We start from the raw sequence: 72,089 nt of genomic DNA, 5'->3' as shown, positions 1-72,089 counted from the left end.
GAGTCAAGGTTGAGCACCAACGACCTACTGAACTGCTACAACCTCTCCAGGTGCCAGACTGGATGTGGGATAGAGTCGGCATGCACTTCGTCACTGGTCTACCTAGGTCCAGCAGGGGCCATTACTCCATATGGGTCATTGTCGACCATCTGACCAAGGTCTCTCACTTCATTCAAGTCAGCACCACTTATGGTGGTGACAAGCCGGCTAGCCTCTACATTGAGCGTATTGTAAGCCTCCATGGAGTTCCCAAGGAAATTCTATCCAACAAAGGCACGCAGTTTACCTCAAGATTCGGGAAGAAGTTCCAAGAAGCTCTTGGAACCAAGCTCTCTTTCAGCACCTCCTTCCACCCGCAGACGGGCGGGCAGACAGAGCAAGTGAATCAGATACTTGAGGATATGCTCCGCGCATGTGTCTTAGCACATGGGACCAAATAGGGAGACTGTCTGCCATTCGCTGAGTTCTCATATAACAACAGCTATCGGTCTAGTCTCCAGATGGCCCCATTTGAAGTGTTATACGGACGGAAGTGCTGCACCGCGCTCAACTGGTCTGAAATTGCTGAAGGGCTAATTTTCGGGCCAAAAATTCTTTGTGAAGCGGAAGACAAGGTGCAACTTGTCAGGGAAAACCTGAAGGCAGCCAAGTCACGCCAGAAGAGCTATGCGAATTCTCACCACAAGGAATTGGAGTTCAACCTCGGAGACCAGGTGTACCTCCGCGTCACACCTCTCAAGGAAAACAAGTGTTTCCACATCAAGGGGAAACATGCTCCAAGGTTCACTGGCCCTTTTAAGATCACGACAAGGCGTGGAGAAGTTGCTTACCAGTTGGAGCCACCTCCGGAACTTTCAGGTGTGCACAACGGCTGCCACATGTCACAACTCCGGAAGTTCCTTCAAGCGCCAAACCATCCAGATCTTTATAAGGACATCAACCATTAAGCCATTGACCTCCAACCGGACCTCACTTATCGCGAGAGACCGATCCACATCCTGGACGAAGCAGAGCGTTGCACCAAAAGCCGCTCCGTCAAGTACTTCAAGGTTCAGTGGAGCAACCACGCCGAAGCAGAAGCAACATGGGAGCGTGAAGACTATATCTGATCCAAATTTCGGTACCTTTTTAGCACCTAGCTTAGGAATCTCGGGGACGAGATTCTTGTATGGGGGATAGGTCTGTCACACCCTGTTTTTACCTTACTTCAACTCTAGTCTTTCAAAAATCTGAGTTTATTAAAACTTTTTAAGCAAGTGCTATGAGTGCCATGATTTCCATTCTTTGTATGCATGCTTGAGTGAGTGGATCCAAAAACAATATATTTTTACAAACTGAGATTCCAAAAAGATTCTTTTCTCATTTTTGACTATTTCAAAACCTTGCTTTGGGTTTGCACTACAAGACCCTGATTTCAAGGGAGTGCCTTCACCCAAGGATTGTATTCTGGTTTTAGCACTATTATAACCCTCCAAAATCATAAAATAACTATTTTATAAAATATTTTTCTATTTTATTTGCATGTCCTTTTTTGAGGCCACACATGATATTTTTGTATTGAAAATTATTCTTCTACCTTAGAAAAATCTAAGAAAATTTGAAAATACTCAGAGGACACATATTTTCCATACATAAGATCTTCCATCCCTATTTATGTTCAAATTATTTGGGAAAATCCTTGAAAACCTATTATGTCTGTTTTGACCTTTTGAAATATTTCCAAAGGAAATATTACCAATAAATTCCTAGAAAATTCTAGCATGCTTCCCAAGCTATATTTTTTGGTCATACCAAGTTTCACCTCATTCCAAGGTGGTTTGGTTCACCAAATAATCCTAAAACCCTCTCTGTCCAGAATCAAGTTGGAGCAACTCTACATAGCAAAGTTTGTCCAAATGGCTTGAAACTTTGCAGCAGTGCTTAGCACCCCAAATGAGTTGACCCTGCCAAAAATTGGATTTGTGGGAATTAATTTACCCACATTCCCTTTTGAAAGGACAAAACTGTCCATTTGGGGGTGATTTCAAGTTTGCACTGCCAAACTTGTCCAATGGAGCTCAAATTTGGTGGAGCATCCTATTTTTGCATCAAACCTAATCCTGTTAACTATCAACACCAGTGGTGAAGGTTAACTACCCCAAACACATGTCGAACACCTTCTGCCAGTATGGTCAAGCAACACTCAACCTCTACACCCAATCCCTTTCCATTAAACTTTCAAAGTAAGCTGCGAGCACCACTCCTCAACTATAGACGAGTGGCCCCTCCTTAGTTCCAAGAAGGTAAGCCAAAAATCTTCATTTTAGTCTCTGGTTCAAGGGTGGCAGCTCCTCTTTAATCACTTCCTTTGACTAGCAGTGAGACCCTCGACTCTCAAACGGCTAAGGGGTATCTAAGCCAATCCCCGGACACGCTAGATAGGGCCAAAGTGCCCCAGAACGTGCCAGCATGCCGTGGCATGCCAAATATGCGCTCTGGGCGCGCTATAGGGCCCTCCCGAGGCAAGGGAGGCCAACCCCGGCTGGTTCCCACCTCCCCTCGGTGTCTCTCCGCGTCTTTGACCAACCTCCTGAATCAGGGCAGCCTTAGGGCCCCTTCTCCCCCTCTCTGTAGGCCAGGGCGATGCGCGCCCGCGTGCGCCAGATTCGGCTAGCAGAGCGCAGCCCTGCAGCACGCGCGTGCTGAGCCTCCTCTCTCTCTTGTTGAGTCACTGGGGTCCTACACCACGCCTGCAAAACTGTGGTATCGCGGGCCCTCTCTTCCTCTTGTGCAAGCCATGGTGAAACCATCGGCGCTCCCCGCTCGGTGCACCGTTGTTGGCCTATAAATAGGCCTCCCCTTCACTCCAGCACCTCACACCACTCCTCGAGAGCCTCAATTGAGCCCCTAGCCACCCCATTCGAGCACAGAGAGCTCCAGTGCTTGAGATCGACCGACGCCCCGCCACTTCGGAGCTCCGTCGATCTCGGGCTATAGGCCAGCTCTCGCGCTCCTCTTACATCCTTGGTGACCATGGTGAGCTCAAGGAGCTTCCCCACCTCTTCCCCGAGCGAATCCCTGTCTGTAGCACTCGTCTCCTCCACCTCCTGAATCGGCTCCGCCGTGGCCTCGTCGTCGCCGGTGACCCAGGGCCTCCCCGTCGTTCCTTCGACCACCAGTAGGTAGGTTGTGATGTGTTGGTTCCATTCCTATCGTCGTTGGGGCATGAGGGCGTTGGTGTCGCCGCCGGCAAGCCTCCCTCCTCTGTCCAGAGGAGGAAGACGACCCCGACACGCATGCCCCACCTGTCGGTGGCCCGTCTCTCCCCCTCTCTCCTCTCTCTCTCGCTGACCACAGGGGCCCGCGTGTCAGGTTTGAACCTGACGGCGCGTGCGTGGGCGGCTGGCTGGCTAACTGGCTGGTTGGCCAGTTGGACCGGCCGAGCCACTGGCCGAGCAAGACCAGGGCTAAGCTCCCCCTTTTTGTTTTTATTTTTAATCTGTTTTTAAAGATTTTTGCAGAGTTTATTATTTAATCAAATCTAATTATTTTTCCACCACAATTCTTCTAAAAATATGTAGAATTTAATAGAGTTGTTATATTAATTTTTATAAAAACTTTTCTGCATAGTTATAATTAAAAGGCTTATTTCGAATACTTTAGCTCTTGTTAATTGGTTTTTTAAAATAATCTTTTCATCAAAACCAGAGACAAATATTTGTACAACTAAAATATAGATTTATCAGAATAGGATAACAATTTTTAAAGTAAGTTTGTGCTCTGTTTTTGAGTGAGCTACTTATTTTATTACTATTATTATGACGATAGATTACGTGTTTGATGATGGAGTTGGACTCAAAGACCCCGAAGACCCCGGATACCTAGCTGATCAAGGCAAGCAGCCCTTTGACGATGTTTGAGCAAAATAATTATTGCGTGCCAAGTAGAGAAATTATTCCCATTGCATATGATCATGAGTATTCAGTAAATCATCGATATGGTGTTACCGATGGCTCCTCCGGAGCTCTTGCATTTGAGCATGATCCTACCACCTACGAGGGTGACGCTAATATTATGTTGACAAGTAGACAGTAGTGCTACGCATAGTAGAAGCATAAGCACGATGATGGTAAAGTTGATATCAAAGGTTTACGAAAACCCCGTCGGGTGCCACTAATGCCCGAGGGTGATGATGAGTTTGGTGGCCACTTGTGAAGAAGTGGTGCACCGGGTAATGTTTTGTGTGAGTGGTTTCGGAAATGGGAATATATTTATGATGTGTCGACCGTCCCAACCTTAGATGTGTGACCACGTTACCCCTTTATGGGATGGGGCTTTGTTGATTACTCTGGTCGGTGCTAGCAAAGAGCCACATTACTAGTGGCGGGAGTGATATGTGGTCACTCTCGTGACGGGGTCGTACCAGGTAGGATGACTATGTCGTTTTTACGTGTTCCGGGCACACCGTTGGTCCCTGCATGGATGAGACAGTCTAGAGTCGGTGTTCGTAAGACGTACATCATGTGGGCTGGGTGCCAATCGAATGAACTCATTGTGTAGTATCGTCAGGGGAAAGGCAATGATCGGGTACTTGCCTCGGGTATGTTATATACCGTGAGTCGTGGTTGACACGGAAGTTTCCCGGGTCTCATGGTACAACATACAACCTCTGCTGAGTGTAAAACTATTCGAATAGCCATGTCCACGGTCAAGGACAATTGGGTAATCCTGCTTAAACTACGTCTAGTTATTTCTGCATAAACCTAGTGTGAGTGTGTGTGTTCATGGTATGATATGAAAGAGTTGATAGGACCAAGTTTGGTGACTTGGCATATCAGGTGAACCCGAAGAGTTCAACCCTCAAAAGATATATTGATATCTATAACATGTTCCTCTGAATACCATCTAGCTTACGATGCATGTCCATACCCGTCTATGATCATGTTTATTTACATTCAAGCTTGCTTCCCGCCAATGCTGCATATCACTTGTATCATACCAACTGCATATCCATATCATGGGTTGTTTGCGAGTACATTCAAAGTACTCATTGGCTTGCCACTGGTTATGTTATTGACGAGACATGGAAGAACCAGAGTTTGGAGAAGAATTCGTCATGGGAGACGAACACGTAAACTAGGAAGCTTCCCAGTCAGAATGCCTGTTGGTGAAGGCTGATGGCATGGGCTCCCGTTTATTATCAGCCTTTTCCGCTAGTAGTTGTATCGGTGTGATTGGCCTTATAGGCCCTATCTATGTGAAACTTGACCATGATGGTCATTTGTTGTATCAAATGGTATGTTGGATGGAAGAATCTTAATATTCAGTATCTGTGTGTTCGGTGAGCATTAATCTTTGGGATCACTGAGCACGTTCATTCGGCGATCTCGACTCGTAAGTCGGGGTCCCCACATACCGGTTCAGTTTCCAATATTACTAACTCGAAACAGGAGCTACGAAAAAAGTGGGACTGGGTAAGGACGAGGTGATAATGCACGTTGGAAGTGTCTTCAAGGCTGATGGCATCGGCACGCTCGCTCTACCTTCAGGATTAGTTCTAAACCTAAATAAATGTTATTCGGTGCGTGCGTTGAGCATGAACATTATATTCATCTTGTTTATTGTGAGACAATTATTTATTTAAGTCAGAGAAAAGTGGTTGTTCTGTTTACATGAATAATATATTTTATGATCATGCATCCAATGTGAATGGTTTATTGAATCTCGATCGTAGTGATACACATGTTCAATTTTTTCGAAATGGAGGCAAAAGCTTAGTCTCATCTCATTAATAAAGAAGAAGATAATTGCCCAGTTAATTATGGAAAACCTGATGAAAACCGATACAACCCTCGAAGGGGTAAGACCAGCCAACCAGACTATCCACACAAGACCCACTGTCGGTGTGAAAACCGGCAGATCTCGGGTAGGGGGTCCCTCATTGTGGATCTTTGATCGATGGGTAACATGAGACAAGGAAACAATGTTTACTCAGGTTCAACCCTCTCGTTGGAGGTAAAACCCCACGTCCTGCTCTTGTTTATATTGATGGTGAAGTATCGAATACAGAGTTGATCTATCTCGAGATCGTATGTTGTGCTCTAAACCCTAGGAGTAATGATCTTAACGTGTGATCTACCTATTTACTAGCATGGCCTCGGCTTATATAGTACACTAGACGCCTAGGATAACAAGAGAGCTATTCGGCTACGTCGATGGAGAGGAGTGATACGTCTCCAACATATCTATAATTATTGATGGTTCCATGTTGTTATATTATCATTCTTCGATGTTTTATGATCATTTTATAGCAACTTTATATCATTTTTTGGGACTAACCTATTGACATAGTGCCTAGTGCCAGTTATTCTTTTTTGTTGTTTTTTCCTTCGTAGAAAATCCATATCATATGAGGTTCAAATGCTATGAAACTTTACGGAGATTTTTTCGACCACAAGGAAACTTGGGAGCCAAGAATGAGCAGCACACGAGGCCTGGGGGGCACTAGACATCAGGGCGCACCAGAGGCCCCTAGCGTGGCCTGGTGTCTAGTCGGGCCCTCGGGCACCTCCTCCATCGCCTTTGAGATCTATTAATACCCCAATATCCAGAAAACCCTATAGGAGCTCGACAAAAAATCATTTCACCTCCCGAAAGTTGCAGAGCCATGAAATCCAATCTAGAGCCCGTTCCGGAGAGGAACACGATCACGAAGGGGTTCACCATCCTCATTGGTGCTCTTCCGATGATGTGTGAGTAGTTCATATGAGACCTACGGGTCCATAGGTAGTAGCTAGATGGCTTTCTCTCTCGTTTTGTTTCTCAAAACAATGGTCCCTTAGAGATCCATATGATGTAACTCTTTCTTTTGCGGTGTGTTTGTTGGAACCCGATGAATTGTGAGTTTATGGTCAGATCTATGAAAAAATATTCATGCTTTATTATTATAGCCTCGTATTTATTCTCCGATATTTGGTTTTTGTCTGGCCAACTTGATCTTTTATCTTGCAATGGGAAGAGGTGCTTTGTGATGAGTTAGATCTTGCGGTGCTCAATCTTAGTGACAGAAAGAGACATGACACGCATGTATCGTTGCAATCAAGGATAAAATGATGGGATATATTCCTACATTAATCTATCTTGTCTAAATCATGTCATCGTTCTTAAGGCAGTACTTCGTTTCTCCATGAACTCAATACACTAGATGAATGTTGGACATCGGTCGATGTGTGGAATAACAGAAGTAGATGTAGGTAGAAGTCGGCCTACTTGTCTTGGATGTGATGCATATATACTGTTGGAAATATGCCCTAGAGGCAATAATAAATTAGTTATTATTATATTTCCTTGTTCATGATAATCGTTTATTATCCATGCTAGAATTGTATTGATTGGAAACTCAAATACATGTGTGGATACATAGACAACATATTCTCCCTAGCGAGCCTCTAAGGACTAGCTTGTTGATCAAAGATGGTCAAGGTTTCCTGACCATAGAAATGAGTTGTCATTTGATAACGGGATCACATCATTAGGAGAATGATGTGATGGACAAGACCCAAACTATGAACGTAGCATATGATCATGTCAGTTTATTGCTACTATTTTCTACATGGAAAGTATGTGTTTCTATGACCATCAGATCATGCAACTCCCGGGCACCGGAGGAATGCCTTATGTGTATCAAACGTTACAACGTAACTAGGTGACTATAAAGGTGCTCTACAAGTATCTCCGAAGGTGTCTGTTGGGTTGGCGTGAATCAAGACTAGGATTTGTCACTCCGTATAACGGAGAGGTATCTCTGGGCCTGCTCGGTAATAGAACATCACAATGAGCTTGCAAGCAATGCGACTAAGGAGTTAGTCACGGGATCTTGTATTACAGAATGAGTAAAGAGACTTGCGGGTAACGAGATTGAACTAGGTATTGAGATACCGACGATCGAATCTCGGGGAAGTAACATACCGATGAACAAAGGGAACAATATACATGATTGATTGATTCCTTGACTTCGTGGTTCGGCAGATAAAGATCTTTGTAGAATATGTACGAGCCAATATGGGCATCCAGGTCCCGCTATTGATTATTGACCGAAGAGTGTCTCAGGTCATGTCTGCATAGTTCTCGAACCCGCAGGGTCTGCACACTTAAAGTTCGATGATGATTTAGTATTGTTGAGTTATGGATGATGGTTACCGAAGGTTGTTCGAAGCCCCAGATGAGAATCCGGACATCACGAGGGAACTCCAAAATGGTTCGAAGGTAAATATTTATATATTGGAAGTTCCGTGTTGGTCAACGGAAAAATTTCGGGCATCACTCGTAGCGTACCGGGAGTGCCGGAAGGGTTCCAGGGGTCCACTGGAAGGGGCCACCAGCCCTGGAGTAGCCACATGGGCTGTGAGGGATGCGCTCCAGCCCCTCGTGGGCTGGGAACACCTCCCCACCTGAGGCCCATGGGACTCGGCTGGTCGAGGGCCAATTCTAGAAGGTGGCGCCACCCTAACTTGGGTGGCAAGCCACCCATAGGGCAGCCGCCCCACCTCCACTTGGCCGCCGCCCCTCCTAGGGGGGTAACCCTAGGGCACAACCCATCCTCCCTCCTCCCTATATATAATGGAGAGGGGAGAGGGCTGCAGCAATAAAAATCACAATGACGCAACACTGTCTCTCCCACAGATTAGTTTTCTCCACTAGATCGGTTTCGGTATTGCTTGGCGAAGCCCTGCTGGAACAACTCCACCGCCGCCGCCGCCATGCCGTCGTGCTGTCGGAGAAATCATCTACCTCTCCACCCTCGCTTCCTGGATCAAGGAGGTGGAGAACGTCATCGAGTTGTACGTGTGCTGAACGCGGAGGTGTCGTTCGTTCGACACTAGATCGGGACGGATTATTATTTGGATTGCAAAGACGTTCGACTACATCAACCGCGTTATATACGCTTCTGCTTAGCAATCTACAAGGGTATGTAGATGCATTCCCTCCTCTCGTAGATGTTAGTCTCCATAGATTGATCTTGGTGAGCGTAGGAAATTTTTTGTTTCCTATGCGACGTTCCCCATCAGTGGTATTAGAGCTAGGTCTATGCGTAGATGCCATCACGAGTAGAACACAAAGGAGTTTGTGGGCGTTGATATTCAGATTGCTTCCCTCCTTAGTCTTTTCTTGATTCGGCGGTATTGAGGGATGAAGCGGCCCTGACCAACTTTACTTGTCCACGTACGAGAGACCGGTTCCATCGACTTACATGCAACTTGTTGCATAAAGATGGCTGGCGGGTGTTTGTCTCTCCCACTTTAGTGGAATCAGATTTGACAGAGGCGATCCTTGTAGAAGGTTAAATAGCAACTTGTGTATCACCATTGTGGTTTTGCGTAGGTAAGAAGCGTTCTTGCTAGAAACCCATAGCAGCTACGTAAAACATGCAACAACAAATTAGAGGATGTCTAACTTGTTTTTGCAGGGTATGTTGTGATATGATATGGCCAAAGACATGATGATATATATTTGATGTATAAGATGATCTTGTTGTAATAGTTAATATCGACTTGCGTGTCGATGCTACGGCAGCTGGCAGGAGCCATAGGGTTGTCTTTAATTATTGTATGACGTGCGTGTCAATCATTAAGCGCTATGTAATGCTTTACTTTATCGCTAAACGGTAGCAATAGTAGTACAAGTATGGTTGCCGCGACAACCTTGATTGAAACACAATGATGGAGATCATGGTGTTGTGCCGGTGACGATGGAGATCATGCCGGTGCTTTGAAGATGAAGATCAAAAATCACAAGTTCATGGACATATCATGCCACTTATGATTTGCATGTGATGTTAATCCCTTTTATGCTCCTTGTTTTGCTTAGGACCATGGTAGTATTATAAGGTGATCCATCACTAAAATTTCAAGATAAATTTGTGTTCTCCGTGAGTGTGCACCATTGCGACAGTTTGTCGTTTCGAGACACCACGTGATGATCGGGTGTGATAGACTCTACGTTCACATACAATGGGTGCAAGACAGTTTTGCACATGCGGAACACTTGAGTTAAACTTGACGAGCCTAGCATGTAGAGACATGGCATCGGAACACAAGAGACCGAAAGGTCGAACATGAGTCATATAGTAGATATGATCAACATGGAGATGTTGACCATTGAAGCCACCTCATCTCACGTGATGATCGGATTTGGGTTGGTGCATTTGGATCATGTTACACTCGAACAACGTGAGGGATGTGGAGTTGAGTGGGAGTTCTTAATTGATAGGATTAATTGAATTTATTATCATGAACATAGTCAAAATGTCTTTGCAAATTATGTTGTAGATGATTAGCTTGCGTTATAGCTTCCCTGTATTTTGATACGTTCCTAGAGAAAACTAAGTTGAAAGATGATAGTAGCAATTATACGGACTAGGCCCGTAAACTGAGGATTGTCCTCATTGCTGCACATAAGTCTTACGTCCTTAACGCATCGCTCGGTGTGCTACCCCAATCATCGTCTACGGATGTTGTGAACATGTGACATACACATTTTTATGACTATGTAATAGTTTAGTGCGTCATGCTTTACGGCTTATAATTGAGGCGCCCAAGACATTTTGAACGTCACGGAACATATGAGATGTTTCAAGAGCTGAAATTAGGATTTCAGGCTCGTGCCCGTGTTAAGAGGTATCAGACCACCGACAAGATTCTTTGCCTACAAAGTATAGAAGAATAGCTCAATCGTTGAGCATGTGCTTGGATTGTCTCAGATTAGATTTTACTATTTTAACTTTAAGGGTTATGTTCGGCCGCAGCTCAAACGGATCGTTAAAACACGTTTTTCGCAAACTGAAAACCGCGTTTGAGTTTCGTGGTTTAAGGGGTCTGCTAGAGTTGTTCTTAGTGATTTACTAGAAGGGTTGGACACGCTTTGTTGCGCCGTTGGTGATTGGTTTGTGAAAAAATCACTCTCTTTCAGAAACAAAGGTGTATTACTTTTTTCACAAGTCAAACCTTTTAAGTTTGACCAAATTTATAAAGAAATATATCAAAATTCATAATATCAAATATGTATGATTGGATTCATCATGAAATGAAATGAATTTCCATGCTTTTTTGTTATATTATGGATGTTAATATATTTGCTCCCAACTTGGTTAAAGTTAAAGGCAATTTGAATTTCAAAAAACTAATACCCCTTATGTTTTAGAACTGATGTACTATTTAGTTTGACGGGTGGGGGAGATGATGGAGTGTGTTTATTTTTCTCTACTATTAAAGGGGGATCTGTCGTCTTTTTATTTGTAATGTTGTGATTTGGTGAGACTTTGGTGGTATGATTTCGTGTTATCCGCTAATTGAATTATATTTATGTGAGAAAAATTTCTGCGTTGATGATTGCATCGTGCATGTATTATATTGATGCTACAACATCATAAGGTGACACTTTTTTTTCTTGGTGTTGAAAGGGTGTGTGGGATTAAAATGTTTTTATAAACCGGTTGTTACTAACTGATTTGAAAAATTATTGGCCCAGCTGAATGTGGACTCTTTAAAATAAAAAATTATAGTGTTATAGATAAAGAGGTTCTTGTTTTTTTAACAAATTAAAGTTTTGCTGAAAAAGGAAAAAGGAACCAGGGCAGTGTGCATGGGATGGGAGGTGTGTTCTACAAATCTGAGTTGTCCATGAATCCCATCAGATAAGCCCATAATCAGGGGGCATGCCCTCTTCTTCAACAGCCTCCAAGCGCTAAACGCCCAAAACCCGTTCCCTACCTACGGGTCACCGATCACAATCGACACGTACGCCCGGTGTCGGCCACAGCATGAGAATGCACGCACCCGCCTCGCTCACTCACTCATTCACTCACTGAGCAGCCCCACATCCAGCACATACTCCCGATCATCTATAATCTATCTGTTGGTCGCGCAAGCCAGACGATCCGATCAGACAGATGAAGACGACAGAAAACATCCTCACCAGTCAGGCAGTCACCCCCCTGCCCCTTGCCGGCGGGGCCTGCTCTGTACTGTAGGAGTATATCATGTTCCGAGGGCTTTATCGTCCATCGCAAATTGGGGTATCCGAGCCTGCGCTCCATCCAAAACGCGGATGATCGATCGATCGATCGATCGACCGATCGCTTTGCGTGGTTTGCCGTTTACGTTTGTCGCGCTCAGTGGCAAACCCACCACGTTGCGTGCTCTCCTTCTCCCTCGTTTCCCTCCCTGCAGGCTGCAGGCCTGGTTGGTCAGCTCGCCCAATCGCCCCTTCACAAACGAAAGCGACGCCTTCCATCTCCTGATATCAAACTCTGCTGGTGGTGGTGGTGGTGGTGGGCTTGGTACTACTAGCAGTAGTGGAAGAGCAGAGTAGCAGTTATGGGTGTTACCTGAAGGGCCTGGAAAAAGAGTAGAGTTATCTGAAAGACTGCGCGAACTGGATGGCTCCAAGTGTCTGCGCCGCGTCCTCGCCTGCCGTTCCCGTCGAGGCAGCCGGTGGTGGCGGCGAAGGGCTGATCGGGATGTGGCTTGGATTCGTTTACGTGGTCAGTCAGCCAGGCTTTCCTCTTCCTGGCGATGCACGCAGGGATGCCGTCGCTACGTAGTGGCGTCCTTTCGACCGCTGAAAAATTCAGGCCAGGAGACTGTTTCTTTTGATTTGCTGTGACGTGGGTTGAGCCGACGACGTGGCGGCATGTTTGGCCTCAGGCGTTTGGAGCTTGGGGTTTGAGCCGTCCTTCTCTTTCTTCGGCACCGTGCGTGCATGGCCCTAGCCCGCGGATAGATAATGGAGCGCCATCCCAGGAAAGTGACGGTGTAGGAGTGTAGGACCACTAGTAAATCGCGCCTTCAGGATGTTTCCGGCCGAATCGTGTAATCTTTAATGTGTACTTGTGACAGGGAAAACTATTCAGTTGGTAGTATTAACTCGTTGAGGACTTACATGCCCGTCACGGCAAAAAAAAGGCAGAGGAGCACAATACCGTGCCATTGATCCTCACTTGATCAACGTGTGAGATGAACTGCTACAGAAAAGTACTATACACCACTGTATCGACGGGACATCTGGACATCTAGTGATGGGATTGCTACAGTGATGCACCAAAGCATATATACAGTAGCTAAACGGAACATCTACTCGACGCCTGCGAAGTGAAGGCACGGAAAATAACTATCTGCGCTAGATTTGGGAAATTTAGATATTCGGGCTCAGTTTTCCTTTTCCTTTTCCAGGAAATATTTGGGCTCAGTTCAGAACTCTCTTGTTGGGAAAATCCTATTCGCCGCTCGCTGCGGCGAATTGCCCAAGCTTCGCACAGGACGCAAGGGACGCATAAGGGCCAGCCCACTTGCAGCATTGCCCAGCCGGTTTTGTAAAAATTCTTGACTTTTTCCAATCGGTTTTTTTGGTTTTGAGAACTTTTTAAAAAATTCCCTTCACCGGTTTTTTTTGTTTTTTACTTTAATATTTTTTATTTCTGTTTATGTTTATGTTTAAAAAATGTTTCGGATTTTCAAAAAAGTTCTAAAATTTGAAAAACAAATCAGGATTTTGAAGAAAAAAAATCGGCACTTAAAAAAACTGTTCCGGAATTTGAAAAAATGTTCCGAAATTTTAAGAACTGTTCTGAAATTTACAATTATATTCCGGAATTGAAAAAATGTTCCATAATTTAAATAATGTTCTGAAATTTTAAAAATCTTCCGGAGATTTTGGAAAATGTTCCGTAATTTGAAAAAATATTCCGGAAGATTTATCAGAATGTTTCGGATTTTTTAAAAAAAATCCTGAAATTTGAAATATATTCCAGAATTTGAGAATAAGTTCCGAAATTTGGAAAATATTCCGGAATTTGAAAACTCTTCCAGAAGTTGAAAAAATGTTCCGGAATTTAGAAAAGTATCCCGGAATTTAAAATAATGTTACGAAATTTGAAAAATATTGTGGAATTTTTATCAAAATGTTTTGGATTTTTCAAGAAAAATGTTCCGGAATTTTAAAAATATTCCGGAATTTGTGAACATGTCCCAGAATTTGAAACAATGTTCCCGAATTTGAAAAAGAATTAAAAAAACAAAAAAGTAAGTTGGGCCGGCTCAGTTGGGGGTGAGCCGAAGATGGGCTGGCCCTATACGGACGCTACAACATGGACGCGATTGTTACACCATGTGCTCGCTCAGTCTAGGTTCACTGTGTGCGTCACGTGCCTATTTGACCCAAGATGCGTCAAATAGGAGCTCCCCTTTCGTTGCGGCGTCCTTCGAAACCTTATGGGCCTAGCTAGTACGCCTAGGCCTGCTTTTCTTCCATCGCAATCGCATGATACATCTTCTGCCCCTCGCGAGACGGCGGCGGGGAGACACGGAACCGAGCCGACCAAAGCGCCCGGGGAAACCCTAGGACGAGGAGAAGGGCGCGCACAGCCATGGCCAAGGGCCGCAACAAGAACAAGGCCAAGAATGGCGCCGGCGCCGCCGCCATGGACACCTCCGAGGTCGCGCCCGCTGCATCCACCGCGGCAGAAGCCCCACAATGTATTATGTCTTTTGAGCTTCTGTTTATCCTTTGGAGCGCTGAAAAATTCAGGCCAGGAGACCATTTCTTTTGATTTGTTGTGACGTGGGTTGAGCCGACGACGTGGCGGCAGCGTGGCCGGCATGTTTGGCCTCAAGCGTTTGGAGCTTGGGGTTTGAGCCGTCCTTCTCTTTCTTCGGCGCCCTGCGTGCATGGCCCTAGCCCGCGGATAATGGAGCGCCATCCCTACTATTAAAAGCACGGGAGGGCACAACCAACTAGACATATTAGCCGTTGATTACCTAATCTAATGGACTAAAAATCACTAATGAAACGCTAACGAAAGCCTAACGAAGCGCTAATCCCCCTGTGTCCCATCGTCAAAACATAAGCCGCTCTTTCCTCAAAAAGAAACATAACCCGCTCCTCCTCTTCCTCAGATCGCCTGCCACCACGTCCTCCACGATCTCCCCGACCTACCGATCTCCATCCCAAATATCTCTCTCTCAAACCACTCAGGCCTCCCTCTCCCACGAACACCGCTCTCGGATCAGTGCGCTCCCACCGCGTCCTGTCGCTGCGGACCACGATCTCCATCCCAAAAATCTTGGATCAGATCGAATCCTTTCGTTGCGCCCGTCCCACTCGAAGTGGCCGATGATCGCGTCCCTCCCCAAACAGCGGCAATGATGGAGAGATCCGCCAGCGTCGGCAGGTTCCTGACTCGCAACTCCCACCGCGCCAGCTTGGGGACCCCTCGGGGATGACGCCAGTGCGGTGGGGACGTCCACGGCGGCGCGGGCTGGGGCCCGAGCAACGGGAACCGTGGTGCGTTCCGATCGGGGGCTTAGTCGTTCCAGTACGATCCCCATCCCTCTCTCTCTCTCTCTCTCAGACTCACCCACACACTCACTCTATCACTCTGTTTGCGCGCGTGCATGCAGTTCACACCACTGACTAACTTGATCTATGGAACTGTAGAAGGTTTCGGAGTAATTCTTTTCAAGGTCCAATTCTAGCTACTCTTTTCAATCTTGGCCAATTGGCAAGCTTGTAAGTACCCATTGCCGGCGATAAGAGCTAAATGTCATTCTTAAATGTGAAGGTTGCAGCAAAGAAAAATAATTAATCTAATTTTGTGGTGCACACAAATTGGTGATATATTAAATGGGAGCTCTTTTTCACTTGCATTCATCTATAATCTCACATCTTTGAACACCTTGTATGTCATTCACTTAATAGCTACAAGCCTACAACATGTAATTTTTTTTTGCGGGGTTTTGAGGAACTGTAGGATATCTGATAAACTTTTATCAATAGACTTTTCAAAATTCATGAGTTTAAATTTATTCTAAGCATTTTATTCAAACGATAAACTACATCCAAGTGCCTTTCTTACAAAACACTGCATTACTATAGACTATACAGTGGCTGATGACATGTTCTCTTTCTGGTTTTATTATTATTATTATTATAGGGATTAGAGTTTCAATAATACCACAGGACAACTACCACAAACCTTGTTGAATCTGAACTGACTCGCCTTCTTGTATGGACTCTCTTGACTTGCAAAGTGTATTTGTACAAAAGGAAGACTTTCATCATTTTGCTAATCTTTATAAATTTTGTTGTGACTATATTTCTTGGGAATAATATCCTTTCAGGAAGCCTTCCGAGCTCAATAGCATCATTGCTTAAAAAATTGTATGTAGTATGGTTCAATTTATTTACACAATAAAAGCAAGGCGGTGCTTATGTAATTTCTAGCTTACAGATAGTTTAGCCATTCACAAAAACTTATGCCTAAATGCTTGTGTTGTTGTTGCTATATACAACTTGCCTTACTTCATGTCCAACCATATGGCGGTGCTGTCAGTTTTAATCTCGATCATCGGCTTGACTGTGTACATATTGATTTTATCAAATCTAATATCATGGTTCCGTTGGTGTGCATGAACCTTGATGCATAATGGTTGAACAAACTAACTGGAACTTTCTCAGAGGTGTGGTCTTGTTGTACTAATGTTCTTTACACTTTTCTGGACTATAATGTTATTCAATACTGATAGTAACAGATTCTTTTTGTTCCTTGTTTGGTTCAAAAGGTTGCGTCCTACGAATTTACAACCTTAACATGCATTCCTGGAGTCATTATGTACAAAGGAGTTAAAGTGCAGGTATTCTTTTACTTTCAAAGAAAGTTGGCGATTCTTGCTAGAGAATGTTTTTCTTTGTTTGCAATAGTCACTACTTATTCAGCTTCTAGATCTTCCTGGAATTATTGAAGCTGCTAAAGATGGAAAGGGTAGAGGGAGAAACGTAATATGTCCAGCTTTTGCTTCATTTTTGCAGTGTAATTAATATTCATGACACATGGTCTCAACAAACATGTTACAATGTCTCATACATGTATAGTTACTGTTGGGCATAGTTTATGCCTAAGTAATTTTGGTGATTGATGACAGTACCGTAAAGGACTAACCGTGTGTATTAAGATTTCAGATAACACACGTCAACGGCACAAGACGACTCGCCCCCTCTTTTGTGGAACAGAAGCACGGTGTTCTCTACGATTCTCTTTATTTGAGTCATAGGAAAGTCGTACTATTAAGAGGGGAACAGTAGTGGAAAGGTTTGGGTGGAATCAATCGTGCACGCGCACACTTCACATATTTTCCCCCTTGCCGGCAACTTTGGAGTGGCTCCCGCCTTAGTGTTTCCTTCTTCTTTGCAAATGGTCCCCCAGCGGTAGTACCCCTGGCCCTAGCGGTAGTACCGCTACAGCCAGCGGTAGTACCGCTAGCTTGCGGTAGTACCGCCCCTGGTCAGCGGTAGTACCGCTCCAGGAGCTTAGTACCACCTGCCTAGTGGTTGTACGTGGACGGACCTTTTTGCGAAGACTTTCTTGGCGGTGGTAGTGCTTATGCACTACCAGGGGCCCAGCGGTAGTACCGCTGGAGTGCCAGCGGTAGTACCGCTAGGCACGGGCTGTGAGTGGGAAAGCGGTTGGATTCCCCCCCCCCCCCACTATATAAATGGTTCTTCTAGCTGTGAAACCCTATCTCTTACCCTCCCAAGCTCCATTGTTGCTCCCTAAGCTCAAAAGTGCCCGATCTCTCTCCCTAGCCAATCAAACTTGTTGATTCTTTAGGGATTGGTTGAGAAGGCCTAGATCCACACTTCCACCAAGAGAAAAGTTGATTCCCCCACCAATCCCTTGTGGATCTTGTTACTCCTGGGTGTTTGAGCATCCTAGACGGTTGAGGTCACCTCGAAGCCACATTCCATTGTGGTGAAGCTTCGTGGTCTTGTTGGGAGCCTCCAAGCTTTGTGTGGAGTTTGCCCCAACCTTGTTTGTAAACGTTCGGTCGCCGCCTTCAAGGGCACCTATAGTGGAATCACAGTACCTTGCATCGTGCGAGGGCGTGAGGAGAATACGGTGGCCTTAGTGGCTTATTGGGGAGCATTGTGCCTCCACACCGCTCCAACGGAGACGTACTTCATGTCAAAGGGAAGGAACTTCGGTAACACATCCTCGTCTTCATTGCTTCCACTTGTGGTTATCTCTAACCTTTACTTTGTGTATGCTTATGTTGTTGTCTTTTCCTTACTTGTCTTAGTAGCTATCGTTGCTAGCTTCATTACGGTTCACCCCATTGTTGTCATATTTGTGAACTCGTATGTTGTTTACCCTAACTTGCTAAGATTAATTAAAAAGTGGTCGTTGCCTATTCACCCCCCTTCTAGTCAACCGTATCGATCCTTTCAATTGGTATCAGAGCCACGTCTCTTTATTAAGGGTTTCACCACCCGAAGAGTATGGAAGGCGAAGAGGGAATTAACCATGGGCAACCCGAGGCCATGGACTTGACTTCGGTCACAAGGGACGACTTGAATACGGCTATGGCCGCCCTCAAGACGTCCTTGACGAACGAAGTCAAGACCATGCTTAAAGAGTTAATTGAGGGATTTAAAAGTCCACCCGAACCGGCGTTAGTGGTTAAACCCACCAACACCGATTCGGAGGCTAATTCCTCTAAGGAAGCGGCTAAAGGTATGCGACCTTCCTCATCTCACGAAAAGGATGGGACTGGAACATATGCCTCAGTTCCACCCCCCATTGTCTATGGAGGATCCGTTCCCGCACCGCGTCTTAATCCTGTTGGTCCTCCTCCTAAGCTTGTGAAAGGTGACTTTGCTAACTGGGTATTTTCTATTAAGTCTCATTTGAATCATAGCTCAACAAACTTGTGGAGAATCATCGAGCAAGGATATTATCCCCATGATCCAAGCAACCTCACTCCAAGAGAAGATGCAGACAATCAATACAATCACTCCGCCTTGTTTATTCTCCAGTCTGCAGTGCCACCTGAAGATCTTCCTCACTTGCGTCCCTTCACTTTGGCCAAAGATTGTTGGGAGCATATTATGGTGTTGTACAAGGGAAGCTCAAGCATTCAACGATCCAACTATGAAGTGATCCTTGATAAGGCCGATGAGTTTGTGATGAAGGAAGACGAGGACCCTCGTGATCTCTATCGGAGGGTGACTGTTATTGCTGTGGCACTAAAGGATCATGGGAGCAAGGATGTGGATGATACATGGGTCAAGCGCAAGTTTCTCAAAGCCATCATGCCTTTCAACAAAGCCATGTCATCTGTCATTCGTCAGCGGCCAGACTTCCACTCCTTGTCTTCCAGTGAGGTGTTGGATGAATTCATTGCAATGTCAATCATGAACGAAACAGCCGACAATGCACTTGCTCGTGTTCGCTCAAAGACAACTTCACCCAACCTTGCACTAAAATCAAAAGCAATGTTTTAAGAAGAAGAAGAAGAGGATGAGGAAGAGGAGAGCTGCCCTGAAGACACAAAGTATGCCTATCATGAGCACATGGCTTTTGCGTCAAGGCAATTCTGGGGCAACAAGAGGAACTCAAGACCCACCTTCACCAAGAACAACTCGAGTGGTTTCAAACCCAAGCAAAGAGTGAGGACATGTTATAACTGTGGTAACGTGAGCCACTTCGTGGCCGAATGTCCCTATGAGAAAAGGGAAGACAACGGAGGCAAGCTCATTCGCAAAGACAAAACCAAATCATTTCCAATCAAGAACAACTTTGTGAAGAAACCCCGCCCAAAAGGGATGGTGGCCCTTGAAGAGTACCCTTCCGATGATGATGACGATGATGATGCAGTGGCAACGGCAACTGTTGCTATTGCCACTATCTCTCCCCAGAAGGTGTCTCTCTTCAACGCCCCCAACGAGAACCACATCACCAAGTGCCTCATGGCAAAAGGTATCAATCAGGTAACTCCCATCATTAAGACCAACATCGCTACTGCTCCTTCATTGTTAAATTGTGTTGATGATAGTGATGTTGGGGAACTTAATGAGCATGATCTTGACAAGTTTCTGTGCACTATTAAGGGAGAATCCAAGAAGCACTTTGTTGCTCTCTTGGAACAACTGGGTGAGGCCACTAACCTCATTGAGTCTCATGAGGAGACCATCTCTGAGCTTCACGGACATAGTTGTGACTATGCCGATGAAATTGCTGAATTATCTATTGCTCTAGAAAAGGAGCGCACTCTTCGTTTGGCTCTTGAGGAGTCATATAACGATGACTGCGCTAAAATGCAAAAGAAACTTGATCATGATGTCATTCTTACTCGTATGCTTAAGTCTGAAAAGTATGCTCTTGGGGTTGGCCATGACAGACTCAAAGTGGAGTTTGACACACTTGACAAGGCCCACAAGGTCTTGAAAGGTGTTCATTTCTCTCTGAAAGAGTCTCATGATCAACTCCAAGCAAAGCTTACCAAGGAGATCTCTACTTGTCCTCCCTTTGTGTTAATTGATAATGCTTGTGCAACTAATCCATGTTGTGAGCATGTACATCTTGTGGAGGAAAATGCCAAGTTAAAGGAGAAACTTGAGAAGGGCCTTGTGGCATGCATACAAGGTGAGAAGAGCCTGAACGATCTCTTGAGCACTCAAAAAGGTGTTGTAGGGAAGGAGGGACTTGGACTTACCTCCAAGTCAAAAGGTAAAAGGAGAAACAGGAACAAACGATCTCCTACCCTCATGGACATCTTTGTCAAAGAGGGTGAGGGGACTCAGAAGGTGAACATGAACAAGATGGACTACGGAAACCACAAGAAGGGCAACACCATTCCTACTAACACAGCCGACAAACTCAATTCTTCTTATGTCTTATGTCGTGCTAGTGATGGGCATGTTTATGCCATATTTTTTGGTTCCTACGATGAGTACATTGAATGGGCTATCTAGGTTACTAAGACCCTTGTCTCTAACATGAAAGGACCCATTAAAAAATGGGTACCTAAAGCCAAGCCTTGATCTATTGTAGGAGTTTGCTTCCGGTGGGGTGTCATGGTTGCTCGATAGTGGAGCAACAAATCATATGACCGGAAGCAAGGACTTAGTGGTGGATGTGCATCCTTCTCCATCTATGCCCACCCATGTCCAATTCGCCGATGCATCCTCGTCAAAGGTATTGGGATTTGGTAAGGTGGTCGTCTCTCAAGAGTTATCTATTGAGAAGGTCATGCTTGTTGAGTCACTTGCCTACAATTTACTTTCCGTTCGTCAACTTGCAATTATGGGTTTTTCCACATTCTTTAATCTTGATATTGTGGTCCTCCTGAGGAGCAAGACTCTTAAAGTAGCCTATGTTGGATATTTCGAAAATGATCTTTATGTGGTGAACTTCTCAAAGCGACCCACTAAGACCGCAACGTGTTTAATGGCTAAAGTTGATGTGGGCTGGCTTTGGCATCACCGTTTAGCTCATATCAATATGAGATCGTTGCAAAGTCTTCTGATAGGGGGCCATATTCGTGGACTAACAAATGTGAGTTTTGCTAAAGATCGTGTTTGCAGTGCCTGCATTGAAGGAAAGATTCATGAAACTGCTCATCGTCCAACGACTCTTATCTACACTAAGAGGCCATTGGAGCTTCTCCATATGGATCTGTTTGGCCCTCCATCATTTGATAGTCTTGGAGGCAGAAAGTATTGCTTGGTGATCGTTGACGACTACTCAAGATACACCTAGGTATATTTCTTCAAAAAGAAGAGTCAAACTCAACAAACTGTCATCAACTTTGCTAATGAAGCTCAACGTCAACATGAAGCAAAGATCTTGATGATTAGAAGTGACAACGGCACCGAGTTCAAGAACTACACCTTGGATGAGGTTCTAGGTGATGAGGGAATAAAACACCAATATTCAGGACCATATACCCCTCAACAAAACGGCGTGGCAGAAAGGAAGAACCAGACCTTGATAGACGCTGCAAGGACAATGATGGCAGAATTCAAATCTCCATATAACTTCTGGGCAGAGGCCATCAACACAGCATGTCATGCGTCCAATCGGCTCTATATCCGCAAAGGCTTGAACAAGACTCCGTATGAGATTCTAACTGGAAACAAACCCAATCTCAAGTACTTCCGGGTATTCGGTTGTAAGTGTTTCATTCTCAAGAAAGGTGCACGTTTAGCTAAATTTGATTCTAGAGCACATGAGGGCATCTTTGTTGGTTATGCTACAAACTCTCATGCTTACCGTGTCCTCAACCAGTCCACCAGACTCATTGAGGAGACGTGTAACATGGAGTTTGATGAAAATAATGGCTCCCAAGTGGAGCAAAGTGGTCTTTGTGATGTAGGTGATGAAATTCCTCCCCAAGCCATAAGAAGAATGGGGATTGGTCAAATACTCCCCATTGAGGAACCCCTTGTGGCCGAAGGAGAAGGACAATGCTCTACTCAAGTGGAGCCATCATCTCCACAAGCCCCACACGCTTCCGATGAACAAAGAGAAGACTCTCAACAAAATGAACAAGCTCAAGGTCAAGATAAATTGCCCAACAATGATGATGTGTCTCATGATATTCAAGCACTCTCCCAAGACTCTGAACCTGCTCATGATCAAGATCAAGTGCAACCACGAGATCCAGACCAAGTAGAAGCACAAGATCAAGATCAAGAGCAACCACAAATACAAGAACAAACTAGTGAACCTGCTCAAGTCGAAAGTCAAGATGATCAGGATACTGTCTCACAATTCCCTTCTGCAGCACCAACAGCCGGTGCCAAGGGAGGCTCAAGACGCAAGGGCAAGCAAAGTAAACAAGTTGATGCTCCCCCATTATCCAATGAAGAACTCTTGGAGCATCGAGCAGCCAAGATTGCGAACAAGCTGAGAGTCAAGTCACATCTTATGAAGAATGTACTTGGCAGTTTAAAAAGGGGAGTATCCACCCATCAACAGATTTGGAATTATTGTGAGCATCACGCGTTTGTTTCGTATTGTGAACCTCAACAGGTACAGGAAGCGCTCGATGATGAGGATTGGCTTATGGCCATGCATGAAGAACTTAACAACTTTGAGCGCAACCAAGTCTGAGATTTAGTGCCAAGGCCAACGGAGGAACATAATGTCATCGGGACCAAATGGATATTCAAGAACAAGCAAGATGCCAATGGGATTGTGATTCGAAACAAGGCAAGATTGGTGGCTCAAGGCTACTCCCAAGTCGAGGGTATCGACTACGGTGAAACCTTTGCCCCTGTTGCTCGTCTAGAATCTATTCGTATGTTGCTTGCATTTGCTTCTCATCATGACTTCAAATTACAACAAATGGATGTGAAAAGTGCCTTTCTTAATGGTCCTTTAAATGAGTTGGTCTATGTCAAACAACCCCCGGGATTCGAACATCCCAATCTCCCCAATCATGTGTACAAACTTAATAAGGCACTCTATGGCCTTAAACAAGCCCCACGTGCGTGGTATGATGTCACGCCCAAGATGCGACCCTATCCTCAATTTGGCACGAGGGCCTCGTCAGGGATAGAAGCGCATCGCGTCGTGTCGCAAGAATGGATATCGTTACAAGTACATGTACTGAAAAGAAGAGATGTATAAAGAGTTGGCTTACACTCGCCACAAGCTACATCAGAGTCACATCAGTACATTACATAATCATCAAGAGTAAGAGCAGGGTCCGACTACGGACAAAAACAAACAACAAAAGAAGAACGACATCCATCCTTGCTATCCCAGGCTGCCGGCCTGGAACCCATCCTAGATCGATGAAGAAGAAGAAGAAGCAACTCCAAATGAACAATCAACGCGCTCGCGTCAAGTAACCTTTACCTGTACCTGCAACTGGTGTTGTAGTAATCTGTGAGCCACAGGGGACTCAGCAATCTCATTTCCAAAGGTATCAAGACTAGCAAAGCTTAATGGGTGAGGTAAGTTTAAGTGGTGAGGTTGCAGCAGCGACTAAGCATATATTTGGTGGCTAACTTACGAGTACAAGAAGTAAGAGGGGGAAGATCTACGCATAACGGACGTGATCTACTGATGATCAAATGAATGATCCTGAACACCTACCTACGTCAGACATAACCCCACCGTGCCCTCGATCGGAGAAGGAACTCACGAAACAGACAGTCACGGTTACGCACACAGTTGGCATATTTTAATTAAGTTAACTTCAAGTTATCTAGAACCAACTTTAAACAAATCTTCCACGTTGCCACATAACCGCGGGCACGGCTTTCCGAAAAGATTTAACCCTGCAGGTGTGCTCCAACTAGTCCATCACAAATTACCACAAGCCGCATAGAAATCCTCGATCACGACACTCGCGATCTCGTCGAATTCCTTAGTGGAAAACCTCAACTCTGAGATTACCCAGAGAATCATCGGAATCCCGATGCACAAGATATCTCGTCAAAGGTCAAACTAATCCAGCAAGGCCGCCCGACGTGTCGACGATCCCGATAGGAGTCGCGTACCTCGTTCTCAGGACACGACGGATGGGTCACACTAGGAGAACCAAACCTCGGGTTGCCCCACGGTGGCCCCGTAGTCTGCCAATTTGGACCAACACTCATGAGGAGCACTGACCCGGGGGTTGATTAAATTATCCTCGGGGTCCGGAGAGTCCCTATGCCATTTTATTAGGTGTTTAGGCAAATGTAGTACCAAAGTTGGGCCTTGCCAGACCAGCTTTAATCTAAAACGAATTATCAAGGGGGTCCCCATAACAACCCCGATTGTGTTAGGAGCGCTCATTTATGGAACATAACACCGGTAGCCGAAAACTAAGGGGGCAAAGGTGGAACAAAACACCAGGCTAGAAAGGCCGAGCCTTCCATCTTTTACCAAGTATATAGGTGCATTAAATTAAATAGCATTTAATATGGTGATATAACAAGTAACCCATGTTTTCACATGGAAGCAACTGCACCTGCAACTAGCAACGCTAACACAGGGTTAAGCAAGCAATAACATAGCCAATCAACGGTTTGCTAGGTTGAACAGGTTGAAGGTTTTCCTGGCATTGTCGAGAGGCTGATATTTAACAAGTGGTAGGCAACGAGACATAATCGATAACATCGAAATAACTAGCATGGCAATGATAGTAATGGTATCTGGGGAAATGATCATCTTGCCTGAGATCCCGCTTGGAAGAAGAACAACTCGGTGAAGCAGACGAACCGACGTAGTCGAACGGGTCCTCACAATCCGGCACGCTGCGGAACTCTATCGAGACGGGGAAAACCGGAACAAGCATCAACACACGGAATTCACCACATGGTGCACAACACAAATGATGCATGAGCAGCTGAATGTATGCAAGTCACGACATGACAATTCACGACGAACAAACACTACACATTAAGTGAAGTTCAATATGCAATGGGTTGCATATTGACGAAACTCCACGTTTAATTATTTAGTTCTATCCCTATTAAGTACACGGCAATATTAAATGTGATTAAGCATGGCAAGAGGTGAAGCGTAATTAAACTATCTATCTAGGCATTTTAAATGAGGTCGGAAATGACATATAGCATCTCCGAGACGACCTCATATGTTAATTTACAATTCTGTCCAGTTCTGAACTAATGCATTTAATCAGTTGTTAAACAGCAAAACAAATAGGTTCACGTGATTCTACTCGTCATGGCAAGCAATCTACACATAGAGAACATCTCGAACGGAGCTACGGAACAAAAGATACAAGCACCGCAAGATATGATGGCATGAATGCAATAGGTGTGCAACGGCGGCTACGAGCACTTCAAAACACATAACCAGCAAAATAAAATGAAACTACACGAGATTCTAAGAAAGTTTCATGTAGGACACGATCAAATCGGAGCTACGGTTCAAATACTACGAGCAAAACAAGATATGACTACAATCTGCCAAAATCAGCCACATAGCATTTTCTACACCCCACAACTACGGCTACACAACTCCGATATGCCCAAGCAAGGCATGGCACGGAAGAGGGCAAGATGCACTACTACAAACAACTAACAACAACTAGCGTAGCAGCAAGGAGCACTAGGAAAAGAAGACACAAAATGGCATCTCACACACTATTTCAGACTTAGTGAAAATTACACCTCATGAAAGTACAGTTTTTGATCTGAAGCAATATTGACAGCAACAAAACCTATATCTACAGGACTCCAAACGGCATGAAAATTCACAGCATGCTAGAGAAACACAAGGGCTACAACTAACTCCATTGGACCAACCTCAAAAGAGCTACAGATCACAAGATACAAGCAAGACAAGACAGCAACAAAATATAACAGATTTCAGACTTAGAAATATTTCAGCTCCTCAAAATAAGCACTATTTCTAGCAACTTGAGAGCAAGCAAACCACACCTAAACATGAATTTCTATTGCAACCAAAAATACCAGGGGATAAACAAAACATCCAAGATCAACTCTCTAGTTGACAATTCCGTCAAACGAAGCACGGAATAAATCCTACGAATTTAACAAAAGGGCATCACGGCAAAATATCACGCGAACTAATTTACTCGAAAGCTAAGACTAATTGTACAGAACAATCCATGGGATTTTTCTACCCCGGAAACATATAAAATATGTGGGGTTTGCAACACAAAATAATGTCGCACATTAATGCGAGATAAACACCTATATACGGGAAAATAAACTACCGGCAAACCCATACATGCAAAAATACCTACAACCGCTCTAAAATGCATGGGAAAATGGTCCCTAAAACATGGGCATTTTACCTAAGGCACTCGAGCAATCCGGACCGCAAGAAAAAATAAATATGTGGCGTTCCCCTATTGGGACAACACGCTAAATATAATAACCATTATTATCTGCTACAACTCAAACATTTTTTTATTTCTTTACATTTGAAAATTTAATTCGTTTGTCTTTAAATTAGATACGATAACTGCTTTGATTTTTATTAAGTGACAACCTAGCTTAGTTAAATATGATGACCTAGCATCATTAGGGTGCGGTTAGTGTAGCTTAACTACCGGGGTGTCACAGGGAGCGAGGGACGCGGGGCGGCTGCAACGCGCGGGCCCGAGGGGCGGCGCTACGGCCGGCGGGACTCCGGCGAGGCAGCACGGGGAGCCTGACATGGGAGGAGCTCGGGAGGAGGAGAGTCACGGGCATGGGAAGATTTGGTCCGTCGGATCTTCGATCTGACGGTCCAGATCGTCCAGATCGAATCTGGAGGAGGAGGAGGAGATAGTGGTGGGAGGAGAAAATGGCTCGGTTAGGGTTTCGGGAATTGCACGCTTTTCGAGGCAGGGTTAGGGGAGACCTAAAATGGAAGGGCAGGTGTGTTTAAATAGGAAAGGGGGGCTAGGTTAACCGGAATTTCGTTCCGGATCCAACCGTGCGGTCCGATCCGGACGATTCCGAACGCGGGAATGGGTACGTGGCCGTGTAGTGTAGATATCCGGAGACGAGAGGGGGAACGGGCGATGCGGCAACGCATTTTAAAACACCGACAGACGTTCGATGGTAGACCGAATACGGTGCCGCTACGGTCGACCGTTCGGGTACCAGACGAACTCCGATCGCGACGAAACTTGACAGGTCGCCTACCTATATTAAAATAATACCGCACGACAAATTCCAACCCAATCAGAGAAAGTTTTCAACACACTTTTAAAAACAAGATTCGAACGATGCCGCGGGCGCGTGCGAGTGCGGTCGGGCTCAGAACGGACAACGACGTGAACCGGCAACTAACAACGGATGCAAGTTTTGAAAACGGGCGGCAACGGAGACGCCGATGCAATGCAGATGATGCGCATGATGCGATGATGTTGCGACAAATAAACATAGACACACGACAAAAACGGAAAGAGAGGGGAATCTTCGGGAACGTCGGCATCAGGCTGTCACATATGAGTATCTTACTGAGTTGTTACAAGATCGTGCGTTTGAAATTGGGAAGATAGATCCCACTCTTTTTACTAAGAGGGTTAAAGGGGATTTGTTCATATGCCAACTATATGTTGATGATATTATCTTTGTCTCTCCTAACATTTCCCTCAATGAAGAATTTGCTGCACTGATGACTGAGAAATTTGAGATGTCCATGATGGGAGAGTTGAAGTTCTTCCTCGGGTTCGAGATTAAACAAGGCCTAGAAGGGACCTTCATCAAACAAGCCAAGTACACTCAAGACATGCTCAAATGGTTCGAGCTTGAAGATGTCAAACCGGTCAAGTTCCCCATGCCAAAAATATGCAAGCTTGACAGTGATCCCAATGGTAAAGCAGTGGATCAAAAGGTATAACGCTCCATGATTGGATCCCTCCTTTACCTTTGTGCATCTAGACCGGATATTATGTTGAGTGTAGAGATATGTGCACGGTTTCAATCCGCACCAAAAGAAAGTCATTACATGGCTGTTAAGCGAATCTTTCGATATTTGGTTCATACCCCAAACTTTGGCCTTTGGTATCCCAAAGGAGCAAACTTCAATCTAGTTGGATATTCTGACTCAGATTGGGCAGGAGATTGTGTGGAGAGGAAGTCAACTTCTGGAGGATGCCAATTCCTTGGTCGCTCATTAGTAAGTTGGTCTTCAAAGAAGCAGAATTGCGTCTCTCTATCATCCACCGAAGCTGAGTATGTGGCAGCTGCAAGTTGTTGTGCACAATTGCTATGGATGAGGCAAACTTTAAAGGATTACGGCGTCACTTTTGACAAAGTGCCTCTTCTGTGTGACAATCAAAGTGCTATCAAGATTTCCCTCAACCCAGTGCAACATAGCAAAACCAAGCATATTGATATTCGCCATCACTTCATTCGTGAACATATCAAGCTAGGTGATATTGAGGTTCACTTCATCCACACTGAAGAGCAACTTGTAGATATTTTCACTAAGCCCCTAGATGAAGCAAGGTTCCGGGAGTTAAGGCATGAGCTAAATATCATTGATTCAAGTAATGTGGATTGAAGCTAGGCACGTTGCACCTCACTATGCATTCTATCTTGTTCTATATGTAGGCATGGACATAGGGGGAGTGTTGTTCTCTCAATGAACTCTTCCTCCCCCCATTATGCATAAATTGATCTAGTCTTTCACTTTAGACATTACCAAATGCCACTTGTGCTTCAAAGACGAGCATTGGTCATGAACCCAAGGATAATTCTTCGTGGTGTCATACCTTTGTCTCAAACATAGGTGCCCTCGGCCACCGCCCTCCACCTTTCTCTCATATAGAAGAAAGGATATAAAATGACAAGTCAGTATATCTTGCTGGTGCTATCTTCTTTTTTCACTAACTTGTCATTTGCCCACGTTCTTCTCTTCTCCTAGGTCCCGTTGTGACATTTGCAGCGGTACTACTGCCAGGGGTAGCGGTACTACTGCCAGGACCCCAACGGTACTACCGCCAGGGGTAGCGGTACTACCGCCAGGTAGCGGTACTACCGCCAGGACCACATCGGTACTACCGCTGGCCCGTACCCCTTGGGCTATATAAAGGAGGGGGGTCCCGTTTTTCCTGCCTCTTTCTTCTTCCTCGCGGCTCCTCCCTCCCCAACCCCGAACTCCCCCTATTTCGATCTCTATTCGTGGAGTCCCTTCTCTCCGTTGAGTTGGAGGGTTTGCTTCACTTATCCTTCCTCCTCCAAGTGCCATGGACCCCGGTAAAGTTCCTCCCCTTCTTCTCTTGGTTGATGTTCTTGTTCTAGGGTTAGGAGCATTGGTGGTTTGGATCCATGTCTTTGATATTGTGCCTTGTTCTTGGATGGCATGAAGGAGATATTCGAGGGGAGTGTAGGTCCTATGAATCTTTGCTTTTATTTTTCCCATGTCCTAGGATTTACATGTTTTAGATCAAGCACTTGAACTATGTTTGGATTAGATCTAAAACTTGCACTCTCTTGACTAGGCATGTGCTTATTTAGATGGTACTTGTGATCCTCATGTGGTTAGGGTTGTGGTGGAGTTCTTGGTGATCGTACACAGCCCATGGCCCTCGTCAAATCCATGTAGCCATCTCTATGGGTTCTATTCATATTTCAGATCTGAAAAATCAAACCCCAGCGGTACTACCGCGAGGACCCCGGCGGTCCTACCGCCCGGGGTAGCGGTACTACCGCCAGGACCCCAACGGTACTACCGCCAGGACCCCGGCGGTACTACCGCCACGGGTAGCGGTACTACCGCCAGGACCCCAGCGGTACTACCGCCAGGAGGATTCTCTGTGTATTCTTTTCATGTGCTTGGCAATGAGTGTTTACTTTTCTGCCTTTTTCTGTTCATTGCCTTGACTCCTTTTGTCGCTCTTTTTCGGTGTGTGTTTTGTGTCACAGGTGGTGCTCGCCGCTCGAACCCCCCACGGGATACACAGTCCAAGCATTATCGCAATCCAGAGGCTCCAGAGGGCTCCGCCACTTCAGGTCTGCAACCCAAAAAGCAGGCCTTCAAGAAGACCGCTCACAAGGACAAGGGGCTCAACGTTCGCACCATGCCCCCTAAGGATTTTCTGCGGTTCCGCACCCAAAACCACTATCTCCAAGAGCGGGCTGTGACCAAGAATGTCGAGCATGTTTGGACAAGGGATCACTGCAGGATCTACCGTGATATCATCAACCATTTCAAGAAGAACTTTGTCCCCGTTCAGTGGATTGACCTGGCTCACCTTCAGCGGAACATGGACTACTTTGGTGATGCTCTCTCTCTGATTGACAAACTGGGCATCAAGGAGATCATCTCTTTCAATACAGACTTTGACCCCAATGTTGTTGCCCAGTTCTATGTGACGGTTCACTTCTCTCCTGATGACGAGCGCTCCATGGTGTGGATGACTGGGACTCAGAAGATGACCGGTTCCTGGCGTGAATTCATGGCATTCCTCAAGGTTGATTTCCAGGGAGCTGACACTCCACTTGGGTCGCGTCCTCATGCTGCAGCTCCCACTGATAGGGCCTCCGCCAAGGACAGATCGCAACAACACTATGTGAAGAAAGGTGTGCTCCCCAGGCATCTGGACATCATGCATCGGATCTTCCGCAACACCCTCTTTCCTCGCATTGGCAACTTCGACGAGGTACATGGCTCTCTGGCTGATATGCTCCTGCTCTGTGAGGAGGCTATGACTAAGGAGTCTGCCCCTCTTGATATTTCTGATGTGATGTTCACTGAGCTCTGGAACTGCATCATGATGCGCAAGGTTCCCATCTACGGCCCCTACTTGTTTGCTTATATCCGTCAGAAGTGGCAAGACACCTATCCGCAGGAGGAGTTATACATTCAGGCTGACTACATTGTGCACGATCCTGTCAAGCTTCGTGTCAAGGACAAGTGGGCCAACCCATCAACTTCATCTCAGCACATGGACACTGACACAGAGACTGCTGCTGACAGAGGAACCGCCTCTCAGTCCCACTCTTCTGCCATGCCATCTTGGGCCATGAAACTGCAGGACAAGATGAAGACTCTCTTCTGTATGCAGGCTAAGGGCCAGTATCAGACGCATGTGGCTCAGAAGGAGAACCGTCAGAGGCACAAGCGTGTCCTGAGGACACTTGATGTGGACATCTCCAGTGGATCAGAGGACGACATCACTCCACAGGCTACTTGGATGCGGGCTCAAGGTTACCAGTGGTCCGGCGCTGAGGAGGAAGAGGACAATGAAGAGGAGCAGGACGATCCGGAGGCTACGGACGAGTCTGGCGATGATGGGGATGAGGAGTAACCACCTGTGGCATTAGGTGTGCCCCTTTTTTGTGTCTTGTGCCAAAGGTGGAGAGAGTCTAGGAGCTGGATTTGCTTTGAGAGTTGAACTTTTGCTTAGCTTTGCTTATCTTTCGTGTTTTGCTTCGAACTTGGATTGCTTCTATTTTGCTATCTTTCGTGAGACATGAACTTGCGTGAGATTTATTTCCATCATATGCTGTGAGTCATATGCTCCTTATTTTCATATATCTCTATCTTTTTGTTCTCATATTATTCTCTGTGCAAATCCGGTATTGTCATCAATCCACCAAAAAGGGGGAGATTGTTGGGGCATAGTTTATGCCTAAGTAATTTTGGTGATTGATGACAGTACCGCAAAGGACTAACCGTGTGTATTAAGATTTCAGATAACACACGTCAACGGCACAAGACGACTCGCCCCCTCTTTCGTGGAACAGAAGCACGGTGTTCTCTACGATTCTCTTTATTTGAGTCATAGGAAAGCCGTACTATTAAGAGGGGAATCGTAGTGGAAAGGTTTGGGTGGCATCAATCTTGCACGCGCACACTTCACATATTCCCCCCTTGCCGGCAACTTTGGAGTGGCTCCCGCCTTAGTGTTTCCTTCTTCTTTGCAAATGGTCCCCCAGCGGTAGTACCGCTAGCCCTAGCGGTAGTACCGTTGGAGTGCTAGCGGTAGTACCGTTGCAGCCAGCGGTAGTACCGCTCCTGGTCAGCGGTAGTACCGCTCCAGGAGCTTAGTACCACCTACCTAGCGGTTGTACGTGGACGGACCTTTTTGCGAAGACTTTCTTGGTGGTGGTAGTGCTTATGCACTACCACGGGACCAGTGGTAGTACCGCTGGAGTGCTAGCGGTAGTACCGCTGGAGTGCTAGCAGTAGTACCGCTGCATCCAGTGGTAGTACCGCTAGGCACGGGCTGTGAGTGGGAAAACGGTTGGATTTCCCCCCCCCCCCCCCACACACACACACTATATAAAGGGTTCTTCTAGCTGTGGAACCCTATCTCTTACCCTCCCAAGCTCCATTGTTGCTCCCTAAGCTCAAAAGTGCCCGATATCTCTCCCTAGCCAATCAAACTTGTTGATTCTTGAGGGATTGGTTGAGAAGGCCTAGATCCACACTTCCACCAAGAGAAAAGTTGATTCCCCCACCAATCCCTTGCGGATCTTGTTACTCTTGGGTGTTTGAGCATCCTAGACGGTTGAGGTCACCTCGAAGCCACATTCCATTGTGGTGAAGCTTCGTGGTCTTGTTGGGAGCCTCCAAGCTTTGTGTAGAGTTTGCCCCAACCTTGTTTGTAAAGGTTTGGTCGCCGCCTTCAAGTGCACCTATAGTGGAATCACGGTACCTTGCATCGTGCGAGGGCGTGAGGAGAATACGGTGGCCTTAGTGGCTTATTGGGGAGCATTGTGCCTCCACACCGCTCCAACGGAGACGTACTTCCTGTCAAAGGGAAGGAACTTCGGTAACACATCATCGTCTTCATTGGTTCCACTTGTGGTTATCTCTAACCTTTACTTTGTGCATGCTTATGTTGTTGTCTTTTCCTTACTTGTCTTAGTAGTTATCGTTGCTAGCTTCATTACGGTTCACCCCATTGTTGTCATATTTGTGAACCCGTATGTTGTTTACCCTAACTTGCTAAGATTAATTAAAAAGTGGTCGTTGCCTATTCACCCCCCTCTAGTCAACCATATCGATTCTTTCAGTTACATTATTTACAAGGTCTCGTTGCATTGTTAGTTTAACATTTATGTGAACATTTAGAATCCATCTTTTGTGCGAATTATCTGAGCACCCACCTATTATAGAAATCATCTGTGGCAACAGTATGTAGAAAAATGCATTGCCACTCTCTCCTGATAATGTTTTTTTATATTTAGGGGGGAAATGGATATAGTGCACTATATAAATCATGCTAATTGTCAATGTAGTAATAAATATTGCGCTTTGACTTTCAAACTCATAATGTACATAGTTATTACATATTGCTGGGAACTTACTTGGATATTCTTTTACATCTTGTGAGATCATAAGAATAAATTTCCTTTGTGTCGTACCTTTTCAAAGCCAGTTAATTTGTGGATTACCATCTTTCGAAATAATTTCAGCCATTTCAATACTCTAGAAGGCTAAAAATTATTATACCACGAAGGGGTTTGCCCGTGTGTTATAACTTGTGCACACTCATACTCTATGCACACTGTGCTCTAAGAATTTCCGGAATTATCCCTTAATGGTATTCTGATTGTTCTTGACGCCAAAAAACCCTTAACTCACAAACGCCTCATTGAGAAGGAGCTTGAGGGATTTGGCATCCGATAAGTCTCTATGTTGATACCATCTTGAGCACTTGTTGTCCTTCTCTTCCACGCTGAAATTGTTTGTCAGCAACCTAAATGGTTTTGTTTAGCTTTGTTCTTGTGACTTTTGCACTCAGGTTTAATATTCATTGAAATACATGTTTCTGTTCGAACTATATTTGAATTGTAGATCTGAAGTTTCATGTGCATACATCAACCGCTACAGAATTTTGTACCATAGTGAGGTTCGTTTTAGTTTTCTTTTTAAGAATGGTTAAGCTCAGTTCATATGCATCATTTGATGATATTTCTGAGTCATTATTATTTTTCCAATATTGTTCATCATCTCCTTGCCGTCCCTTAACGTCGGGCTTGCAGCTTGCCGCGCCCACCTGTTGTCTCTCCCACTCCGTGTCTGCCCAGCGATCGCACTTGGCCAAGACGAGGACGAAACCCCGGCCAACGTAGGAACGGGAACAACAGTCTGTTTAGCACGGATCCATGATAGTAGACTGATGCTTCCTCTATTCAATCAATATTTTTTAGTTCAGCGAATTTTCAAGGAGCCATTTGCATTCCCAACTGTAATATGTGGGACATGGGTTTTTTTAGTTCAGCTGATCGAAAGATAAATGCAGTAATTTTCAGACTACATGATGCATGTTGTTGCAGAAGGATCAGATCGAATCCTGCGCCCGTCCCGCTCGAAGTGGCCGATGATCGCGTCCCTCCCAAAACGGCGGCGATGATGGAGAGATCCGCGAGCGTCGGCGGGTTCCTGACTCGCAACTCCCACCGCACGAGCTTGGGGACCCCTCGGGGATGACGCCAGCACGGTGGGGACGTCCACGGCAGCGCGGGCTGGGGACCGAGCAACGGGAACCGTGGTGCGTTCCGATCGGGGGCTTAGTCGTTCCAGTACGATCCCCATCCCTCTCTCTCTCTCTCTCAGACTCACCCACACACTCACTCTATCACTCTGTTTGCGCGCGTGCATGCAGTTCACACCGCTGACTAACTTGATCTATGGAACTGTAGAAGGTTTCGGAGTAATTCTTTTCAAGGTCCAATTCTAGCTACTCTTTTCAATCTTGGCCAATTGGCAAGCTTGTAAGTACCCATTGCCGGCGATAAGAGCTAAATGTCATTCTTAAATGTGAAGGTTGCAGCAAAGAAAATTAATAAATCTAATTTTGTGGTGCAGACAAATTGGTGATGTATTAAATGGGAGCTCTTTTTCACTTGCATTCATCTATAATCTCACATCTTTGAACACCTTGTATGTCATTCAGTTAATAGCTACAAGCCTACAACATGTAATTTTTTTGCGGGGTTTTGAGGAACTGTAGGATATCTGATAAGCTTTTATCAATAGACTTTTCAAAATTCATGAGTTTAAATTTATTCTAAGCATTTTATTCAAACGATAAACTACATCCAAGTGCCTTTCTTACAAAACACTGCATTACTATAGATTATACAGTGGCTGATGACATGTTCTCTTTCTGGTTTTATTATTATTATTATTATTATTATTATTATTATTATTATTATTATTATTATTATTATTATTATAGGGATTAGAGTTTCAACAATACCACAGGACAACTACCACAAACCTTGTTGAATCTGAACTGACTCGCCTTCTTGTATGGACTCTCTTGACTTGCAAAGTGTATTTGTACAAAAGGAAGACTTCCATCATTTTGCTAATCTTTATAAATTTCGTTGTGACTATATTTCTTGGGAATAATATCCTTCCAGGAAGCCTTCCGAGCTCAATAGCATCATTGCTTAAAAAATTGTATGTACTATGGTTCAATTTATTTACACAATAAAAGCAAGGCGGTGCTTATGTAATTTCTAGCTTACAAATAGTTTAGCCATTCACAAAAACTTATGCCTAAATGCTTGTGCTATTGTTGCTATACATAACTTGCCTTACTTCATGTCCAACCATATGGCGGTGCTGTCAGTTTTAATCTCGATCATCGGCTTGACTGTGTACATATTGATTTTATCAAATCTAATATCATGGTTCCGTTGGTGTGCATGAACCTTGATGCATAATGGTTGAACAAACTAACTGGAACTTTCTCAGAGGTCTAGTCTTGTTGTACTAATGTTCTTTACACTTTTCTGGACTATAATGTTATTCAATACTGATAGTAACAGATTCTTTTTGTTCCTTGTCTGGTTCAAAAGGTTGCGTCCTACGAATTTACAACCTTAACATGCATTCCTGGAGTCATTATGTACAAAGGAGTTAAAGTGCACGTATTCTTTTACTTTCAAAGAAAGTTGGCGATTCTTGCTAGAGAATGTTTTTCTTTGTTTGCAATAGTCACTACTTATTCAGCTTCTAGATCTTCCTTGAATTATTGAAGCTGCTAAAGATGGAAAGGGTAGAGGGAGGCAGGTAATATGTCCAGCTTTTGCTTCATTTTTGCAGTGTAATTAATATTCATGACACATGGTCTCAACAAACATGTTACAATGTATCATACATGTATAGTTACATTATTTACAAGGTCTCGTTGCATTGTTAGTTTAACATTTATGTGAACATTTAGAATCCATCTTTAGTGCGAATTATCTGAGCACCCACCTATTATAGAAATCATCTATGGCAACAGTATGTAGAAAAATGCATTGTCACTCTCTCCTGATAATGGTTTTTTTTATATTTAGGGGGGAAAAGGGTATAGTGCACTATATAAATCATGCTAATTGTCAATGTAGCAATAAATATTGCGCTTTGACTTTCAAGCTCATAATGTACATAGTTATTACATATGGCTGGGAACTTACTTGGATATTCTTTTACATCTTGTGAGATCATAAGAATAAATTTCCTTTGTGTCGTACCTTTTCAAAGCGAGTTAATTTGTGGATTACCATCTTTCGAAATAATTTCAGCCATTTCAATACTCTAGAAGGCTAAAAATTATTATACCATGAAGGGGTTTGCACGTGTGTTATAACTTGTGCACACTCATACTCTATGCACACTGTGCTCTAAGAATTTCCGGAATTATTCCTTAATGGTATTCTGATGGTTCTTGACGCCAAAAAACCCTTAACTCACAAATGCCTCATTGAGAAGGAGCTTGAGGGATTTGGCATCCGATAAGTCTCTATGTTGATACCATCTCGAGCACTTGTTGTCCTTCTCTTCCACGCTGAAATTGTTTGTCAGCAACCTAAATGGTTTTGTTTAGCTTTGTTCTTGTGACTTTTACACTCAGGTTTAATATTCATTGAAATACATGTTTCTGTTCGAACTATATTTGAATTGTGGATCTGAAGTTTCATGTGCATACATCAACCGCTGCAGAATTTTGTACCATAGTGAGGTTCGTTTTAGTTTTCTTTTTAAGAATGCTTAAGCTCAGTTCATATGCATAATTTGATGATATTTGTGAGTCATTATTATTTTTTCAATATTGGTCATCATCTCCTTGTCGTCCCTTAACGTCGGGCTTGCAGCTTGCCGCGCCCACCTGTTGTCTCTCCCACTCTGTGTCTGCCCAGCGATCGCACTTGGCCAAGACGAGGACGAAACCCCGGCCAATGTAGGAACGGGAACAACAGTCTGTTCAGCACGGATCCATGATAGTAGACTGATGCTTCCTCTATTCAATCAATATTTTTTAGTTCAGCAAAATTTCAAGGAGCCATTTGCATTCCCAACTGTAATATGTGGGAGTTGGGTTTTTTAGTTGAGCTGATCAAAAGATAAATGCAGTAATTTTCAGACTACATGATGCATGTTGTTGCAGAAGATATAAGGGAGAAGTAATTGTACTTAAATTCAGAGTTCTTACATCTTTGTCGTCCCCATCTCCATCGTCCTCGACACCCACTATAATCGAATCGCTGATCCCCATGAGGCCACAAGGTTCCCCCGGATTACTCCAAAAAACTTCAAAATTTCCTATCCCTAATGAGGAAATTCATTCGATTAGACGTACGTTGCACGTGCACTATTACTAGTCGCACGAAAGTGAAGGTGTAGGAGTGTAGGACCAGTAGTAAATCGCGCCTTCAGGATGTTTCCGACCGAATCGTGTAATCTTTGATGTGTACTTGTGGCAGGGAAAACTATTCAGTTGCAGTGTGCTGGTAGTATTAACTCGTTGTAGTTTACATTTTGATCAAAAAAAAAAAACTCGTTGTAGTTTACATGCCCGTCACGGCAAAAAGGCAGAGGAGCACAATACCGTGCCATTGATCCTCACCTGATCAATCAGTTAAGACAGCAACGTGTGAGATGAACTGCTACGTACTATACACCACTTTATCGACGGGACATCTAGTGATGGGTTTGGTACACTGATATATCAAAGCGCTGTACACACACACACACATATATATATATATATATATATATATATATACTAGCAAAAGGGTCTGTGCGTTGCAATGTGAGAAAAGATACCACACGTTTTTAATCTTTTTATAATTATTTTGATTTATTAAAATAATAAGCTAACTAACTAATGTAGTCAGTCATATCTTATTTTGTTGAGAAATTAACCCGTCCATTGTTAATTCCACCATGATGAGAAATTGAGCGGGACAAACAAAGCAAAACAAAAAGGCTACGTGTATTGATCAATGGATTGTTATCTTATTTCACTTATGGGGTAGAGAATGTGGGATCAGATGACAAATTAAAGGTGGTGTTCCATTCTCTGTCTCTACAACAATACAATCTTACATTCAATACATTCATTCATCAGCAAACAAATCCCACAAAACAAAATTTCTTATCGGTGCTTGGCACACGGTTGGAGACATGGGGAGGGGATCTCACCAGATGATGAGTTCCTGCCGGAGGAGGGGATACGATGAGGGGAGCAAGTGTTAGACGCCTCTATCTGGCCATAAGGAGTCGTTGTTGCCGCGCCATAACCTCGGAGTTCCCCGTGTGAGCCATGGAGGCCCGCCTCCACCTCCAAGTACTTCGCTCCGCTGCGCCTTATCAGCGCGTCGCCGCCGTTCTGCATCGAGCAGACGCATCATCCCCACTCACTGTAGCTGTCGCGTTGATTTGATTCAGAAGTTGTGCTCGAGCGCCGAAACGGGGGTAGCAAGCGGGCAGAGGTACGGCCGCGGAGGTGGGTGGGTTGAGATCGACAACAGTGGTGGTTGAGGTCGGTCACGGCGGCGAGTGGTGTGGCAGCGGCCTGGGCACAGACCAGGGTGGACCAGGGTCGACGCGATGCGCTCGAGCGCCGCAACGGGGCAGTGAGCGGGAAGAGGTACGGCCGCGGAGGCGGGTGGGTTAACATCGGCAACGGTGGCGGTTGAGGTCGGCCGCGGCGGTGAGTGGCGTGGCGGCGGCCTGGGCACAGGCTAGGGTGGCCTAGGGTCGACGGGAGGAGACGATGCGTACGAGTATAATTTTTGCTGCGAATCGTTTTTTCATTTTGCGTTGCAGATAAATGATGAAGCGCGGGTTGAATAACAAAAATTACAGATTTTTTATAAAAACATCGCGATGGGTTTTCCGACGGAAGCAATAGCCGCTTTATTATTATACTAGCAAAAAAGCCTGTGCGTTGCAACGGAAGAGAAAATAACACACGCGCTGAACGTAATATATTTTCACATGACATCACATTTGTGTTACCGACGATGACCTTAGTGCTCGTACAACGAAAACGCGTTTAAATGTACAATCACTCGGAATAAGATGAGAAATAAGTTGTTTCTTTCCATGAGGTTTTTCAAATGTGTGCATGTGTGGTTAACGATGATTTTCTTTCCTCTCAATTTGATTTTAATTTAATGGATGTTTATTGCAATTCGTATCGTCGCCGGAAAGAGAGAAAAAAGAAGGATTGTGCACTACAGATTAAGTTTGCACCAAAAATAATATTTAAGAAGTATTCAACAGCTAAAAATAACATCCTATTTTGATTCTACATATTTTTTTTAATCAAATTTCATATATAACATGTTAAAATCGGAGTTACGGTTTAAAAGATATGAATATTTTTGTTTTAGATAAAATGTGGATTGATTAACTGAAAAGTCAGGGTTTTTTTGTTAAAAAAAACGTTTTGACTGACTAAAAACGGAGGGCGGGTTAATTACCTGAAACATCAGGGGGTTTTCTGAGAAAAGGAAAAAAGATTTGTTTTCTGACTTAAGTCCGGACTGCGGGTTGATTACCTGAAACATCAGGGGGTTTTCTGAAACATTCAAAAAAACGATTCGTTTTTCTGACTTAAAACAGGACTGCGGGTTGATTTCAGCAAACATCAGGGGGTTTTCTGCAAAATAGCCACGACAGACGACAGAAGCCTTAGACGCTTTATTATTAGGGATATATATATATATATATTATATATATATATATATATATATATATCTATACCTAATAATAAAGAGGCTATCACTTCCGTCGGAAAACCCACCGCGTTATTTTTATAAAAAAGTCCCTGTAATTTTTGTTATTCAACCCACGCTCCATCATTTATCTGCAATCCAAAAGGAAAAAACGATTCGCTGCAAAAATTATACCCGTACGCATCGCCTCCTCCCGTCGACCCTGGGCCACCCTGGCCTGTGCCCAGGCCGCCGCCACACCACTCACCGCCGCGGCCGACCTCAACCGTCACCGCTGCCGATCTCAACCCACCCGCCTCCGTGGCCGTACCTCTCCCCGCTCACTGCCCCCGTTGCGGCGCTCGAGCGCATCGCGTCGACCCTGGTCCACCCTCACATGTGCCTAGGCTGCTGCCATACCACTCACCGCCGCGGCCGACCTCAACCACCACTGTTGTCGATCTCAACCCACCCGCCTCCGCGGCCGTACCTCTGCCCGCTTGTTGCCCCCATTTTGGCGCTCGAGCACAACTTCTGGATCAAATCAACGCGACAACTACAGTGATTGGGGATGATGCGTCTGCTCGACGCAGAACGACGGCGGCGCGCGGATAAGGCGCGGCGGAGCGAAATACTTGCAGGTGGAGGCGGGCCTCCATGGCTCACACGGTGAACCCCGAGGTTATGGCACGGCAACGGCGACTCCTTATGGCCAGATAGAGGGGGCTAACCCTTGCTCCCCTCATCGTATCCCCTCCTCCGGCAGGAACTCATCATCTGGTGAGATCCCCTCCCCATGCCTCCAACCGTGTGCCAAGCACCGACAAGAAATTTTGTTTTGTGAGGATTTGTTTGCTGATGAATGAATGTATTGAATGTAAGATTGTATTGTTGTAGAGGCAGAGAATGGAACACCACCTTCAGTTTGTCATCTGATCCCACATTCTCTACCCCATGAGTGAAATAAGATAACAGACCATTGATCAATTCACGTAGCCTCTTCGTTTTGCTTTGTTTGTCCCGCTTAATTTCTCATCATGGTGGAATTGACAATGGACGGGTTGATTTCTCAGCAAAATAGGATAGGACTGACTACATTAGTTAGTTAGCTTATTATTTTAATAAATTAAAATGATTATAAAAAGATTAAAAGTGTGTGGTATTTTTTTCTCCCGTTGCAACGCACGGGCCCTTTTTGCTAGTATATATATATATATATATATATATATATATATATATATATATATATATATATATATACCTAATAATAAAGAGGCTATCGCTTCCGTCGGAAAAACCCACCGAGGTGATTTTACAAAAAAGCCCTTACTGTTTATGACATTAAACTCGTAATATATTAAATATTTTTTTAAAATACTCATATCTTTTAAACCGTAACTCCAAATTTAACATATTATACATGGAATTTGATTAGAAAAATATGTAGAATTTAAATATGATATTATTTTATCTGTTAAACGTTTAATAAAAATACTATCTAGGGTGCAATCTTAATAAATAAGTCATTATTCGTCTTTCTTTCATACCGGTACTCATCCGGGTTGGGGATGAACACGTCAACAAAATCAGGATTAGAGATGAAACTGAAGGTCACTTGACTGATTCTTTATACGTATTAAATCTACATACAAGTCGTGTTAAATAGAAGACCTGTGAAATTTTGAACTGCATTTTTGTAGGATAAGACCATCTTTATTTGTATCGTAACTATAAATTCTTAAGTTATAGACATTTTTTATAAATTAAGAGCATGTGCCGTGTGGTATTTCTTTCTCCCATTGCAACGCATGTGCCCTTTTGCTAAATAAATATCTATACCTAATAATAAAGCGACTATTGCTTCCGTCGGAAAACCCACCGCGGCATTTTTATAAAAAAACTCTGTAATTTTTGTTATTCAATCCGTGCTACATCATTTATCTGCAACGCAAAAGGAAAAAACGATTCGCTATAAAAATTATACTCGTACGCATCGCCTCCTCCCGTCGTTCCTGAGCCACCCTCGCCTGTGACCAGGCCGCCGCCACACCACTCGCCGCCGCGGCCGACCTCAACCGCCACCGGTGCCGATCTCAACCCATCCGCCTCTGCGGCCGTACCTCTCCCCGCTCACTGCCCTGTTGCGGTGCTCGAGCGCATCGCGTCGATCCTGGTCCATCCTGGACTATGCCCAGGCCGCTGCCACACCACCCGCCGCCGCCGCCGACCTCAACCACCACTGTTGTCGATCTCAACCCACGCGCCTCCGCGGCCGTACCTCTGCCCGCTTGCTGCCCCCGTTTCGGCGCTCGAGCACAGCTTCTGGATCAAATCAACGCGACAGCTACAGTGACTGGGGATGATGCTTCTGCTCGATGCAGAACGGCGGCGGCGCGCGAATAAGGCGCGGCGGAGCGAAGTACTTGCAGGTGGAGGCGGGCCTCCATGGCTCACATGGGGAACTCCAAGGTTATGGCGCGACAACATCGACTCCTTATGGCCAGATAGAGGCGCCTAACCCTTGCTCCCCTCATCATATCCCCTCATCCAGCAGGAATTCATCGTCTGGTGAGATCCCCTCCCCATGTCTCAAACCGTATGCCAAGCACCGGCAAGAAATTTTGTTTTGTGGGGATTTGTTTGCTGATGAATGAATGTAAGATTGTATTGTTGTAGAGACATAGAATGGAACACCACCTTCAGTTTTTCATCTGATCCCACATTCTCTACCCCATGAGTGAAATAAGATAACAGTCCATTGATCAATTCACGTAGCCTCTTTGTTTTGCTTTGCTTGTCCCGCTCAATTTCTCATCATGGTGGAATTAATACAAAATAGGATAGGACTGACTACATTAGTTAGTTAGCTTATTACTCCCTCCGTTCCTAAATATAAATCTTTTAAGATATTTCACTAGGAGTCTACATACGAAGCAAAATGAGTGAATCTACACTCTAAAGTATGTCTATATACATCCGTATGTAGTCCACTAATGAAACCTCTTTAAAGACTTATATTTAGGAATGGATGGAGTATTTTAATAAATCAAAATAATTATAAAAAGTAATAAATCAAAATAATTATAAAAAGTTTAAAAGCGTGTGATATTTTTTCTCCCGTTGCAACGCACGGGCCCTTTTGCTAGTATATAATAAAGCGGCTATTGCTTCCGTCGGAAAACCCATCACGATAGTTTTATAAAAAAGCCCCTACTCGACTCGACGCCTGCGAAGTGAAGGCACGCAAAATAACTATCTGGGCTAGATTTGGGAAATTTAGATATCTGGGCTCAGTTTTCCTTTTCCTTCCAGCAAATTTTTGGGCTCAGTATTTTCTGAGGCAATTTGGGCTCAGTTCAGAGCTCTCTCGTTGCGCCGTCCTTCTTCCAAACCTTATGGGCCTAGCTAGCAGGCCTCACTAGGCCTGCTTTTCTTCCATCGCAATCGCAAGATACAACTTCCGCCCCTGGCGAGACGGCGGCGGGGAGAGACAGAACCGAGCCGACCAAAGCGCCCGGGGAAACCCTAGGACGAGGAGAAGGGCGCCCCGCAGCCATGGCCAAGGGCCGCAACAAGAACAAGGCCAAGAATGGCGCCGGCGGCGCCGCGATGGACACCTCCGAGGCCGCGCCCGCTGCATCCACCGCGGCAGAAGCCCCACAACGTATTATGTCTTTTGAGCCTCTGTCTCTCTTCGTCGATTTGTTTGGGTTTCCGCTCTCCTCGAGCCTGATTTGTTCCGTGCCCCCCCTCTCCCCCCCCCCCTTTCGCAGCGATGGATACGTCCGAGGGGAAGCAGCCGTCCTCGTCGTCAGCTGCTCTGAGTTCGATCAACAGGTGAGTGAAAGGATTACACCGATTACTCTTCTCGCTCTCTGTTTATTAGATGCATCAGGGCCGAGGTCGATCTTTCCGAGTTCACTGACTTGGGGGCAGTTTAAGTTGGGGAACTTGAGTAACATGTAATATGGGGGATGAACCGATCACATACTGATTAGTTTGACATTAGCAGTATGAAGAACTGTGTATCAAATTTATTGGATGATTTAAAGCCTTTCTGTTTAGGACGCTGCTACACAGCGCCCGCGCACTATGCGGGCTGATCTAGCGGCCGCCGGTAAAGAAAAGTGCATCTGTGTGAGTCCCCCACCCATCTGCTAAAAAGGCAGGTCCACCTCCCCCTTCCGTTGCCACGCCCCGCCAAATAGGAAGAAGGAAAAAGGCATCGACTCCTCCCCCTCACGTGATCTCCCCCACCCACCACCAGAAACCCCACGCCCCACCAACACAAATCCCCCGTGCAGCTTCTTCTTCCTCCCAGCAGCCGCCGCACGCCATGACCTAGCGGTGGGGGAGCTCCCCTCCCACAGCGTAAAATACAGTAAAAAAGGCGAAAATCAAGCCAAAAAATCTTGGAAAGCACAATTGTGTGTGCAACTCTTCGTGCTGATCAGGCAATTTTCTGGAGAATTGTGGGCAAAAATATTGTCAGAGCTGGGCCAAATTCTCCCCATGAAAACAACAAAGGTAAAAAAGGTTGTTCCAATTTTGTTGGCCATGAGCTACTTTTAGTTCTAGAACTATTGGATTTCCCTCTCTGTACCCCCCTATCTACTACTTGCAAAATTGCCCCTTGTATCAGAACCTGACTTGAATCTTGTTCTCTATTCTTGCCTCCCCCTTACACCTGTAGAACTGGATGCTATATAAAAAGTTGTTGGGTCTTGAATTGTATCTTGTCTATTGTCTTGCGCGTTGCTTCTGCAACAGCAAAATAAAGAACTGTTAATAATCGGGGTATAGTAAAACTGGACAATAAGCTATTGTAGTTGCTTACAAAAAAGCTAGTAGTAAAGTCTAGTTGCTCAAAAACACAAAGTAGCCAGAGAAACCCTAAAAACTAGTAGTAGAAAATATTGTGTCGTGCTGTAGGCGAGAAAGGTCGATGAGCTAGGTGACCTAGCACCCGGCGTGTGGGCGAGTTGGTTGGTCGGTTTAGGCGGTTTTGCAAAAAGGGATGGGTGGTGTTGTAGGCGATTAGGGTCAATGGGCTATGTGACCTAGCACCCGCCGTTTGGGCGAGTTGGTTGGTTGATTTAGGCGATTTTGCAAAAAGAGGTGTGTGGTGTTGTAGACGATTGGGGTCGATGGGCTAGGCGACCTGGAACTCAGGGTGGGGCAAGTTGGTTGGTCGGTTTAGACGGTTTTGCAAAAAGAGGTGTGTAGTGTTGTAGGCGATTAGGGTCAATGGGCTAGGTGACCTAGCACCCGCCGTTTGGGCGAGTTGGTTGGTTTATTTAGGCGATTTTGCAAAAAGAGGTGTGTGGTGTTGTAGACGATTGGGGTCGATGGGCTAGGCGACCTGGAACTCGGGGTGTGGGCAAGTTGGTTGGTTGGTTTAGGTGGTTTTGCAAAAAGAGGTGTGTGGTGTTGTAGGCGATTAGGGTCAATGGGCTAGGTGACCTAGCACCCGCCGTTTGGGCGAGTTGGTTGGTTTATTTAGGCGATTTTGCAAAAAGAGGTGTGTGGTGTTGTAGACGATTGGGGTCGATGGGCTAGGCGACCTAGAACCCAGGGTGTGGGCAAGTTGTTGGTCGGTTAAGGCGGTTTTGCAAAAAGAGGCGTGTGTTGTTGTAGGCGATTAGGGTCGATGGGCTAGGCGACTTGGAACCCGGGGTGTGGGCGAGTTGGCTGGTCAATTTAGGTGGTTTAGTAAAAAAGTGCGGGTGGTGTTTGTAGGAGATTAGGGTCAATGTGCTAGGCTATCTAGAACCCGGGGTGTGGGCGAGTTGGTTGGACGGGCTTAGGCGATTTTGCAAGAAAAGGGTGTGTGTGGTGTTTATATAGCCGATTAGGGTCACCTAGCACCCGAGCGTGGACGAATTGGTTGGACGTGCTTAGGGGCTTTGCAAAAAGGGGTGTGTGGTGTTTGTAGGCGCTTAGGGTCGATGGGCTAGGCGATCTAGCACTCTAGGGGGGGGGGCTAGTTTGTTGGTTGGCTTAGGCGATTTTGCAAATAGGGGTGTGTAGTGTTGTAGGCGAGAAGGTCGATAGGTTAGGCGACTTAGCACCCAGGGGTGGGCGAGTTGGTTTGGTCGGCTTAGGCGGTTTTGCAAAAAAGGGTGTGCAGTGTTTGTAGGCGATTAGGGTCGATGGGTTATCCAACCTAACACCCCGGTGTGGCTAGTTTGTTGGCCGGCTTAGGCGATTTTGCAAAAATGGGTGTGTGGTGTTTGTAGGCAATTAGGGTTGATGGGCTATCCGACCTAGCACTCGGGTGTGGCTAGTTTATTGGCTGGCTTAGGCGATTTTGTAAAAATGGGTGTGTGATGTCGTAAGCGAGAGGTCGATAGGTTAGGCGACCTGGCACCCGGGTGGAGGCAAGTTGGTTGGACGGGCTTAGGCAGTTTTGCAAAAAGGGGTGTGTAGTGTTGTAGGCGATTAGGGTTGATGGGCTAGGCGACCTAGCAACTGGATGGTGGGCGAGTTGGTTGGACGAGCTTAGACAGTTTTGCAAAAAGAGGTGTGTGGTGTTGTAGGCGAGAAGGTCGATGGGTTAGGCGACCTAACACCTGGGTGGTGGGCGAAATTGTTGGACGGGCTTAAGCTCTTCTTTGTCCTAAAAGAATGTAAAAACGTGTGAGATTGCCTGATTCTGAATAGGACAGGTTCTGCATAAATTCCGTATTGATATAGTTTGCAGTTTTTTTACATGATTCCCTACCTAAGGCATGTAAAAATGTTGTAAAGAAAATAAAGAAAACCAACAAAAAATGTGTGGTCAGTACCTTATCATTGTATTGATCTAGGGAGTCCTCCATCTTAAAACCTGGCGGGCTAGGGATGGCGGAAAAGATGTCCTTGCCTAGTTTTCACTATTTCTGTTGCCTGAAGAGAAGCAAAAAATGGATTATTTCATGACTTCTACAGTGAAGAAGATTCTGATTTATTTCCACAGGGAACTCTAACAAAGGACATGCAATACATAAGTAATCAATGTGTAGAAAAGATGCAGGTTCATTTTATCAGGCGCGGAAAAAATGGAAATAGTAATCTGGCAACAAAGACTATGCAGTGCTTGCTATCTGCTCAAGCATTGTGTCAAAAATGCTAACATTTCAGATAGGAGTAAACGACACACTGAAGAAATACTAGTACGTTCAGAGGAGAAATCTAAACACAAAAAGGCCTGCATGTAGATACACCAAAAACAGCAACCTGCATCCGCAGAAAATTCAGTTCCAGAAAATAATCCACTAAACATGTACATATAGTTCTGACAATGTTACATATCCACTCTCCGATACCACTTCCCTTCTCTCATTTGTGCTGTATGGGGAGAGCCACATTAATACCTTTGTGCCCGGCTTGCCACAACCTAGTGTCCTACGTGATACAGATCAAAACGGGTTGACTGTATTTTGTAACACTAAGCGGGGGGCTTCAGGCTTTCAGCTTCAGTCATTAGGATTTCCGGTAGAAACTGCGAATGATCGAAACAGAGACTGAAAAGGGAGTCTCATCATGGCTGCACCTCGAACAAAAAATCAGACCATGGAATTAGAATTAATGCAGCACAAACTAAGGACGAGGGACCGAGCAACATAACACGATACTGTAAGTGGCATCAATTGATTGATGTCAATTTTAAACGGGTTGCTAATAATTAGATAGGTCTTAGTTGACGCCGCACCATGTGTTCAGCTTCATCGCTACAGAAAAACATTATATGATTTGCCATCCTATCTAACAAATAAGCTCGGATGCTACCAATCATTCACTAACTCCAGAAAATCATTGTTGCATTAGCTCAGGGCAATAACTCCACAATGTGAAGAACATCAAAAAACACAGTTGACATGCAAACAGAAAAGTCTCAGTTCAGTTCTACACAAAGAGGAAAAGGGATGAAACTGCCTGTTTTTACATCGAAACAACCCCGCTGTCTCTGCCGCTTGTTTGATGAAACTTCTGTGAGCTACTCCTGTTCTAGATCCCATTGAGATAGGAGTACAAATAGAAGGTGTACAAAATTCAGATAATGTCATGAACTGAATGTTGACGAGTCTCCTCGAATAAGAAACAGTCTGCAGTGGCACGCTGCAGGCAGGGTTGTCGAGCAAAAAATGAAGCAAACTCATGAACAATGCGTACACTAGGTGACATGACAGCTAAACGTGCTTCAGATGTCCACTGAACTGCCCACTTAACATCAACTGCGACAGAGAAAACTTGCCTACTTCTGGAGGAAACCAAATGCTACAGAAGCGCCCATTGTAAGTGGCAACATTGCCTACTCAAAAGTGCTCCGGATAGGAAAAACCTAAAAACACCACACTGTAAGTAGTGAAGTGAAAACATTGCCTGTAAAACTAAACTTTCATGTGAATTACTACAGATTTGCATGCAAAATCTGTAAAAAATTGCCCATTGTAAACTGACATTGCCTACCTATTGTTGGAAAAACAAACCTACAGCGTACAAACACCTGACATGGGATAATCGATTGCTTGCTTGCAATGCACTGCCCAAAAAATCACGCGAGAAAGTTCATCTCTGCTTGCCACTGTTCGTTATCAAAATCGAAATTTTTTGGTTGGTATTTTGCGCACGGGATTCGCCGGGGCATCGATCCTCTGCCTTCCTTACCCCTCTGCCGGCATCCCAGCAGTCCCCATCCATGTCCTTCCCCTGACACCGTCGTGTCGGCGAAACACCTCCCCCTGTCTCCCCCTAGTTCGCGAAATCGTGAAAAATGGAGAAAGAGTAGGACGTGTGACTTATGTACTCTCTTCCCCACGGGGACGAAACAGCTCGCCGCTTCCTTGTCGTCTTCGCGGCGCCGGTTTGTCCACCTGCACCTTCTCCCTCCCCTTCACTGGTCGCATGCCCCCCCCCTCTCGATCGAAACTGTGGTGCTTCGCCTCCGTGCGAAACAATGATGTCCAGCTCGTCGGCTGTACGTGCTTCCCCCTTGGTTCATCGCCGCCGTTTGTTCTCTCGCCGGTCGCGGTCGTTGACGACCTAGGGATTTCTCTCCCCCTACTACTGAAGGGGTGGGTGTGAGGAGAGGAGGGGGGAAAGGCGAGACGATAAAAACGCCACCGCTCCTTCTCGTGTCGGATCCATCCACCACGTGGCAGGATCGTGTCATGTGACGGACGGCTGTCGTTCAGCCGCTCGGGAATGCTGAATCGCGCATACTCGTTACATAGCGTTTAGGTTCTGTTTATGCACGAGGGCACACTTTTTTGTATAGGTTACTCTCAAGCAAGCGCTTGCACCTTTTTTTTTTTAATTAAGTGGATAAGGAAAGTAGATACATGAGTTGAGCCGCTAGTGCTGAGATCATAAACAAGTAACGCAAACACCCTAGCTACTCCTTGCAGCGCTGGATGACCAATAGTTGGAAGCCTGCACTATCACTCTGCTTCATCATTGATATCGCCACCGCAGCATCGAGGGCACGATTGAATAGAATAACGTATAACCTGTGTTGCTTTGAAGACATTGTCGAGCATTACCTCTCATTTGTATAAAAAATACCTTGTATAATGTGTACCATTGCTTTGGTGCCCTTCATCTGGTTGTTGTAATTGCCATGGCCAAACAGCAAACCTACTATCTTTTAAGTTGTTCAAGTTACACTGTATCATTTTGATTATTTTTTTTCCATGGGAAAATTTGTTGAGGAAAAAAAAGTTGCTAGAGGTTTAAGTAGTGGAAAAAATAGGTGCTGACAATGATCATAGAGGGATATTAGAACTTGCCTCTTAGCCATGGACACCTATTTGCATTAATCCCATAGACCAGTCACTGAATTTTGTAAGTTTGTCACCCTTCACTCCACAGAATCCTGTCACCTTCTCATTAACTTCGATAATTTAATTTGCATTTGAGAATTATGTGAGTATTGCTGGCGTTTATCAACCCAAGGCTAGTTAAATCTTACATTCATTTCCTGAATTTTCACTAGTAAATCCTGAGGATTAAGGGTAGTGTTTTTACTGCTGCTTTGCTTTATCTTTTGCATTACCTATTAATGAACATGTATATAAGCATAACTGGAAGACTACTAGAAGCGGTAAATGTTTCTTCTTAACTCATCAGAGGTCACAGTGCATTGTAGATTGTCCATAACAAATGTTTCCTAGGATAGGTGTTCTACTGGTATACATAAAAATAAATATGCCACTGGTGTTACAGCTTCCTAATCCATCAGATATTTAAAGCCAAGATCAGAAACAAATTACTCATTGTCAGACCATGATTAGTGCTTCCTATGGAAGTCGTGCCGAATGCTACTAAAAAGTGGACAAAATTATGCTTCTATGGTGTTCTTTATTGTCCTAGCCCCTCCGAAGGCTTCCGCTTAAAGTTGCCTGATATGCTCCTGAAAGTGAATTAGTAATAGTTCTATAGATGAATATTTTGTGTGCTTTCCTTCTGTTATGGCTTACCCCGTCCTTCTGTTATGGCTTACCTGTTTCCCTTGGAGTGTGTTCTGTTTCTTGCAGTACACGTATTCTTCGCATATGTGTATACGATGAATCTTCTTTTTATCTGATTACTTGTCTCTTTAACCAGGAAAATAAAAAAGGGCGTGCAAACTAAAAGGACAAAAAATATGAGGAAAATGAAAGCAGTTGCCAGGGCCATCTCAAAAACTGAGAAGTCCGAGGAGAAGGTCCTGAAAGCAAAAAGCAAGAAGTCAAGGATTCAGTCTGCCAAGTCCTTGTATGATTAAAGTTTCAGTTGTCAGCATAATTTCGTGTACCAGTATATTTCCACCCGTAGATCAACCAAATTTATGTGTTTCAAGAAAACCTGTTTTGCCTCTAAAGATTGCCACTACCTACTTCTTTACAACACTTGAGGGATGACCTGTGAAGTATTAGTTAGAACAGTAGGAACGATGGGTTTTTCTTCACATTCTTTGATATCAATCTTCGCAAAGTTGCAAGGTAAATCTTTATTCTTTAGGTTGCACCACTAAGCACTAAGCAACAAATTTAATTCTTATTTGTTAGATTGCACCACTAACTTGGGAGTCAGAAGGTAAAAATTGGTGTGTTGATAGCTCCTGGCAACAACAAAAAATGCTTGAGTTGATGGGTGGGTGGGTGTGTGTGTGTGGGGGGGTCGGGTCGCTTGATTTGACATGGAGCATATTCTCTCTGTCTTGTGGCAACAGAATGTCAAGCAAAATAAGGCACCATGTAGAGTTCATCAGGTTAGTTGTCCAGCCAACAAATAGTTCGCTCTTAGCGAGGTAAAGAGCTAGGGATGTAAATGGCGCGATAAACGGCGCCCGCAAGGCCCATCTAGCTGGATAGTTCATTTTTGTGAGGAAAATTAGTTTTCTTGAACTGTTAAACCGATAGGGCCTTAACGGTTTTAGAGCAACTTTAACGGGCTGATCCATTTTGTCCGTTGATGTCTGTTTGGGTCGACGCGCATAAAAATCCGTCCAACGCGTTGACCCAAACGAACGCGTGTCTGTTTGCCGGCCCATATCTGACCCATTTTTCAGTCGGGTTTGCGTCAGCGCAGACACGAGACGGACGTGCGCGTGCACCTTCTCCTCCCCCGTGTCCGTTGGTCGGTGGCAGCCTCCATCATTTTTCTTCATTTCCCCCAAAAACCCTCCCGCTCGTGCGTGCTCGCGCCCCATCCCCGCCATGGACGATGACCTCGTCGCCGCCAGCCACGCCTCGTCCGGCATGATGACCGCCCCCTCCGACAAAGGCAAGCCTCCCCCTCGGCAAGACTGTCGTCGCGCCCAAGCCAAAGAAGACGCCGACGTCTGAACAACACGCAAGGGAGTCGGCCAAGAGGAAGGGCCGCAGGCACGCGAGGGATGAAGCCATCATGACCGTCGCCGTCGCACAACAGGAGGTCACCAACGCCTGCGTCGCGGCGGCAACAAGGGAGGCGATCTATATGCTAGGGTTAAACCCTAGCCAGCACGGCCTCGTCAACGTTGTCGTGGCCGCGGCCAGCACCGGCTCATCCGCGTTCCCTCGGATGGTGCTGCCCGACTCGTCCCGCGCGTCGGCTTGCACCCCGATGCCCGGCTTCCACGTCTACTCACAGGCCTCCCGCCTCTTCGGGGAGTGCTCACCCGAGGTGAGCGCGGTGGCGCCTTCCACGCCCGCGCCCATCGACCTCAACGCCACACCAGTGGCCGGTGGCTCGTCATCCGGAGGCGCGAGGAAACGCGCGCGGCAGATGCGAGCCGACGTGTTGCCGGGCGCACGCAACCTGTTCGACGCTATGCTGGCCGTCGGCGATTAGGACTACATGCAGAACTTGATCTTTGAGGGTGGTGCATCGGTCGCTTGCTACGATCCCGACGAGACACAAAGCCAGGACGGCCGAGGGACGTTCACGCCGTCCACCTTTGATCAAGATTAGGCGGCCTTCATGCGTGATGAGGCCGGCATGGACCTGGACGGCTTCCCACTCGACCACGAGTTTCCCGAGGACTACATGCAAGAGGAAGAGGACGAGTGCGACATCGAAGGGGAGCCTTTGTTCGAGGACGAGCTCGCCAACCAAGCCGCCTTGGCGAAGCCGGAGCGCAAGAGCAAGCGGATCAAGGCATATGCGGTGGTCGAGGACAAGCTTCTTTGCGAGTGTTGGAGAGACATTGGGCAAGACCCCAAGACGGGCGCCGAACAAAAGCATTCAACTTTTTGGATTCGTGTCCACCGTGAGTTCCATGAGCGCAAGAAGTTTCCGCCGTACCAAATAGTAAGCACGCGCGGGTGGGTGTCCATTTCAAAGCGATGAAGAGTGATCCAACAAGAGTGCAACAAGTTTTGTGTCACTCTTGAGAGCGTCAAGGCCTGCCCCGTGAGCGGCATTGGCATGCAAGACATGGTATGCTAGCAAGCCGCCCTCTTTTGTGTCATCAAGTTTATGCTTGTGCGTTCATTTGCATACCATTTGCCAATATGCTTGCATGAAATACATTTGTAGGCATTTCAAACTTTGGAGGCATTCAAGGTCCAACATAATGGCAAGTGCTTCAACCTCTCCCATTGCTTTAGGGTCATCAAAGATGAGAAGAAGTTCAAGGCGCAATATGTCGTCCTCAAGTCGCGCGAGGGGAAGCAAGCCGTGGAGGAGGTTGGGGACGACGAGAAGGCACGACCGTGGGGAAGACCAACTCCAAGAAGGAGGACAAGCGGGATGCGGCGTCGAACGCCTTGGTCGCAAGCGTGGAGAGCATGATGAGCAAGAAGGACTCAAGGGAGGAGGAGCGCCGGCGTTACAAAGAAGAGCAAATGAATGCCTTCATAGAGGTCCAAAAGGACTCAAGGGAGGAGGAACGCCGGCGTTACAAAGAAGAGCAAATGAATGCCTTCATAGAGGTCCAAAGGAGGAGGCTTGGGATGAACGCGGAGAAGCAAGCCAAGATGCTTGAGATGGAGGCGAAGAAACAAGCCAAGATGCTAGAGATCGAGGCCGCCAACGCCAAGACCAAGGCGAAAGAAGTGGCTCTCGCGAGCATGATGACCAGGGTGGAGATCATGAAGGTGGATCTCAACACCGCGTCGCCAAGGAAGAGGTCAAGGTTCGAGAAGATGCAGGCCGACATGCTCAAGTTCGACAACGAGTGATCTAAGCTGGCGAGGGCCATCCTTTTTTATGCCGGCAGGTGTGTTGGCATGACCACGGGACCGCGATGGCGTGGTCGAACTCAAGTCCCACCTTCTTTTGTGTGTCGGCTGCTGGTGAGTGCGCCAACATGAACTGTGCGGTGATATTTTTTGAAACCGGCATTGTATGCCGGCGCTGGCATGGTGCCGGCATGAGACATGACCGCTGACATGATCTATGGTCGCGGTTCTTTTTAAAAAACTATGTGCGGACATGAAATGCGTTGGTGCGTTGGACGTACTGCCGACCTAAATCTAAAACAGGGCGGACATTGGACGGACAGCCGATCTAAATGGACAAAAGGCGGATAAAAGGGTCGTTTAGGTCGGCCCGTAGAAGTTGCTCTTGCATCGCGTGAGGCCACACAATGCCATGCCGGCACCCGCCTTTCCCGTCTCGTGGACAAATGATCAATCTACACCGAGCTTTGCTTCATTCTCCTCGCTGGTCACGTGTGATGGTATTGTGCCTGTGCCAAATACTAGATGATCATGAACGCCGAATCATTGTTTTGACCTTCTGATTAAATATGGGCACACAATAAACTCCACTCGGCACGAAACAATTTCACGATCTGATCCTTTTTAGAAACGCCGTAAACCGTGGTGTTGTAGGTGTACTGTGAAAGCCAGTGCAATGTGGCGTTTCCTATCAGCAAAGCAACGTCAGTGCAATGTGGCGTTTCTTGCTGTCACTGCAACGTCAAGCCTCCTGGCGTTTCTAGGGGCCATATCTGCCCCGGACCGGCCCATCGTCCACCAATCACCGTTTCTTCCTCCTCTGTTTGTGCGAGGCTTGGTGAAAAAAAATACTCCCTCCTCTTCTAGATCCCCCCCTTCGATCTCCCGCCTCCCTCAACTGTTTTGTAGGTTCTTTGGGGGCAAATCAAAGAGGCCGGTAAGCTCCTCCAATCCATCAAATTAGTTTTTGCAATAACTTTGTATTTATGGAACTTTTTTTTTACTAGGTGTAACGTAGATTTTGAAGTAAAATCAATTTTGTAATGGTTAATGCATATGTTTTCAAGTAAAACTAAATTTGTGATGGTGAATGCTTAGGTTTTTGGCAATAGGTGTAGTTTTGGTGGCACTAGGTGTAACCTAGGTTTTGTTTATATTATTGACACTAGGTGTATGCCTAGGTTTTATTCATATTATTGGCACTAGGTGAATGCCTAGGTTTTTGGCACTAGGTGTAGTGTGATTGTTTTTGGCACTAGGTGAATGCCTAAAAGAATTTGTTCATATTATGTAGGATGTTTCAGCCGGATAAATATCCGGGCCTTGATGATTTTTACGAGCAGAAGCATCGTGCGGTGCTAGTGGAAAGAGGAGAGGTAATTATCCTGGTATTGATGATTATTTTTCTATATTCTATGATTTTCATATTGTGACAAGTTGAGAGAATTAACAAATTATGCGTTTGTTTGTTTAGGTTCCTCCACTACTTCGGTTGAGGGGGCACAATCCGAATGAATCTCTCTTATATGACCCTCGGTACGAGTCATATTTTAGAAGAATGGATCTTCTTCAGTTTGTGCTCAACTTTAAAGGCACACCACCATGGTTGAACGCCACGGCCCTTACCGCCCTTACGGACCGTTGGAGGCCGGAGACGCACTCATTTCACCTTCCTCTTGGTGAGATGACCGTAACTTTGGAGGATATTGCTATGATCACCGGGCTTCCGATCGAGGGCAGGGCTCTTACAGGGAAGGTTAGGTCTGATGGGTGGCGACAACGGGTTGCAACATTGGTTGGTGTTGAACCTGAGCCGTGGACTCATGAAACCAGGAAGGATCCTAGGCCATCTGGCGTGTTGTTCTCGTGGATACTTAGATATTTTCGCAAGTGTCCAAAGGATGCTAGTCCAGATGTTGTGGAGAGGTACGCCAGGGCTTACCTATGGAATCTTTTGACCCAAGTGGTGTTTCCCGATGGCACGGGGGACACAGCCTCGTGGATGTTCTTGGATCCTCTTCGTGACTGGGATGTTAAGTGGAGTTGGGGTTCGGCGGCACTAGCCTTCTTGTACCGTCAGGTATTGTTTAATATGATGCATTTTCATTTTATTAAATAGGTATTTGCGTGTGGTCGGTTAACGTGTGTGCAAATCTGCAGTTGGATGGAGCATGTATGAGGAGTAAGCCAACGTCCACTCTTGGAGGTTTCGTTTGGGCCCTACAGGTTTGGATGTGGGAGCGTATCCCTGTTGGCCGTAACCTCAGCCTTCCTCTTGAAGAACCTTGGGAGTACCCTTTTGACGGGGATGAGGAGCGGTACCCCACCATCGCACACACATGGGCTAATGTCCAATGGACGAGTATCGCAGCTATGGGGCGATACAAGGCATACATAAGCGAGCTTGACATGCTGACTTATAAACAGGTAATTATCCAAATGCTTTAGCATCTTTTCTGAATTTTTTTCGTGCATGGGCGAGTGACTTGTTGTGATGTAGGTCAATTGGAGGCCGTACACTGTACTTAGACAGTTCCCTCTGAGCAATATGTGCCTTCGTGACCAGCATCTTTGGCGTGTGCGGTGCCCCATGATATGTTTTTTTGCGGTGGAGTGGCATCTTCCTCATCGTGTTTCAAAGCAGTTCGGGGTCCAACAACGCAGTCCGCCGGATCACGTCGAGACAAGTGTGATCCTACATAAGTGAGTTTTTTGTATCACCTGTTGATCAATGTCTAACACGAGAAAATGAAACTGATGTATTATTCTAATGCTTTGTAGGACAAATCGGCAAAACAATAAGAGTGTCATTAATTGGGAGGAGCACCACATTATGTGGGTGGACATGTGGAATGCTCAGAGGAATGCTCGAGTTGAAACTGATCAAACACCCGACACTGACGAGGCGGCATATTTAAGACATTTGGAGTGGATGCGTAAAGAGTACAGAGTTATCCACAAGGGTGCTTGGACTCGTTTTGATTGCTTGGACTTACCGCCAAGTGAGGCTGCTGATGCTGCATTCAACAATTCTATTAGGGAGACAGTTGGAGCGCATCTTGACTATGGCCCTCTCCATGACCGAGTGGTACGTCCCTCCTTTGAAATAAAAAAACATGTGTCATTTATTCGTGGGTGGTCTGTCACATATGTTTTATTCAGGGCACGGAGCTATGGAGATGTATCAACGATAGTAACGTGGTACTTGGTCGTGCCCCAGGCCCAGAAACGGACGAGCTTGTTAGAAGTACTCTGCAGGTTAGATGCCTTGTTAACCATTGTTTTATTTTTCGTAGCTTTGTTAGCATATTAACTTGTCAATGTCTTTTCCTTGTGCAGAAGGTCGCCAATCGATGTCACACACTAGCCGCTTTACTGTCTTGCCACGGTGTTTCATCCATCGATGTGCGGGCACGTGCTCAAGACAGAATGGATGTACATTCTTCCGCTCGTCCGTCTTCCAGCCGACCACATGCTTCTTCGAGCGAGGCACATATTGAGGAAGTTGAAGAAGAAGAGGAGACAGACAACGAGGCCGCGGATTCGGAGTTCATGGAGTTTTGGGCTTCGCAGACGGAAGACGCTCCGCAACCAAGTCAACCTACTCAGTCGACAGAAGAAACACGTCGAGCTAGCTCAAGGAACATCCGACGTCCTGGCTGGCAGAACACTCCGGATGGCTACGTCACTAAGGGCAAGATGGTTGCGAAGAGAGGGAGGAAGTGAAGTACACACAATGGAGTTTTATGAACTTGTCTTGTAGTTTGAAGTATGAACTATTAGTTTTATGTCGTTTGAACTATGAACTATTAGTGTCATGTCGTTTGAAGTATTTATGAACTTGGCTTGTAGTTTGAAGTATGAACTATTAGTGTTATGTTGTTTGAAGTATTTATGAACTTGTTATGCTGTTTAGACTGTGAATTTGGGTATTGACTGTGAATATTTGGGTATAGCCTGTCAACATTTGGTTTTAGAGCAAAACAGGCCAAAAACGCCAGCCCCCCCGGCGTTTCCAACCCATATGCAAACGCTGCGAGAAACCATAGTTGGCACCTTCTGGTTTAAGGGAACGCCAATGCCTCACTTGCGTTTTGACAGGAGGCAGAAACGCCAGCCTAGTTGGCGTTTCACGTAGAGGCTGCAACGCCAGCCTTGTTGGCGTTTCCAGGCCACATCCATATGCCACAGTACCAATGCCAACCTACTTTTATGTAACCCAATGCAAATTGGAATTGATACACATTGTCTTCATTCGAAATTGGAATTGATACACATTGTCTTCATTCGACACTTCTGTGCCGACCCAACATCATATCTTCCTAATAATTCAACTTGGTCACTTGGATCAACCCACTTCAATCTTATCCGCGTTTCTTCTACAACCTGTTCATAAGTAGGACTCTTAAGAAACATAAACTCTTCCTCATAATTGTCAACAATATCAACATTCATGTATGCCTCTTTGTCAACATAATGAATATTCACAATTTTTTCTATCTAAAAAAGTAACAAAAGTACCAATGCTAAGTACAACACATTCCTAAAAAAACAACTAAGAAACATCTATGTCCATCTAAATTAAGCATTACCCTAACCCTAGCCATAACCATAAATCTTAACAATAAGTATAACCCAACCAATACAGGGCAACATTATTGAAACAACTATAATCATTAGTATACACTAAGAACATCACATTTTGGAACAATGATCAATACTAGGGTTAGAAAACACATAAACAAAAAACCACCCAAATACACAAATCCAACCAATCAAAATTTGGGAGATGAAGGAGATTACCTCAAGCAACGGAAATGACACCGGATCCACGGACCAAATCAATCCTTCTGGAAGGATTTGAGTGGAGACAAGTGGGGGAGAAAAGGTGAAAAAAGGGGCTGTAGCTCGGGGGAGAGGTGGGGGAGAAGAGTGAGTGGAATGGTGACCTGATGGGGGAGAGTGGGGCTCAAATAAATATCTCATGAAGAAACGCCATGGTGGCTCGCGCTGCACCCCAATATGGAAACGCCAAGGAGGCTAGCGTTGCTGTCCAGCAGAAACGCAAACTAGTATGGCGTTGCAGGAGTGTACATACCCAAACTAGTATGGCGTTTCTTAGTTGACCAGAAACGCCACGGCTTCTGGCGTTTCTAAAAGGGTCAAAACGTAAAATTCTTTTCCGACGAGTTCATTCTGTACAATATTTTCGTCATATGGGTCAGAACAGTGATTTTGTCCCACCTCAGGTATAGCAGCAACTAGCAATAACAGGAGCCGGTTGGGACCATAGTTGATGATCACACTCTCATCGGAAGTCCATGCTCGTCGCATCGCGGACCATAAGCTGCAGCTTACGTGCACCTCGCCAACGCATGAAGGAAAGCCCGAAAGGTGTTCTCTGCCTCAACGACGCAGGCCGACAGTGTTACCCTGTGTAACGAGTGCATTCCGAGCAACTATCCATGCCAAAAAAACTATCCATGCAGAGAGATCCGTGCCCCGAGCGGGCGTTCACCGCCATAATGCTGCTAGGGCCAAAAAGAAGAGAAATAGTATTAAGAAATTTTTGGATGACACGGGGTTAAAAAAAGAAAGAAAGAATAGAAATAGTATTAAGAAACTTCTGGATGACACGGGTTTGGAGGCAGGGTACCGAACTGAAGGATCATATAACTAGTTATTTTGTTAATTTGTTCACCTCTGAAGTTTTGCAACCAAATCATGAAGTGTTATCCCTTGTCCGGAGGAAGGTGTCTCCGTGTCTGGACAGATGAATAATGATCTCCTTGCTCCTTATACTGCTGATGATGTGCGCAAGGCGCTTTATGCCATTGGTGATCTAAAGGCCTCTAGACCAGATGAACTTCATGCTATTTTTTATAAAAGGTTTAGTCCCATGTTAGGGAATGATCTGGTCGAAGAGGTTCTTCAACCTGTTAATACTTGTACTATTTCATCTGCATGGAATGATATGACGATTGTGATGATTTCAAAGGTTAACTTCCCGGAGAATGTAACCGAATATAGGCCTATCAGTTTGTGCAATGTGTTATACACGATTATTGTAAAAATGGTGGTTTTTTCCATTGAAGGTTTTTCTGCGTGAAATTATTAGTGCTACCGAGAGTGCTTTTATGTCTGGAAGAATGATTATAGACAATGTTTTAATGGCATATATGAGTTTTTCCATAAAATAAAATGTAAAATAAAAGGAAAAAAGGCATGTGTGCCATTAAACTAGACGTGTGTAAAGCCTACGATCGAGTTGAGTGGCCATTCTTAAAGGAGATTATGTTGAAATTAGGCTTCAACAAAAATTGGGTTATTTTTATTATGGAATATCGAGTTTAGTTAATGTATATGAAACTGGAGTTTCAAACCCACGAGGTGATTACGAGAGGGCGACCCTTTATCTCCTTATCTTTTTTTTGTATAAAGGGCTTGAGTGCCCTATTGGGACAACCGGAGGAGAATGGTATTATTTTAGGAGTGAACTTTGGAGATATGCTCCCATCAATAATCTTCTTGTTGTGGACGATTCTTTGATCCCAATGAAGGCGAATATGAAACATGATGATGCTTTAAAGTCAATTCTAGATTCTTATTGTGTTGTTTCGGGACAAATGGTGACTGTTGAAAAATCCAGTTTCTTCTTTACTCCCAATACGAGTGTGGATACTAGAGAGCAAATGTGTACCATTCCGAATATCTTAACTGTGGTGCTCAATGGCGAGTATTTAGGATTGCGAGCCAATGTGAGGATAGATAAAACCGAGTGTTTTCAGTGTTTGATTGATCGTATTATCGTGAAAATAAGTGGTTGGATGGAAAATCGGTTGGAGGGAAGGTGATCCTACTCAAGTCTGTTATTCAAGCTATTCCCACCTATGCAACATCGGTATTTAAAATTTCTAAAAACATTTGTAAAGGAATTATCGATGCAATGTTGCATATTCGGTGGGGAGATGAGGATAACCACAGAAGGATGGCTTCGTGAAAGATGTGTGTCCCAAAGAATCAAGGAGTGAAGGGCTTTTGAGATATTCATTCTTTTAATTTAGCGATGTTGGTAAAACAGGCTTGACGTCTTCTTGAGTATCTGAATTCCTTATGTGCCACACTTTTGAGAGCTAAATATTTTCATGATGGAGATTTACTTAATTACAATATGAAAAAGGGTCTTCGTTTACTTGGCAAAGCATTATGCTGGGAGTTAATACATTGAAACATGGGTATATATGGCGTGTTGGGAATGGACAAAATATTAATATTTAGAATGATGCGTGGATTCCTAACTGTGTGGATGGAAAGTTATCACTCCAAGAGGGGCTCACTTGCTATCTAAGGTGGCGAATGTTATTGATCCTGCTACGCATACTTGGGATGAAAATCTTATCAAGCAAACGTTTTGGCCAACTGATGCTCACCGAATCCTTGCGATTCATCTTCCCCGACATGATATGACATACTTTCTTGCTTGGAATTTCACGAAAGAATGGTATTTTTTGGTTCAGTGAGCTTATCTCGTTGAATGGGATCATAAATATGAGAGGAAACTTCGTCGTATGAATGGTATGGACAAAATAATATTAATCCTATTTGGAGTGAGGTTTATAAACTTTCTTGTCCGACAAAGTATAATTTTTTTGGTGTACATTGCACGATACTCTACCATGTTGTGTTATGATCGCTAATAGACATTTGAAGGTTTCGCCTCAATGCCCCTCTTCTCCTTCCGGACATGCAGATACAAAGCATTTACTGTTTTTTGTGCAATAAAGAAAGGGAGTTTTGGAGAGGGTTGGGTTCAGAAGAAATTGTTAGAACAACATGTGAGGTTGGTCGTGTTGGTGAAGCGGTTCGGGAGTTCTTACTAATGTTGTCCAACCAAGACCTATGGATTTTGGGGATCCAGAACACTCATGAGATGATCGCCATAACTGTCTAGTACTTGTGGTAGGTGAGGCGTAAATTGGCTCGTGAGGAGACAATCCAAGATTCTAGAAAAATGTTCACAGGGATTCATGTTATTACTTCCAATTTTACTATGCTATATTCTCCAGACACTTCCGTAAAAAGTGGTGGATGGACCAAGCGTCCTGTGGGTTTTGTTAAGCTTAATGTTGATGCTTCTTTTGATCAAGACCTACCGCGAGGGATGGCTTGGGTGGTTTTGAGGGAGGATAAATACATCTTCACCGCTGACGGGAATTTGACAAGTGACTGGTTCGTGGACATCTTGACGACTGAGGCTTTGGCATTAAGATTTGGCCTTACACTTGCACAAAGCCTGGGTTGCAATCGTCTTGTCATAAACTCCGACAATTTGAAGGCCATCGATATTTTGAGCAATGGAGGACACTCAGCGGGAGAGGCGGCGAGACCGTTCGATGATTGTTATCATATTGCATGTGATTTTACTATTTCTAGGTTTGAACATTGTTTTAGAGAAACAAATAAGGTTGGTCATGAACTTGCTAGGTTAGCTAGGTTTTCAACGACTTCTGATTGGTTTGAGGAGCTCTTAAGAAAATTGTAGCTCTCCTCATTAACGATGTAACGTTCTTTCTAATGAATACAACATTTCGTGTTTAAAAAAAACAAGGCATTTCCATGGAATATCAGGGACTTTCCGCATGAGAAAAAAAATGTAGTCTCCCTCATAGCACAGTGTGAGTGTTTGACAATGAAGTAGTATTCTCCACCCGTGTGAAATTAACGCTTGTACAAAACTCCCAAGTTTCGTTGATGTGAGTAGACATTGCCTACATATGAGGCATTGCACCCTATACAGTCATAGTAGCTTCCACTGTGCTCTCGCACATTCCCTTCCTTTTTAGTGTTTTTTGTCTAGAATATGAATAAACATGCATATCATATTGTTGAAAATATGCCCTAGACGCAATAAAATAAATTGCTTATGATCATATTTCCTTGTTCATGATAAACGTTTATTATCCCTGCTAGAATTGTATTGACCACAAACTTAAATACATGTGTGAATATGTAAACAACAACGTGTCTCTAGTGAGCCTCAACTAGACTACATTGTTGATCAAAGATGGTTAAGGTTTCATAACCATAGACATGAGTTCTCATTTGATAATGGGATCACATCCTTAGGAGAATGATATTATGGACAAGACCCAACCATAAGCATATCAGTTGATCGTATCACTTAGTTTGTTGCTACTACTTTCTTCATGTCAAGCATCTGTTCCTAAGACCATGACATCATGCAACTCCCTAACATCAGAGGAATGCCTTGTGTGTATCAAACGCACTTTGTAACTGGGTGATCATAAAGGTACTCTACAGGTATCTCCGAGGGTGTTTGTTGGGTAGGCATGGATCGAGATTGGGATTTGTCACTCTCTATGACAGAGAGGTATCTCTCGGCTCTCTCGATACTACAACATCACAAGAAGCTTGCAAGCAATGTTACTAAGGAGTTACTCACAGGATATTATATTACGAAATGAGTAACAAATACTTGACGGTAACGATATTGAACTAGGTATGGAGATACCGACGATCGGATCTCGAGAAAGTAGCATACCGCTCGAAAAAGGGAACTGGATATGGGATTGACTAAATCCTTGACATCGTGGTTCGACCGATAATGATATTCGTTTAATATGTGGGAACCAATATGGGCATCCAGGTCCTGCTATTGGTTTTTGACCGGAGAGGTGTCTTGGTCATGCCCACATAATTCTTGAACCCGTAGGGTCCGCACGCTTAATGTTCGGTGATGCAAGAGTAGTATTGGGATATTCTGGTGACTGAATGTTGTTCGGAGTCCTGGATGAGATCCCAGACGCCACGAGGAGTTCTATAATGGTCCAGAGGTAAAGAATTATATATGGTAAGTCCTATTTTGGTGATCGGAAAAGTTTTGGGCATTATGAGTAACGTATCGGGGTGCCGGAAGGGTTCCGGGGGTCCACCTGCCCCGTGGGGCCGCATGGGTTGTAGGGGTGGCATTTTGGCCAACCTATGTGAGGGGCACTAGACCGTAGAGGCACACGAGTCTTGGGTAAAGATCCCCATAGGTACAAGGCACCCCGGAGGTGCCTTGGAGGAGGGGGATTCTGTCGGGGAACGTCGCATGGGAAACAAAAATTTTCCTACGCGCACGAAGACCTATCATGGTGATGTCCATCTACGAGAGGGGATTTCCGATCTACGTACCCTTGTAGATCGCACAGCAGAAGCGTTAAGAAACGCGGTTGATGTAGTGGAACGACCTCACGTCCCTCGATCCGCCACGCGAACCGTCCCACGAACCGTCCCGCGATCCGTCCCACGATCCGCTCCGATCTAGTGCCGAACGGACGACACCTCCGCGTTCAGCACACGTACAGCTCGACGATGATCTCGGCCTTCTTGAACCAGCAAGAGAGACGGATAGGTAGATGAGTTCTCCGGCAGCGTGACGACGCTCCGGAGGTTGATGGTGATCTAATCTCAGCAGGGCTCCGCCCGAGCTCCGCAGAAACGCGATCTAGAGGTAAAACCGTGGAGGTATGTGGTCGGGCTGCCGTGGCAAAAGTTGTCTCAAATCAGCCCTAAAACCCCACTATATATAGGAGGGAGGGAGGGGAGGAGGCAGCCTCAAAACCTAAAGGTTTGGCCGAAATTGGAGGTGGAGGAGTCCTACTCCAATCCTACTTGGAGTAGGATTCCACCTTCCCACTTGGAAACTCTTTCCACCTTGTGTTTTTTCCTTCTCAAACCTTATGGGCCTTAGTGGGAACTTATTCCAGCCCACTAGGGGCTGGTTTATCTCTTCCCATAGACCATGAGACCCCTTGGGGCGTGACACCCCTCCTGATGGTCCCCGGCACCCCTCCCGGCACTCCCAGTACACTACCGATGAGCCCGAAACTTTTCCGGTAATGCACGAAAACCTTCCGGTAACCAAATGAGGTCATCCTATATATCAATCTTCGTTTCCGGACCATTCCAGAAACCCTCGTGACGTCCGTGATCTCATCCGGGACTCCGAACAACATTCGGTAACCAACCATATAACTCAAATACACATAAAACAACGTCGAACCTTAAGTGTGCAGACCCCGCGGGCTCGAGAACTATGTAGACATGACCCGAGTGACTCCTCGGTCAATATCCAATAGCGGGACCTGGATGCCCATATTGGATCCTACATATTCTATGAAGATCTTATCGTTTGAACCTCAGTGCCAATGATTCATATAATCCCGTATGTCATTCCCTTTGTCCTTCGGTATGTTACTTGCCCGAGATTCGATCGTCAGTATCCGCATACCTATTTCAATCTCGTTTACCGGCAAGTCTCTTTACTCGTTCCGTAATACAAGATCCCGCAACTTACACTAAGTCACAATGCTTGCAAGGCTTGTGTGTGATGTTGTATTACCGAGTGGGCCCCGAGATACCTCTCCGTCACACGGAGTGACAAATCCCAGTCTCGATCCATACTAACTCAACGAACACCTTCAGAGATACCCGTAGAGCATCTTTATAGTCACCCAGTTACGTTGCGACGTTTGATACACACAAAGCATTCCTCCGGTGTCAGTGAGTTATATGATCTCATGGTCATAGGAACAAATACTTGACACGCAGAAAACAGTAGCAACAAAATGACATCATCAACATGCTACGTCTATTAGTTTGGGTCTAGTCCATCACATGATTCTCCTAATGCTGTGATCCCGTTATCAAGTGACAACACTTGCCTATGGTCAGGAAACCTTGACCATCTTTGATCAACGAGCTAGTCAACTAGAGGCTTACTAGGGACAGTGTTTTGTCTATGTATCCAGACATGCACTGTGTTTCCAATCAATACAATTATAGCATGGATAATAAACGATTATCATGAACAAAGAAATATAATAATAACTAATTTATTATTGCCTCTAGGGCATATTTCCAACAGTCTCCCACTTGCACTAGAGTCAATAATCTAGTTCACATCACCATGTGATTTCAATGAATCCAACACCCATATAGTTCTGGGGTCTGATCACGTCTTGCTCGTGAGAGAGGTTTTAGTCAACGGTTCTGAAACTTTCAGATCCGTGCGTTCTTTACAAATCTTTATGTCATCTTATAGATGCTGCTACTACGTGCTATTCGGAAATGCTCCAAATATTTACTCTACTATACGAATCGTTTCACTACTCATAGTTATTCGGATTAGTGTCAAAGCTTGCATCGACGTAACCCTTTACGACGAACTCTTTAACCACCTCCATAATCGAGTAAAATTCCTTAGTCTATTTAGTTACTAAGGATAACTTTGACCGCTGATCAGTGATTCAATCCTGGATCACTCTGTGTACCTCTTAACAGACTTCCTGCAAGGCACACAACAGGTGCGGTACTTAGCATGGCATACTTTAGAGTCTACGGCTAAGGCATAGAAGACGACCTTCGTCTATTCTCTTTATTCTGTCGTGGTCGGGTTTTGAGTCTTACTCAAATTCACACCTTACAACACAGTCAAGAACTCCTTCTTTGCTGATCTATTTCAAATTCCTTCAAAAACTTGTCAAGGCATGCATCTTGTTGAAACTTCTATTAAGCGTTTTGATCTATCTCCATAGATCTTGATGCTCAACGTTCAAGTAGCTCAATCCAGGTATTCCTTTGAAAAACTCCTTTCAAACAACCTTTTATGCTTCATAGAAATTCTACATTACTTCTGATCAACAATATGTCAACCACATATGCTTATCAGAAATTCTATAGTGCTCCCACTCACTTCTTTGGAAATACAAGTTTCTCATAAACCTTGTACAAACCCAAAATCTTTGATCATCTCATCAAAGTGTATATTCCAACTCCGAGATGCTTGCACCAGTCCATTGAAGGATCGCTGGAGCTTGCATACTTGCTAGTATCTTTAGGATTGACAAAACCTCCTGGTTGTATCACATACAATGTTTGCTCAAGGAAACCGTCGAGGAAACAATGTTTTGACATCCTATGTGCAATATTTCATAAATAATGCAGCAACTACTAACATAATTCTAACAGACTTTTAGCATCGCTACGAGTGAGAAAGTCTCATCATAGTCAACTGTTTGATCTTGTCGAAAACATCTTTGCGACAAGTCGAGCTTTTCTGAATAGTGACTTATCACCATCATCGTCTGTCTTCCTTTTAAAGATCCATCTTTACTCAATAGTCCTTATGACCATCAAGTAGTTCTTCCAAAGTCTACACTTTGTTTTCATACATGGATCCTCTCTCGGATTTCATGGCCTCCAGCCATTTGTCAGAATTCGGGCCCACCATTGCTTTCTTCATAACTCGTAGGTTCACTGTTGCTCAACAACATGACCTCCAAGACAGGGTCACCGTACCACTCTGCAGTAGTACGCGACCTTGTCAACTTACGAGGTTTGTAGTAACTTGATCCGATGCTCGATGATGACCATCATCAGCTTTCACTTCAATTGGTGTAGGCGCCACAGGAACAACTTCCTGCGCCCTGCTACACACTGGTTGAAGTGATGGTTCAATAACCTCATCAAGTTCTACCACCCTCCCACTCAATTCTTTCGAGATAAACCTTTCCTCGAGAAAGGATCCATTTCTAGAAACAAACACTTTGCTTTCGGATCTGAGATAGGAGATGTACCCAACTGTTTTGGATATCCTATGAAGATGCATTTATCTGCTTTGGGTTCGAGCTTATCAGACTGAAACTTTTTCACATAAGTGTCGAAGCCCCAAACTTTCAAGAAATGACAGTTTAGATTTCTCTAAACCTCAGTCTATACTGTGTCATCTCAACGGAAACACGCGGTGCCCTATTTAAAGTGAATGCGGTTGTCTCTAATGCATAACCCATAAATGATAGTGGTAATTCGATAAGAGACATCATAGCATGCACCATTCCGAATAGTGCGTGGCTATGACGTTCAGACACATCATCACACTATGATGTTCCAGGTGGCATGAACTGCGAAACAATTTCCACATTGTCTTAGCTGCGTACCAAAACTCGTAACTCAGACATTCATTTCTATGATCATATTGTAGACAGTTTATCCTCTTGTTACGACGAACTTCACTCCGAAACAGAATTGAACTTTTCAATATTTCAGACTTGTGATTCATTAAGTAAATACTCTTGTATCTACTCAAATCGTCATTGAAGTAAGAACATAATGATATCCACTGCGTGCCTCGGCACCCATTGGACTGCATACATCAAAATGTATCAATTCCAACAAGTTACTATCTTGTTTCATCTCAATGAAAACAAGGCCTTGCTCATGTGGTATTATTTGCATGTCACTAGTGATTCAAAATCAAGTGAGTATAAAGATCCATCAGCATGGAGCCTCTTCATGCAATTTATACCAACATGACTCAAGCGGCAGTGCCACAAGTAAATGGTACTATCATCATTACCTCGTATCTTTTGGCACCAATATCATGAACATGTGTAACACTACGATCGAGATTCAATAAACCATTGAAGGTGATTATTCAAGCAAATAGAGTAACCATTATTCTCTTTAAATGAATAATCATATTGCAATAAACACGATCCAATCATGTCCATGCTTAACGCAAGCACCAAATGACAATTATTTAGGTTTAACACCAATCCCGATGGTAGATGGAGTGTGCGACGTTTGATCATATCAACCTTGGAAACACTTCCAACACGTATCATCACCTTGCCTTTAGCTAGTCTCCGTTTATGTCGTAGCTTTCATTTCGTGTTACTAATCACTTAGCAACCGAACCGGTATCCAATACCCTCGTGCTACTAGGAGTACTAGTAAAGTACGCATCAACATCATGTACATAAAATATATTTCTTTTGACTTTTGCCAGCCTTTTTATCTACCAAGTATCTAGAGTTGCTCCGCCTCAGTGACTGTTCCCCTCATTACAGAAGCACTTAGTCTCGGGTTTGGGTTTAATCTTGGGTCTCTTCATTAGTGCAGCAACTGTTTTTCCGTTTCACGAAGTATCCCTTCTAGCCCTTGCCTTTCTTGAAACTTAGTGGTTTTACTAACCATCAACTATTGATGCTCCTTCTTGATTTCTACTTTCGCAGTGTCAAACATCGCGAATCGCTCAAGGATCATTGTATCTATCCTTGATAGTTCATCACGAAGCTCTCACAGCTTGGTGGCAGTGACTTTGGAGAACCATCACTATCTCATCTGGAAGATTAACTCCCACTTGATTTAAGCGATTGTCGTACTCAGAAAATCTGAGCACACGCTCAACGATTGAGCTTTTCTCCTTTACTTTGTGGACAAAGAATCTTGTCGGAGGTCTCGTACCTCTTAACAAGGGCACAAGCATGAAATCACAATTTCATCTCTTTAGAACATCACTTATGTTCCGTGAAGTTTCAAAACGTCTTCGGCGCCTTGCTTCTAAGCCATTAAGTATTTTGCACTGAACTATCGTGTAGTCATCAGAAACGTGTATGTCGGATGTTCACATCATCCACAGACGACGCTCGAGGTGCAGCACACCGAGCGGTGTATTAGGGACATAAGCCTTCTGCGCAGCAACGAGGACAATCCTCTGTAAAGTTTGCTACTATCAACTTTCAACTAAATTTTCTCTAGGAACATATAAAAAACAGTAGATCTATAGCGCAAGCTACATCGTAATTCGCAAAGACCATTAGACTATGTTCATGACAATTAGTTCAATTAATCATATTACTTAAGAACTCCCACTCAAAAAGTACATCTCATTAGTCATTTGAGTGGTACATGATCCAAATCCACTATCTCAAGTCCGATCATCACGTGAGTCGAGAATAGTTTCAGTGGTAGGCATCTCTATGCTAATCATATCAACTATACGATTCATGCTCGACCTTTCGGTCTCATGTGTTCCGAGGCCATGTCTGCACATGCTAGGCTCGTCAAGCTTAACCCGAGTGTTCCGCGTGTGCAACTGTTTTGCACCCGTTGTATGTGAACGTTGAGTCTATCACACCCGATCATCACGTGGTGTCTCGAAACGAAGAACTGTCGCAACGGTGCACAGTCGGGGAGAACACAATTTCATCTTGAAATTTTAGTGAGAGATCACCTCATAATGCTACCGTCGTTCTAAGCAAGATAAGGTGCATAAAGGATTAACATCACATGCAATTCATAAGTGACATGATATGGCCATCATCATGTGCTTCTTGATCTCCATCACCAAAGCACCGGCACGATCTTCTTGTCACCGGCGTCACACCATGATCTCCATCAACGTGTCGCCATCGGGGTTGTCGTGCTACTCATGCTATTACTACTAAAACTACGTCCTAGCAATATAGTAAACGCATCTGCAAGCACAAATGTTAGTTTAAAGACAACCCTATGGCTCCTGCCGGTTGCCGTACCATCGACGTGCAAGTCGATATTAACTATTACAACATGATCATCTCATACATCCAATATATCACATCACATTGTTGGCCATATCATATCACAAGAATACCCTGCAAAAACAAGTTAGACGTCCTCTAATTGTTGTTGCATGTTTTACGTGGTGACCATGGGTATCTAGTAGGATCGCATCTTACTTACGCAAACACCACAACTGAGATGTATGAATTGCTATTTAACCTCATCCAAGGACCTCCTCGGTCAAATCCGATTCAACTAAAGTTGGAGAAACCGACACTTGCCAGTCATCTTTGAGCAACGGAGTTACTCGTAGCGATGAAACCAGTCTCTCGTAAGCGTACGAGTAATGTCGGTCCAAGCCGCTTCAATCCAACAATACCGCAAAATCAAGAAAAGACTAAGGAGGGCAGAAAGACGCACATCACCGCCCACAAAAACTTTTGTTTTCTACTCGAGATTACATCTACGCATGAACCTAGCTCATGATGCCACTGTTGGGGAACGTCGCATGGCAAACAAAAATTTTCCTACGCGCACGAAGACCTATCATGGTGATGTCCATCTACGAGAGGGGATTTCCGATCTACGTACCCTTGTAGATAGCACAACAGAAGCGTTAAGAAACGCGGTTGATGTAGTGGAACGTCCTCACGTCCCTCGATCCGCCCCACGAACCGTCCCACGAACCGTCCCGCGATCCGTCCCACGATCCGCTCCGATCTAGTGCCGAACGGACGGCACCTCCGCGTTCAGCACACATACAGCTCGACGATGATCTCAGCCTTCTTGATCCAGCAAGAGAGACGGAGAGGTAGATGAGTTCTCCGGCAGCGTGACGGCGCTCCGGAGGTTGGTGGTGATCTAATCTCAGCAGGGCTCCGCCCGAGCTCCGCAGAAACGCGATCTAGAGGTAAAACCGTGGAGGTATGTGGTCGGGCTGCCGTGGCAAAAGTTGTCCCAAATCAGCCCTAAAACCCCACTATATATAGGAGGGAGGGAGGGGAGGAGGCAGCCTCAAAACCTAAAGGTTTGGCCGAAATTGGAGGTGGAGGAGTCCTACTCCAATCCTACTTGGAGTAGGATTCCACCTTCCCACTTGGAAACTCTTTCCACCTTGTGTTTTTTCCTTCTCAAACCTTATGGGCCTTAGTGGGAACTTATTCCAGCCCACTAGGGGCTGGTTTATCTCTTCCCATAGCCCATGAGACCCCTTGGGGCGTGACACCCCTCCTGATGGTCCCCGGCACCCCTCCCGGCACTCCGAGTACACTACCGATGAGCCCGAAACTTTTCCGGTAATGCACGAAAACCTTCCGGTAACCAAATGAGGTCATCCTATATATCAATCTTCGTTTCCGGACCATTCCGGAAACCCTCGTGACGTCCGTGATCTCATCCGGGACTCCGAACAACATTCGGTAACCAACCATGTAACTCAAATACACATAAAACAACGTCGAACCTTAAGTGTGCAGACCCCGCGGGCTCGAGAACTATGTAGACATGACCCGAGTGACTCCTCGGTCAATATCCAATAGCGGGACCTGGATGCCCATATTGGATCCTACATATTCTACGAAGATCTTATCGTTTGAACCTCAGTGCCAAGGATTCATATAATCCCGTATGTCATTCCCTTTGTCCTTCGGTATGTTACTTGCCCGAGATTCGATCGTCAGTATCCGCATACCTATTTCAATCTCGTTTACCGGCAAGTCTCTTTACTCGTTCCGTAATACAAGATCCCGCAACTTACACTAAGTCACAATGCTTGCAAGGCTTGTGTGTGATGTTGTATTACCGAGTGGGCCCCGAGATACCTCTCCGTCACACGGAGTGACAAATCCCAGTCTCGATCCATACTAACTCAACGAA

The 72,089-nt window shown here is 45.0% G+C and overlaps 2 protein-coding genes and 1 pseudogene across 2 annotated transcripts; all 3 read left to right on the top strand.

Moving 5' to 3' along the window:
- Window positions 1-43,663: 43,663 nt before the first annotated feature.
- Window positions 43,664-51,166, top strand: LOC123425698. Its single transcript, XM_045109410.1, has 3 exons — window positions 43,664-43,861; window positions 43,971-44,034; window positions 50,785-51,166. The coding sequence occupies exons 1-3, from the start codon at window positions 43,753-43,755 to the stop codon at window positions 50,942-50,944; spliced, it is 333 nt and encodes a 110-aa protein (XP_044965345.1). The 5' UTR covers window positions 43,664-43,752; the 3' UTR covers window positions 50,945-51,166.
- Window positions 51,167-51,352: 186 nt separating this feature from the next.
- LOC123425697 lies at window positions 51,353-55,542 on the top strand (annotated as a pseudogene).
- Window positions 55,543-55,557: 15 nt separating this feature from the next.
- LOC123425696 (serine/threonine-protein phosphatase 7 long form homolog) lies at window positions 55,558-57,740 on the top strand. The gene is made up of 6 exons (XM_045109409.1): window positions 55,558-55,905; window positions 55,986-56,252; window positions 56,326-56,528; window positions 56,607-56,913; window positions 56,988-57,083; window positions 57,165-57,740. The coding sequence occupies exons 1-6, from the start codon at window positions 55,828-55,830 to the stop codon at window positions 57,549-57,551; spliced, it is 1,338 nt and encodes a 445-aa protein (XP_044965344.1). The 5' UTR covers window positions 55,558-55,827; the 3' UTR covers window positions 57,552-57,740.
- The last annotated feature ends 14,349 nt before the right edge of the window (window positions 57,741-72,089 follow it).

Source organism: Hordeum vulgare, chromosome 2H (genome assembly GCF_904849725.1).
Source record: "Hordeum vulgare subsp. vulgare chromosome 2H, MorexV3_pseudomolecules_assembly, whole genome shotgun sequence".
Taxonomy (NCBI): domain Eukaryota; kingdom Viridiplantae; phylum Streptophyta; class Magnoliopsida; order Poales; family Poaceae; genus Hordeum; species Hordeum vulgare.
Note: the sequence above shows the minus strand (reverse complement) of the source record. Positions and strands in the feature narration are given on the sequence as shown.

Bases quoted from the DNA above. Each gene is read 5' to 3' on its own strand.
- LOC123425698 (XM_045109410.1), top strand. From the start codon at position 43,753: ATGGCCAAGGGCCGCAACAAGAACAAGGCCAAGAATGGCGCCGGCGGC. The intron at 43,862-43,970 runs GTATTATGTCTT...CCCCTTTCGCAG, and splicing joins CGCGGCAGAAGCCCCACAAC to CGATGGATACGTCCGAGGGG. The intron at 44,035-50,784 runs GTGAGTGAAAGG...CTCTTTAACCAG, and splicing joins GCTCTGAGTTCGATCAACAG to GAAAATAAAAAAGGGCGTGC.
- LOC123425696 (XM_045109409.1), top strand. From the start codon at position 55,828: ATGTTCTTGGATCCTCTTCGTGACTGGGATGTTAAGTGGAGTTGGGGT. The intron at 56,529-56,606 runs GTGAGTTTTTTG...AATGCTTTGTAG, and splicing joins ACAAGTGTGATCCTACATAA to GACAAATCGGCAAAACAATA. The intron at 57,084-57,164 runs GTTAGATGCCTT...TTCCTTGTGCAG, and splicing joins TTGTTAGAAGTACTCTGCAG to AAGGTCGCCAATCGATGTCA.